Raw genomic sequence first — 70420 nt, 5'->3', positions numbered from 1 at the left:
CCAGCTGGGACACGTGGGCTGGGGCCTGTGGCCTTCCTGACTGTGCCCTTCCTTCCAGGTGGACCGGCTCACGCATGCCCCTTGGCACCGCCCGGGGCCTCAAGCAGCATGGCGCCATCCAGCGAGGACGCCAAGACAGACCCTGAGCTGGACCCCAAGTCGGACGCCGAGCCCGAGCCCGAGCTGAGCCGCGAGCTGCGGTCCTGGCGGTGTCTGGTGCTCTACCTGTGTCTCTACGGCTTCATGGCGCAGATGCGGCCCGGGGAGAGCTTCATCACGCCCTACCTGCTGGGGCCCGACAAGAACTTCACGCGGGCGCAGGCACGTACGTCGGGCTGGGCCCTGTGCCCCGGCAGCGGGCTCGTGGGTCCTCGCTGGCGCGGGGGGGTGTCGACTGGGGACGCCTCCCCACCCCCACTCCTCAGGCCCGCTGCCCAGCTGTGCCGGTGACAGTCCTGGGCCAGCCGTGGCGTCCAGCAGGGACTTGGCAGCTCTCTGCCTCGGCGGGTTATTAGATTTTGCTTTTTGTTGCTTGGAAGGACAGAGGGTCCTGAGGAGGCCTTAGAACAAACAGGTCAGCAATGTTCTGTGGGGGCAGCGGGGCCAGGCACCCTTGGAGGGGGTCCTTCCTGGCCTGGCTGTGTCCCCATGAAGCAGTGTGCGGGCAAGCTGTGCCTGCAGCCCACCCACTCAGACGCCCCTGCCCCCAGCCTGTGCTGGCCGGGGCTCAGCTTCTCCCCCTCGCCACTGGAGCTGTGGAGTCGAGTGGCAGCCCCCGTGATGCAGTGTGACCGTGCCGGCCCTGCCCAGCTCAGCCAGGTCATTTCCCAGCAAGGCCTGGGGTGCCGAGGAGGCCCCTGGCCGTGGCATCTTGCCATGTACCTTCCAGCAGCTCTGCAGGACTGAGGGGTAGGCAGGGCTGGACCTGTGCGGGCCGCATTCCTGTCCAGGGGCCTGGTTCAAGGAATGTTCCAGAAGACTTGAGGTGGGCCAGGGTCCAGCTGACCTGGGCTGGAGTTGGCTGCTGACCCCCAGGGAGTGCTCCAGCTGCCCCAGACGCAGGCGGTGGTGCCTGTCAGGCCGCTCTGCCCCGGGGCTGGGTGGCTCCACGTGCGTGGCAGAGATGAGACCGTCCCTTACGACCTGCTTTAATAATCGCTCTCCGTGTTACTTAAAACACAAGACATCTTCTGTCCTCCAAACGCAGCCAGGGCCGGGCCCGGCCAGAGCCAGCTGCCCCCCAGGTGAGCTGTAGTTGGAGTGGGGACCACGTCCAGGGCGTGGCCCAGGCGCCCCGCACTGTGAGCGGATCTAGGACGTGGCCCAGGTGCCTCGCACTGTGAGCAGCTCCAGGCTGCCGCCCAGGCGCCCCACACTGAGCAGGTCTAGGCCGCAGCCCAGGTGCCCCACGCTGCCCCTGCAACTGTGAGTCCCCCTCCCCTGGCCCTGGGGCTGTTTGGGATGGAGCCTAGCTATGGTGTGTGCTGTGGCAGAGATGCCACCCCTGGCCGGAGCAATGCAGAGCTGCCCCCGCCCTGTGGCATGCCCCACCTGGGCAGCTGGCCCTTGCTGAGTCCCTTTCTGCTGACCCCATGCACACAGCCAGCTGCCTTTGACCTGGCCGTGCTGTCCCTCTGAGTTCCCAGCTGTCCACGGAGATTCTGTCATAGCCTCTTTCCAGGCCCTGGGTGCTTGGTCTTCTACAGGCCAGTCCTGCAGCTGCATGCCGCTCCCCGAAGCAGGCATCCCGGGGAGGCACGGGGGAGGCTGCCAGGACAGAGCGCTGCCCCAGGCACCACGCGCCGCTCACGGCCGCCCTCCCCGCCGCAGGTCACCAACGAGATCCTGCCCGTGCTGTCGTACTCGTACATGGCGGTGCTGGTGCCGGTCTTCCTGCTGACGGACCTGCTGCGCTACACGCCGGTGCTGGTGCTGCAGGTGCTCAGCTTCATCAGCGTGTGGCTGCTGCTGCTGCTGGGCCGCTCGGTCCTGCACATGCAGCTCATGGAGCTCTTCTACGGCGTGACCATGGCCGCCCGTGTCGCCTACTCCTCCTACATCTTCTCCCTGGTCAGCCCCGCCCGCTACCAGCGCATGGCCGGCTACTCGCGGACCGCTGTGCTGCTGGGCGTCTTCACCAGCTCCGTGCTGGGCCAGCTGCTGGTCACCGTGGGCCGGGTCACCTTCAGCATGCTCAACAGCATCTCGCTGGCCTTCCTCGTCTTCAGCCTGGTCCTCGCCCTCTTCCTCAAGCGGCCCCGGCGCAGCCTCTTCTTCCACCGACCGGCGCCCGCCTGTGCGGCCACACCTGCAGAGCTGGCCCAGATGTGCCCCGGCCCAGGCCCACGGGCGGGGGGCAAGCTGGAACGGGCCCTGGTGGCCTTCCAGGACTGCGTGCTGGTGCGCATGCTGCGGGAGCTGGGAACCGGCCTGCGGCAGCCGCAGCTTCGCCTCTGGTCCCTGTGGTGGATCTTCAACTCGGCCGGCTACTACCTCATCGTCTACTACGCGCACATCTGGTGGAACGAGGTTGACCGGCTCACCGGCGTTACCCACAGCTACAACGGCGCTGCCGACGCCACCTCCACGCTGCTGGGTACGTGGGGCGGCTGCCCCCCGGGCTCCCCTCGCCCCAGCGCCTGCCCTCCGCCCCGCCGGGTGCTGAGTCCCGCCTCCCCTCAGGGGCCGCCACGTCCTTCGCTGCCGGCTTCCTGAAGATCCGCTGGGCCCTGTGGGCGAAGCTGGTGATCGCGGGTGTCACGGGTTTTCAGGCGGGGCTCATCTGCCTCATGATGAACACCTACAACATCTGGCTCTGCTATGGCACGTTTGTGCTGTTCCGCGGGGCCTACCAGTTCCTGGTGCCCATTGCCACGTGAGTACAGAAGGGCCTTCTGAAGGTCCCGTCCCACCACACCCCACTTTGACCCGATCCAGGTCCCGGCTGCCCTCTGCCCAGGTGCCAGGGACCTGTCTCCACCCGGGGCCATCCAGCAGCTGACGGGGGCTGCCCTGTCGTGCGTTCCCAGACCCCCTGGCTCTCCTCTCACCTGGCACCCTGGGCTTGGTGCCACAGGCCACATACATGTGCCCCTGAGGCCCTGAAGGGAGAGGCATGCAGGCTCATGGAGCATGTGTGCGCACCTGTCACCTACATATAAACACACCACAGCCACCAGTACATGCACACACCACACAACCACCACTACACACACCACAGCCACCACTACACACACACCACAGTCATCACTACATACACACACCACACAACCACCACTACATACACACCACACAAACACCACTACATACACACATACAACCACCACTACATACACACACCACACAACCACCACTACATACACACCACGTAACCACCACTACATACACACCACGTAACCACCACTACATACACACAACACAACCAGCACTATATACACACAAACACCACTACATACACACCACACAACCACCACTACACACACACCACACAACCACCACTACATACACACCACACAACCACCACTACTGCACACCACACAACCACCACTACACACACACCACACAACCACCACACCACACACACACCACAGTCATCACTACATACACACATACAACCACCACTACTGCACACCACACAACCACCACTACATACACACCACGTAACCACCACTACATACACACACATACAACCACCACTACATACACACACCACACAACCACCACTACATACACACACATACAACCACCACTACATACACACACATACAACCACCACTACTGCACACCACACAACCACCACTACACACACACCACACAACCACCACTACATACACACCACACAACCACCACTACACACACCACACAACCACCACTACATACACACACCACACAACCACCACTACATACACACCACACAACCACCACTACATACACACACCACACAACCACCACTACACACACACCACATAACCACCACTACATACACACACATACAACCACCACTACATACACACACCACACAACCACCACTACATACACACATACAACCACCACTACAGACACCACAGCCATCACTACACAGACACCACACAAACACCACTACACACACACCACAGCCATTGCTACACACATACCACAGCCATCACTACACACACACAACAGCCATTACTACACACATACCACACAAACACCACTACACACACATACCACACAGCCATCACTACATACACACACCACAGCCATCGTACATACACACTCCGTCACCGCACACATACCCCCCACACAGGTGCTTGCTTCCTACCCTGGGCTCCTTGGAACCTCTGGCTTGTCTCCCGGGGATTCTGCAGGCCTGGCCTCCCTCCCTGTTTACCTTGAGAATAGCCAGCCACCTCAGCCCTGCTTCTCCTTGCTGATCTCTGATGCTTGCGTGTTTGTCCCACAGTGGCCTTGGCTCTACTCCGTGGCAGGCTGGGATGGGAGGTTAACCCTCTAGTGCCTGGGTTGTTTCAGGAGTGCTGTGCCTCCTAGGGCCTCCCCCACCCCCTCTCACCCTCCACCTGCCACAGAGCTCATCTCTTGTTTAATCCTCACATGAGCCCAGGTCCTGTCCAGGGCTGGACCAGGGCATAGCCAGGAACCCAGAGCTTCCTCTGGGTCTCCCGCATGGGTGCAGGGCCACTGAGGACTTGGGCAGCCCCCCGCTGCTTTCCCAGGCGCATCAACAGGGAGCTGGATGGGAAGTGGAGCAGCTGCCCAGTGGGTCCCAGGGTTGGATTTCACAGCATGCTCAGTGTGTCTCCAGGTGTGTCTGTCTGCCTTGGCTGCTGTCCTGCAGGATGCTGACTGTCCCTCCTTCCTGCCCAGGTTCCAGATTGCATCCGCACTCTCCAAGGAGCTCTGCGCCCTGTTCTTCGGCATTAACACGTTCCTGGCCACCATCCTGAAGACGCTTATCACCCTCGTCGTCTCCGACAAGCGCGGCCTCGGGCTGCAAGTGCATGAGCAGGTGGGCCCTGTGGTCTCCGTCAGGGAGGAGAGACCCCCGGTCTCCCATCAGGGAGTGTCTGCCTTGGGCCTGCAGGGCCTCCCAATGCCCGTCCAACCTGAACCCAGCTACAGGCAGGTCGAAGTGGGCAGGGTTGCCCTGTGGGCCATGCTGGACCACGCTGGGCCAGTGAGGATGAATGGGGTTTGACCTGGGCACTGGGTAGATAAGCTATGACTGCGCCTTTGCCTGGCCAGGCACCATCTCATGCTGCCCACCGGGGCCCAGGCGTGGGCCTCTGGGTCCCTGGTATGCACCCCTGCAGGGTCAGTGAGGTCGGGTCAGGGCTGCTGCAGCCAGCAGGTGGGAGCACAGAGGGGTGTGGCAACTGGCCCACCACTGCCCATCTGGCCACCAGGGGGTGCAGGTGTCTGCAGCCAGGTGAGACAGTCTTGTCCACCTGGCAGGCACCTGTAGTGGGCTGGCTACTCTGAGGACACTGGAGGGCCAGCCTGTGTGGGCCTGTGACTGCCATGTCCGCCTGAGGCCAGTGGCTGCCAGGGACCCAAGGGGCTATCCCTGGGGGTGGTCTTCCTCAGGGGGTGGTCAGCCCTTCCCCGTCCTCAGCCTGTGCCAGGCGTTGGGGCCTTCACCTGGGCTGGGTCAGTGCTTGATCCCGTGGGAAGCCAAGCATACTGGACAGCTGGCAGGCGAGAGGGGCTGGCCCAGCGTCCTGATCACTGCCCTTGCGATGCCTTGGCCAAGCCCAGAAGTGGGCACTGAGACCGTGCAGGGAGCACAGCTGCCCTCCGTGCCCCCAGTACATGCGTCCCTGCACCTCTATATGTACCCCAGTGTGTCTGCAGCCCGGTGGCCCTGCGCCTGTGTGCCCCACCCCTACACTCTCCAAGGGCTCCTGTCTTCATGGGGAATCTTTAGGGACTTGCTGCCTCTCATCTCCCGTTGGTTTCTTGTGAGAAATCGTATTTAATTGTAGGACAGTGTCTGGTGGGGGCGGGTGGTGAGAGGGGGCGAGAACTCTTCCATTCATTAATTCACTCTGAATGGCTGCAGTGGCCAGGCCTGGGCAGCAGCTCCATCCGGGTCCCTCTGTGGGTGCAGGAGCCCCGGCCCCAAGCTGTCTTCGCCGCCTCCTCGCCCGCTGGTGGGAGCTGGGTGGGAAGTCGAGGCGGAGCTGCTGGCCTGGAGAGGCGCATGCCGCCCCCCTGCCTCTCATCTCTCCGAGGTCCGCCTCTGTGTTCTGGAAACTTCTCTCTACGGGTGGGCTTTGTTCTCTGGCTGGGGTTCCCCCACTGGATTCAGATCTGGCTGGTGGCTCATGATACGGTGTGGAGCCTGAGAACTCTTCCCGATGCTTTGAGTTTATTTAGCTGTTGGAATGGCGGAGAGACTCGGGCGTCTTCCATCTGCAGGTCACTGCCTGGATGCTCAGGGTAGCCAGGCTGGGCCGGTCTGCAGCCAGCAGCTGGGAGCTCCATGCAGGTCTCCCACGGGGTGGCACGCAGTTCCTGTAGGCATCTCATGGGTTTGCCCTGGAGCCAGCGTCGGCCTTGGCAGGTGGGTGCAGTGTTGCCCGCAGTCTGTGGCCTTGGCTGTGCCTGGAGCAGCTTGGCGTGGGGAGTGTGGCTGTGTATCCTGGGTCTGTGTCAGCCATGGCTGTGCCAGTGGGCAGCTCACGCTGGCTCACTATCCTGCAGTCCCCGGGGAGCCGACCAGTCCAGGACCCCCGATCCTCGGTTCCACAGGTGTCCACTGTGGGCTTCCTTAAGGCCCACTGTGCACCCGCGGGGCCAGGTCCACAGAAGTGGGTGTGTGCTCGTGTGCTCAGCTGTGTCCACTTGGTTAACGCTCCCATGTGGCCAACTGTGTCCATGTGGTCTAGCAATCTGGCCATGCTCACTGCTTTACCTTGGCAGGATTTTGTAGGTTCCTTCGGGCCCCCAGGTGGGCACCCCGTCATGCGCAGGCCGTGGTAGGTTCCTTCGGGCCCCCAGGTGGGCACCCCCGTCATGCGCAGGCCGTGGTAGGTTCCTTCGGGCCCCCAGGTGGGCACCCCCGTCATGCGCAGGCCGTGGTAGGTTCCTTCGGGCCCCCAGGTGGGCACCCCTGTCATGTGCAGGCCATGTGGCTCTATGGTCCTTTCCTGCTGCAGTGCACAGGCAGCAGCTTGGTTTCCTTGTTTCTGGTACTTTCTAGAAGGTTCTCGAGAGAGAGCTGTGGTGACTGGCTGGAGGCTCTCGCAGCCACACAGGCAGCAGTCAGCACCATCTCCCTTGGCTGAGTTTCGGGTTACTTTCTGATTTCTGTGACCCATGATGACTCCCCCACCTTCCTCCTGCCGCTGGTTTGTTATTCTGAGAGCATGGCCTTGAGGCCCACTCCCGGACTCCCGTCCTGTCGCTTAACGCAGTAGGCTCCAGGGCCCAGGTTGGCCATTTGTCTTTCCCTTTCTTTTGCCTGTGCTGCAGTGTGGGGTGGTGTGTGTGTGTTGGGTGCGTGTCCTCTGTCCTGTGTCACGGTGGCGTGCCTGGCGTGCATTTCCTGTGGCTGCGTCTGGTGTTTCCTGAAATCTGCAATATAGAAATACTGCCTCATTTGATGTCACCGTGTCTTCCCTGGCGCGTGGGACAAAGGTGTGTTAGAAGGTTCTGGAAAGCAGTGGGGTGCCTGGGTCTGGTTCTGGCTCAGACACTAGCTTGCCGAGGCCGACCTTGGCCATCCCAGGGCTCAGCCGAGCGCTCATGGAAACGCTGCATGGAGCGCCTTGTTCAGCACCATGGTGTCACTTTTTGGTTTCATCCCCTCATGGCGTTCTTGGGCATCCCCCGTGTGTGGGGCAGGCACGTGTGGCCATGGCACCCAACACTGGTCCCAGCACGGCTTGTGCTGCACGGGTCCTTCCTCTGGCACGACTTCTCTGTTCAGAGAACCGCCACGATTTCTGGCAGATCTGCTGGGACAGCCTCGTCTCCCAGCACCTTGACTGTCCCTCCCTCCTGGAGGTGGCATCTCACCCACGAACCAGTAGCGTGTCCCTGTAGCAGTTTCCATGGATGAGCCACGCGGTGGGGAAGGCTGTGGCGCTGTGGGCTTGTCCTGGTTTCTCGGCACCCAGACCAGCAGGTCTGGAGTGCCCCCGCTGACCTCCCGTGCCGCCCCCCGCGACCTCCCGTGCCGTCTGTCTAGGGCTCCTGTTCACCTGCTCTGTGTGGAGCAGCGTGTGGCTTTGCGATGCATCTCTGCCTCCCTGCGGTGAGCCCAGCCCTGCCAGCAGTGTCCTCCCTGCAGCCTGGCGAAGGCGGTGGGGTGCCTCTCCCTCAACTCAGGAAGGGTCCTGCGTTGGTGCTGCGTTGCGTGGGCCCAGCCCCAGACCTGGAGCGCCACCTGGGAGCTCTGCCATCCGGAGCTGGTGGGGTCACGGGGGGGGGGGGGGGGGGGGAGTGTACTTCGTGTGAGGTTGAGCTCGCTGGGGATTCTGCTCGCCCTCGTGGGTCCTCCTGGGAGTCTGCGGCCGCCCAGGGCAGTGACGGCTGAAGCAGCCGCGTCTCAGCCCCCCGCCTGGCCACTCTCTTGCAGTTCAAAGTGTACTTCGGGTACTTCCTGGTGCTGACCGTCGCCTACAGCTTAGGGGCCCTGCTGGACTTCCTGTGGCACATGGCCGCCACCAACCGGTGCCCCTGGCCCAGGAGCTGCAGAGCCCGGAGAAACCACCACAAGGACCATGCGTGCTGGACACTGCCCCGCCCCTGCTCCCCAAGGACCGAGCGGAGCATGGACATGTGTGAGGTCAAGGCCTGACCCTCTGGGACACTCCAGCCCACTCTCAGCTGTAGAACAGTCTCTCCCTGCAGTGCAGGCGGCCCTGGCCAACTCTGGCCAGGCACCAGGGAGCCCTTGCTGGGAAGGACATTCCTGTAGCCCCTCCGGAGGCCACAGGCTGGCCTCGTACGGGGCTGCCGCTGCATGGAGCCCAGCCCAGGGCACTTCGGCACAGGCCCCGGAGACCATGACTAAACCGTGACATCCTCGGGTACCGACTTGAACGACATGCTGGTCTTTTTAAATAAAACCAGGAACACACTGGACTCCTCTGTTAGGAGGCAGGTCCCATACCCCATGCCCCAAGCCTTTTCCCGTTCCCAGTGACTGGGCGCTGCTCCGGCCTCCCTGGGCTGAGGCGTGCCCTTTGCCAAGGGGCTGGACTGGCTGCCCTCTGACTGTACATGCCCAGCTGTGGCCCTGGCAGGGGGAGGTGCCACACTCAACACACTCCCAGTGGGGGATCCAGGGTGGGCCAAGCCCCTTGTACTGTGACCCTCCAGTGTCCCTGGGTCAAGGAGGAAGCTGCCACATGTGGGGTCCTGTGTCACAGCTACTGTGGCCAGGCCCATGCCAGCCCACTGCCCCCTTGGGTCTAGGATGCCTTTTCCTGGGACACCCCCCTTGCCAGCCACTAGGGCAGGGCCTTCCTGGGACTCCCATTCCCTCATGCCCCCTCCCCTCATTGGGCTGTGTGGCCCCAGGGGGTCAGGGCCTGTGGGCACCTTCTGTGGTGAGCACCTGTGTGCTGGGTCTGGGGTGAGGGGCAGAGCTTGCGTGAGTCTTGATGGCGTGACAGGTGCCTGGGGCACCTAGGGGATGCCCACCCCCTTCTCAAACAGTGCAGTGTGCAGACCAGGTTAGGTTTATACAGGGTCACCTCACACCGGCCCCAAGCGTGAACAGTCCAGGCACCTGGGTACACAGGGCCAGGCTCTTGTGGGGAGCCCAGGCAGGGACCAGCATGACAGCCAACCCAACGGCCAGTTTCCCAGGGCCTTGGCTGGGTCAGCTCTGCTCCAGTATGAGTCTGCGTGGCAGGGTGGCCTGTGCCATGTGGACATACGACCTTGGTCCTGGGCGTGGCTGTAGGGACACTGAGCCTAGAGACCTGCCCCAGCCAGGGCTGCAGCTGCGGGAAGTTCACACCAGGCTCGCTCTGGAGGTTTTTAAAAAATACACTCTTTGGCGTCTTTAATTTCTTGAGGGTTACACGGTATGAGAGCCACACGGGGACGAGCCCCGGCTGAGGCCCGGGCTGCGGGGACCCCCCTGCCTGTCCCCTTGCCAGTGGCCAGGCCGCCCAGGCTCTACTTGGAGGAGGTCATGAAGCTGTTCTCGATGCACAGGACGATGTAGGCATTGTGGCAGCCAGCCGCCGTCTGTTCCAGCAGCCGGCCGCCCAGCAGCGAGGAAGCCTGGCCCGTGGCCCCTGCCGCCTCTGTCCGCCAGGTCTCGCAGTAGCTCTCGGTCAGCCTGCGCCCGCTGGGGTCTGAACCATGCCACACGCTCTTCTGGGGCCTGTGGAGGGGCAGCTGGTTTTCAGCCACACCCACAGCAGTCCAACTCCAGGCCAGGCAAGGTTGGGAGTGGTGGGGACTGTGAGAGGGTGGGGCTCAGCCTGGTCCCTCCCCGTGGTCATCCCTGGCTGGGGTTCTGGCCACACCTGCCCCCTGGAGCAGCACCAGCCCACTGGGGAGGCATCTGTTCCGCTCTGTGGGAAGCTGGAGACTGGGCGGGCAGCACCAGCATCTAGCATGAGGATCAGAGCTGATGTGCACACAGCCCCACTCCCATGCTGCCCCCATCGCATGACCCTCAGTCCAGGCCTGGGGATGGGCACGGCACAGCCAAGCAGGCCAGCTCGTGGGGGCTCTGGGCCACACCACCTACCAGGCTGGGTGTCGCAGGACGTCCCTGCCGTCGAAGGAGAAGATACGGGCCCCAGGCCTCAGCTGGCCCTGGGTGCCCGAGAACAGGGCCTCCCAGCTGGGGAACAGCTCCTCGTCCTGTGTGGACACAGCAGGGCGGTCAGGCCATAGGGGCGGGGCACGGGGAGTCCGGGCTGGCTGGCCCCCATTCTCCCCACACACCTTGAGGTTGACAATGGGCAGGCCCGTGCGGTCGGAGCGGCGCACGATGCTGTACAGGTCTTGCAGGCGCGAGGACAGGAAGGCCCGGAAAGTGCCGGCCAGCCCCACTGCCCGCGCCTGCTGGAAGCACTGGAAGTCCGCCCCGCGGATGCCACGCATGCCACCCGAGAGGGGGCTGTTGAGCGCCACCAGGTGGAGCTGGGAGGAAATGCGCCACTGTCACAGCCCAGCTGGGGCACACAGCCCACCCAGCCCCCGTGAGCAGGGCACAGACCCCCAGCCCAGGGGCAGCAGGGGTGGGCTGGGGGCTGTGGGCCCAGGAGGTGACCCCGTGTGTGCTCCTGACACCCCACCCTGTGAGAGGCTGGGTCCAGCTGGCCTGGCTGCCCTCCTGAGATGTGCTCACTGTCCTCTGCCTGGGCCTGATGGCCCAGAGGGCAGAGGGGCCGGGACGACCTGCGTCCACTGTGGGAACTCACCACCGGCCGGAAGTCCTGGTGGGTGTGTTCAGGTGAGGCCGTGGGGCGGGCGGGCTGTAGGTGCGTGTAGGAGCCGTGGCGAGGGGCTCCGGGGTAGGGCCGGGGGTCTGGCAGGTATGGGGGGTTGGCCAGGATGTCGTCAGCTCGCCAGGGCCGCACTGTGGAGTGGACCTGCTCCCGCCGGGGGTGCGGGTTGCCCTCATACAGCTGCACCACTGGGGGCTGTAGGGCGGCCACCTCGTTGTCCTGTGGAGGGAGCAGCCGGGGAGCCCATGGACATAGTGGCATTCCGCCTGAGCCTGCTGGCTCCCTGGAGTGCTTGGCGGACAGCAAGCAGGGAGCTGCACCCACTCCTGGGGTTAGGGTGACCTGGGCCTGTCCCAGGAGCCCCTGCCCACTCTCAGGGTCAGATCCCAGCCCCGTCCTGTTCCTAGATCAACCACAGGAGGGTGTGTGTGGGGGGGGAGGGGTGCAGTGGGAACCAGTAAGGAGAACAGGCCAGGGCTGGGGCAGCTGCCCCCCTCCTCCCTCCTTGCCCCTGACATCCTTACCGTCCCGTGGGGAAGTGGCGTCCGTGGCCCCAGCTGGAAGGAGAGGGCAGGGTCACTGGGTGAGCTCCAAGTGGCCAGGGCTTTCTGCTGCCTGCCCAAGTGCTCCCACCCTGGCAGCTCACGGCCGCACGCCTGGCTCTCAGACACAGCCCTATGCTGGCCTGGCCAGGTAAGGGGTTGGTGGGAATGTGCAGGGGCCAGGGAGGGAGGCCTCCGGTACTGACGGAGGCTGGCAGGGTGTGCAGAACCTCCACCTGGAGCCCGGGGCTGCTCTGGGGGTGCAGGGTCAAGCAGCAGGTGTGCCCCTGGAATGAGGCCCCGCCCGAGTGACTCCGATGCTGTCCACAGTGGCCTCTGCATGCTAGAGCCGGGGACACCTAGGAGTCAGGCACCTCGCAGGGCAGAAGTGGACACCTGTGACAGCCCCACCGCTGCCGCAGCTCTCTGACAGCCCAGTGTCACCCCTGCCAGGCTGCTGGCACTCACCAGAACTTTCCGGAACCCATTGCGCACACGGACGTAGAGCTCCTCCGTCTCGGCCACAAAGAGGAGCCAGCCCTCGGGCACTTCGCGGACCTTGTCCAGCAGGGTCTGGTAGGTGGCCCACACCCTCACCTGCAGGGCACAACCTTGTGTGGGCCCCAGGACTGCCTGAGGCAAGGAAGCCCCAGACCTGTCACTCAACTCTCAGGCCTGGCCCTGGCCATCCCCTCCTTCAGCCCCAAGACACTTACCCCTGAGGAGGCACCCCCAGTTCCAGGGGGTCCTGGGGGTCCCGGCGGGCCAGGGGGGCCGGGAATGCTGACAGCTGTGGGAGAGAAATGGTCAGGCCCAGCAGGATTCCCGGGTGTGTGGGGGTAGGGAGGCCCCCCGGCACTCACAGCAACTTACTTTGCCTGTAAGGGCCAGGAAAGGAGGGGGGACCAGGGGGTCCGGGGGGGCCAGGAGGGCCTTGCCGTCCCTCGTAGCCGATGCCAGGGGGGCCCTGAGGCCCAGGGGGGCCTGGCGGGCCCCGGATGCTGTCTCCCTTGGGACCCTAAGAACAAGGGCAAAGCAGGCTGCATGGGGTGCAGGAGCCCAGGCAGGGGGTTGGCATGCCTGCCAAGTCCCTGACAGGTGTGGGCTGGCACCCTGGGAGAGCCCCACTCAGACCTCCCCACCCCTCTCCAGGTATACCCCAGGTGGCTGAGCAGGACTGCCCTTGCTTGGGGTATCTGTGGGCCGGCCCCACGGGCTTCAGGCTGGCCAGCACCAATCTTACCGGAATCCCGGGGTAGCCCTGGGGGCCAGGGGGCCCCGGGGGACCAGGCACACTGGAGCCAAAGAAGCCGCCGGCCCCAGGCTCGCCTCTCTCGCCTTTCTGTCCCGGGGCGCCTCGGTCGCCCTTCGTGCCCTGGGGGTGGAGACACTGGTTTGACAAGGCTGTCCAGCTGCCCAGTGCCACGCACCTGCCAGGTGCCTGCTGCCCGCCACGGACTTCTGGGACCTGGGTTGCTTGCCCTCCTCTCTCCACCCGTCTTGGGTCTGACCATGACGTCACGCACCTTCATCTCGGCCTCCAGTTGAATGAAGTCAAAGGGGAACTGCCCTGCAGAGGGAGAGTGGGACAGGGGCTGGGGTCTCGCCATGGAGCTCCCGCCCACCCACTTGGGAAAGGCCTCAAAGGGTTAGGCACACACTGGACAGAAGACACTCACCTTCATTCAAGTCGTGCCTGCCCCCACCCCGGTCACATCCATGTCTACTTTCTTGGGGACCGCGGGTGGTGTGGCCTCTGACCCCACCACATCACTGCTGTTTCCATGTATCCACCTGCTCCCTGCCCACTGCCCTCCCACTGCAGCCTTAGGGACCAGCTGTATTGTTTATGCTGCTGCTGCCCTGGGAGGCGGTGGCTGCGACCCTGCAGGGCTCAGATGTCCCCTCAGCGTGGTCAGTGCCTGGGGCCCAGATGAGGACAGAGGGTTCAGCCGACCCCTCTGGGACCAGCCCAGAGGGTGGGAGGGACATTGAGGACAATGCACAGGGTGCTGTCCCATCTCAGCCTGCTGGGTTGTGTCCAGCTATGAGGCCGACCAGGTGTCCACCCGGATGTGGTCAGGGAAGACGAAGGTCAAGGGTCACACCCAGGGCTCACCTGCTGGTCCAGGCGGTCCTACTTCTCCCTTGTCACCCTTGGGTCCTGGGGGTCCTTGGAGGCCTGCAGGGAGAGACTCTGTGCCCTTCATGGAGTGGTCGACGTGGGCCCTCTCACCCCGAGGGGTGCTGGGTAATGGGGTGGGACTGGCCCAGGGAGAGCGAGGGATGGACGAGGGGCCGGAGCCAGTAGGAGCAGTGGCCCAGGGAAGAGAAGGCAGCTGGCAGGGGTGGGGGGATCCTGTGGCTGGGAGACAGGGCCAGGGTGAGGCCCGAGCACAGGGCAGACATGCGGTAGAGTCTGTGGCTCCTGGTCCCCACCGTGGGGCACCCAGGCCCGCAGCCCTCACCTGGCAGTCCTGGAGGCCCGGGGTGGCTGGACTCGGCGAACACCTGCCGGGAGAGGCATGGGGCTAACACACAGGCCCCACTGGTACCCTTCCCCCACACTGGGCACTGGCACCCCTCCTCTACCTTACCCGACATAGGAGTGGGGAATGTGGACTGGGGTAAGGAGCCCTGGTCACCTGCCCCTAGGGCCGCCTCACCTTACTGGGCCCGTGGCGATGCCCTCTCAGCCCTGCCCCCTGGGCCCAGGCACTCCGTGTGAATAGGACACAGCCCCTAGAGCTGCCCTGCCCAGCCCCTGCTGTTGAGGGTCCCTGTTCTCAGCCACTGCCCCATGCAGTTGCCCGACAGCCCCTCCCCCAGGACCACAGATGGCACGGGGAGGGGAACACGATGACTCACGTTGCTGTCATAGACGGGCGTCCCGGGTGGGCCTGGCGGTCCCGGGGGGCCTGGGGGGCCAGGCGGTCCCTGTGGGAGGTGGGAAGTGGGCTTAGGCAGGGTCACAGCAGGCGCCTGACCCAGGCCGGTGGCTCACGTGGCTGGAAGCATCACTCAGCCATGGAGCCGAAGGTCCTTGACAGAAAATGGCAGGCGGACGTAGTCCCTGAGCACCCAGATGGGGGTTCCTGGACAGCCGTGGAACTCCCCACTACAAAAGGGCGTTGGCCTGTGTGGGTTCCTCCGGCGCTGGCAGCATGCTCAAGGATGGCCGCCCGCCTGAGGACCAGCTCAAGCTGGATGGGCAGTGCGAAGCCAGGACTGGAGGTGTCAGGACTGGAGCCACTGGCCAGCACCACTGCCGGTCCCGGCACTCAGCAACAGCAGCTGCCTGGCAGGGGCCCCAGAGAGGAGCCTGCTCCTGAGGGCACGGCGATCGCACCTGCCCTTATACCTAAGTGAGGCCTGCCCTGAGCCCAGCTCTCAGCCAGTGAGATGACACCACATGGTGGGAGCAGCACCGCCTCACAGGGCGAGGGGAGCAGAGGGGCGAGGGGAGCAGAGCCGCCTCATGGGGTGAGGGGAGCAGGGGGGCGAGGGGAGCAGAGCCGCCTCACGGGGTGAGGGGAGCAGAGGGGTGAGGGGAGCAGAGGGGCAAGGGGAGCAGAGCCGCCTCACGGGGTGAGGGGAGCAGAGGGGCAAGGGGAGCAGAGCCACCTCACGGGGTGAGGGGAGCCACAGCAGGAGAAACACTTCAAATACCCTGGTCCTGGTGGGCTGCGGTTATGTGTGTGCCTACACGTGTGTAGCTGTACATGTGGGTGTACATACACTGTGTATGCAGCCACACACGTGCACAGAGGGCACACACTGAGGCATGTACACACTGAGTGTGCACACACATGGACATTGAGGCATGTACACACTCGGACACTGAGGGTGTACACACACGGACACTGAGGGTGTACACACACGGACACTGAGGGTGTACACACACGGACACTGAGGGTGTACACACACGGACACTGAGGCATGTACACACACGGACACTGAGGGTGTACACACACGGACACTGAGGCATGTAAACACTCGGACACTGAGGGTGTACACACACGGACACTGAGTGTGCACACACACGGACACTGAGGGTGTACACACACGGGCACTGAGGCATGTACACACATGGACACTGAGGGTGTACACACGGACACTGAGGCATGTAAACACTTGGACACTGAGGGTGTACACACTCGGACACTGAGGCATGTACACACATGGACACTGAGGCATGTACACACACGGACACTGAGGCATGTACACACACGGACACTGAGGGTGTACACACGGACACTGAGGGTGTACACACGGACACTGAGGGTGTACACACACGGACACTGAGGCATGTACACACGGACACTGAGGGTGTACACACACGGACACTGAGGGTGTACACACACGGACACTGAGGGTGCACACACACGGACACTGAGGGTGCACACACACGGACACTGAGGCATGTACACACACGGACACTGAGGCATGTACACACACGGACACTGAGGCATGTACACACACGGACACTGAGGCATGAACACACTCGGACACTGAGGGTGTACACACACGGACACTGAGGCATGAACACACACGGACACTGAGGGTGTACACACACGGACACTGAGGCATGTAAACACTCGGACACTGAGGGTGTACACACTCGGACACTGAGGCATGTACACACACGGACACTGAGGGTGCACACACACGGACACTGAGGGTGTACACACACGGGCACTGAGGCATGTACACACATGGACACTGAGGGTGTACACACGGACACTGAGGCATGTAAACACTTGGACACTGAGGGTGTACACACTCGGACACTGAGGCATGTACACACATGGACACTGAGGCATGTACACACACGGACACTGAGGCATGTACACACACGGACACTGAGGGTGTACACACGGACACTGAGGGTGTACACACGGACACTGAGGGTGTACACACACGGACACTGAGGCATGTACACACGGACACTGAGGGTGTACACACACGGACACTGAGGGTGTACACACACGGACACTGAGGGTGCACACACACGGACACTGAGGGTGCACACACACGGACACTGAGGCATGTACACACACGGACACTGAGGCATGTACACACACGGACACTGAGGCATGAACACACTCGGACACTGAGGGTGTACACACACGGACACTGAGGCATGAACACACACGGACACTGAGGGTGTACACACACGGACACTGAGGCATGTAAACACTCGGACACTGAGGGTGTACACACTCGGACACTGAGGCATGTACACACACGGACACTGAGGGTGCACACACACGGACACTGAGGGTGTACACACACGGACACTGAGGGTGCACACACACATGGACACTGAGGCATGTAAACACTCGGACACTGAGGGTGTACACACACGGACACTGAGGGTGTACACACACGGACACTGAGGGTGTACACACATGGACACTGAGGCATGAACACACTCGGACACTGAGGGTGTACACACACGGACACTGAGGGTGTACACACACGGACACTGAGGGTGTACACACACGGACACTGAGGCATGTACACACATGGACACTGAGGGTGTACACACGGACACTGAGGCATGTAAACACTCGGACACTGAGGGTGTACACACTCGGACACTGAGGCATGTAAACACTCGGACACTGAGGGTGTACACACACGGACACTGAGGCATGTACACACGGACACTGAGGCATGTACACACTCGGACACTGAGGGTGTATACACACGCGCTCACAGAGGGCGCACACACTGAGGGTGTACACACACGGACACTGAGGGTGTACACACACGGACACTGAGGGTGTACACACACGGACACTGAGGCATGTACACACGGACACTGAGGGTGTACACACACGGACACTGAGGGTGTACACACACGGACACTGAGGGTGTACACACACGGACACTGAGGGTGTACACACACGGACACTGAGGGTGTACACACACGCACTCACAGAGGGCGCACACACTGGGGGTGTGGACACACACGGACACTGCCTGGCATGGCCACACGTGGGCTTCTCGGTCAGCCCCCATGGTGGAGCTGCAGGAGCCCGCCTTCTGCCCGGCCGGACACTCACCCTCATTCCAAACCCGACGCTCACGTCTCCCGGCTCGCCCTTTTCTCCTTTCAGCCCGTTCATCCCGGGGCGTCCCTGGGGCAGGGCACACAATAGACTGTGGGTTCCCTGGGCTCCTGCCCTGCAGAAACTTGGGCACAAGGGCAGGACCCGTGGCCTCCGCCCCCAGGAAAGGCCTGGAATGTCCCCTCAGCTGGACCGCCCCCCACACACCCCCAAGCTCACCGGCCGTCCAGGGAAGCCAATCTCGCCCTTGTGACCAGGACGTCCGTACGGGCCCTGCAGGGAGGAGCCTGGGTGAGCAGTGGCCACTGGGGCCCCACAATGGGGACCACCCGAGGGTGGTCAATGTGCTGCAGGGCAGTGCAGAGCCCTTGCAGCTAGCCCACCAGGGTGGCCCTAGCCCAAAGGACATGAGGGGCCTACTCACCGGGGGTCCACGGAAGCCAGGCTCGCCCTGTAGGAAACAAGCAGAGCATGAGGCCCCGCCCTCTCCATCTCCCAACAGTGGAGGATAAGGGGCGCCACAGAGAAGGTTCTAGGCTGGGGTCTGTGTCCAGGTCAGCACATGGAGTACAGACCCCAAGAGAGGAAGGATGTAGGCAACAACCTGGCCCCTTCAGGTAGCTGAGGGCCAGGCAGAGTGGGCACTGGACCCAGTCTCTGAGTGTGACTGTCAGAGGTGGGCAGAGAGGGGCCATCTGGATCCTGGCTATAGAAGCTTCCAGCACCCCCTGGGGGAGGACAAGGCCTAGACCCTGGCTGCGGCCTCACGCACCCAGCCCCTGGCTCCCTCACCGCCTCACGCACCCAGCCCCTGGCTCCCTCACCGCCTCACGCACCCAGCCCCTGGCTCCCTCACCACCTCACGCGCCCGGCCCCTGGCTCCCTCACCGCCTCACGCGCCCGGCCCCTGGCTCCCTCACCGCCTCACGCGCCCGGCCCCGGTTCCCGCACCACCTCACGCGCCCAGCCCCTGGCTCCCTCACCGCCTCACGCGCCCGGCCCCTGACTGTTGTGGTCTCACGGGCCCGGCCCCTCACTCTCCTCACCTTGGCTCCTTTCTGGGCGGGGGCCAGGGCTCTGCCGTCGGGGCTGAAGATGCTGCCAGGCTCACCCTTCTCACCCTGGAATGGCAGGCACAGGGGTTCCAGCGCATGAGGCCCCTCGCAGGGACCAGCGCCCTCCTGGGAGAGCCTGCCCCTGCCACACTCACCTTGGGTCCTGGCAGGCCCTGCTCGCCTTTGGAGCCCAGGTCGCCCTTCGGTCCAGCAGGTCCCTGTGAGTGAGTCAGGGAAGGGTGGGGGGCCTGTCTGATCTGTGGCCCTGACCGCACACCCTCTCCTCCACCCCGGCTGACGCCATGGCCAATCAGAGCACAGGGCTGTCCTTCACCCACAACCCTGACCAGTCCCTGCCCTGGGGCAGACCCCAGGGGCCACCTGGCTCTGGCTGGGCCAGCAGGGGCTTCTAGTGGCATCCCCTATCCTAGGGCCACTTCAGCTCTACATGGGTCCCACAAAGACAGAAGGAACGCCCTCCCCAGCTCCCCAAACTCTCGGTGCAGGGATGGGGGGCAAGGGGCAGCTCCCATGTGGGCCTACTTACAGGAAGGCCTGCGAAGCCAGGCTGGCCCTGTGGAGAGAGGACAGACAAGAGGGTTCACGTCACTGTGCCCTTGGGGTGGCTGGAAGGCCCAGACCCGGGGTCTCGGGCGGGGGTGGGGCACGCACCTCAGGTCCTGGCCGGCCCATCACAGTTCGCTGGTGGCAGCCCGGCAGAAAGGAGGAAGAAATAGTCACATTTAAAGATGCCCCATGTCCCGCTGCAGGAAGCCCCCAGGCCAGGGCCAAGTCACATCCTGGCGGCGCCCACGCAACTCTGCCGCCTGCCTGCCCTCCACGCACCCTGCGCACGAGCAGCAGGGCCTGATGTGACACAGAGGCCCCTGGGGCTGGCGGCTGCACATCCACCCTATGGCTTCTGTGCCTGCCTGGAGGGGTGGGAGGCGGAACTCCGCCGGCAGGTCACACATCCTGCCGTGGCCGACCATTCCACCCCCAAGAGCGTGGGCATCGGGGCCGTGTGGTTGAGGGTCACCACCCACCCTCCGCCAGTGCCCACCGCAGCGTCCTTACATCCTGCTCCGACAGGTAGACGACAGGCCCGGGGGGTCCAGGGGGCCCGGGCAGGCCCGGCTGCCCTACCCCATCCTTCCCGGGGTCTCCCTGCGAGACAAAGCACTTGTCAGCCCAGTTCTGGCCAGGACCCCACAGGTTCTGGAGACCTTCCCAGCCACACTGCATTCCAGCTTGGAGCCCTGCGGCTGACTGGGGGTCTCAGGGCCCAGCTCTGGGGCCACATGGCTGGCAGGAGAGCATAGAGTGGACAGCACTGCTCCCACCCCCTACCCCTAGTCTGCCCCAGGCCCCCCAACTCCCCCAGCCTGCCCAGACCTCCCTCAGGCCCCCAGGTCGCCCAGTCCCCCCAGTTTCCCTCAGGCCCCTCCACTCCCCCCAGTCTTCCCCAGGGCCCCCTACCACCCCAGGCCCCTCCACTCCCCCCAGTCTTCCCAGGGCCCTCAAACCGCCCCCCCAGGCCCCTCCACTCCCCCCAGTCTCCCCCAGGGCCCTCTAACACCTCAGGCCCCTCCACTCCCCCCAGTCTTCCCCAGGGCCCCCCACCACCCCAGGCACCCCCACTCCCCCCAGTCTTCCCAGGGCCCTCAAACCACCCCCCCAGGCCCCTCCACTTCCCCCAGTCTCCCCCAGGGCCCCCCACCCCCCCAGGCCCCCACTTACTTTCTCTCCCTGGATTCCCTTTTCTCCCTTGGGTCCCTGCAGAGACAGGAGGGAACTAGTTTGTCAGAAATGGAGCTGGAACCTCCCCTCAGGAGACCCCAGATACAGGGAAGATGTGGGGGTGAAGGAGTCAGCCCTGGGGAGCCCCTTGGGGTCTCAGCCATCTTGGCACCCACTCACCGGGGGTCCCAAAGCGCCATCTCTCCCGGGGAGGCCTGGGAAGCCAGGGGCGCCATCTGCACCGACTTCTCCCTGAAAAGACAGGAAGTAGCATCAGCCACACGAGCCCAGGAGGCAGCCACGGTGCTCATGGACATGACCCCACGGCCCCGGTGTCCGGTGGTCAGGGGCTCTGAGCACTGGAGGGGAGGCTGTGGGCAAGCAAGGACAAGAGGTAGGGGGCAGGTGGGGGACCGGGTGTGCCCCAGAGATCTGCACGGGACTCAGCAAGGATGGGCAGGGTCTTCAACTGTGAGAGACAAGGTGGGCTCTGAGCCGTGGGCACCCCCTGACCAGCTGCACCCCCTTACAGGGCTAAGGGACCCTCCCCTCCCCCACCTTGACTCCAGAATGCTACAAAGGAGCTTACCTTGGGCCCTGGTCTCCCATCTGCTCCAGGGTCCCCCTAAGTAGGATAGAGATTCTGAGGGGTACAGGGTGGCTACCCAGGGCACTGCCCATGCCAGTCCCCCCTCATCGGCTAGGATACATCTCTGGTGCCCCAAGCTCTGAGCACAGGGTCCAGTTGGGTGACGGGCAGCCGCAGGAGCAGCTCCCTAACAGCTGGGCTTCCCCCAACGCCCCAGGGGGCACCTGCAGCCCGGGGGCTGGACACGGCTGGGAGCCATGGATGTGGGTGGCTGCAGAGCCTGGGTGGTCCTCCCAGTCCAATCAGCTGTCTGGGGGTGGCATGGGTCATAAGGGGCCAGGGACTGCTTCCTTACTGACCTTGAGTCCTGGGGCTCCGGGCAGTCCCTGCCAGGGTAAAGGAATGAGACGTGAGTGTGGCCAGCCCCCCTGGAAGGCACCATGTCCCCAGGAGCCCTCCCTGGAGCTGCAATTCCCACAGGGGCGGGCAGGAGACCCACCAAGTGGGTACAAGTGGGTGTGGTCTCTGCCACGCGCTAGGACATTCTCTGTCATCCTTGGCATTAGCACAAGCTGGCCCAGGCCGACCCAAACAGGGAGCACCAGCACCTCAAGGAACTAACAGCCAGGACCACGCATGGCGGCGTGGCTGGGACCCCCGGGGCCTCCTCCTCTGTCCACCAGGCTGCCAGCTGCCACAGGCATGGTACCAAGCTACACTGGGGCAGAGTCCACCTGGCAGGCTCAGGCCCTAAGTTCTCATTCGTCTTGCCCCCATACCCTTCACTGGCCAGTCTCCTAGGGGAACTGCATGCTGGGCTCAAGGCCATGTGTGTGGGCTCCCTCAGGAGGCAGTGGTCCCTGACATGTCCCTCAGGCTGACCTCAGGGGGGCCTCAGAGGTGCCCCCATCTGCTGTGTACAAACACTGATTAAACAGAGATCTGCTTTCGTGCCAGAGTGGCCGTGGCCAGGGCCCGTCCAGGCCGTGACCAGGGTCCATCCAGGCCGTGACCAGGGTCCGTCCAGCCCGTGACCAGGGTCCGTCCAGCCCGTGATCAGGGTCCATCCAGGCTGTGACCAGGGTCCGTCCAGCCCGTGACCAAGGTCCGTCCAGGCTGTGGCCAGGATCCATCCAGGTCGTGACCAGGGTCCATCCAGGCTGTGACCAGGATCTATCCAGGCCATGACCAGGGTCCGTCCAGGCTGCTGCAGGGCCAGGCGGGAGCCACGTCGCGAAGGCCATGGCTATCAGCCACCAGGCCTCCACCCAGACACAAGGGCCTCGCACGTGCCCGGAAGACAAACAGAGCGTCTCCCTGACACCTGTCAGCATTCACCCAAGACAATTTCTCTCCCACATGTGTGTCAGAATTCCCAGACGTGTCACTGTGCACACAAAACAGTAAGACAGGGAACGCCTTCCACACGCATTCTATCATGTGTCTCCTGCTCTTAAACCCACAGTCACAGAATGAAGTGATGACGGGGTCCCCAGGGCAGATGTCTGAGCCTGGCTGACATGGCACCCCTATTCTGGAAAGGTGGCTTCTGTCCTGGGACTCCCCACACTCACAGGGGGCGTCCCGCCCCACTGCCCAGGCCCTGCTGTAGGTACCTGCCGCCCCTCGGAGTTTCCGGCTGTTGTCCAGAAGGGAACCCCGGAGCCTTCCATGTCTTCCTGGGAGAGAGAAACAAGATTGCTGAGCCACAGGGCAGGTGCCACGGGGGAGGCCCCATGTGTGGTTGCTGGGCCTCGCTGGAGAGTGGAGTCCTGTGTAGGAACAGCACCAACAGGGCTGGCACCTGCGACCTGCCCCCCGGAGACATCAGGATTGGGGCAGGGAGGGGAGCACGGGGTAGCTGACAGCTTCCCAGGGTCACACACTCACAAATCCAGCCGCAAGTCCTGGTCCTGGAGGCCCAGGGGGCCCTGGGGGTCCGGGGGGTCCTTGAGGTCCAGCAGGCCCTGGGGCTCCCACGAAGCCAGTCTCGCCTGGGCTACCCACGGGGCCGGGGTCCCCCTTGCTGCCCTGCAGGGAAGGAAAGAGGGCACTGCTAGCCAGTGGTCGTGCCCCCTGGCGAACGCACACTGGGTAGCCCGGAGCCGAGCCAGCTTGGAGCTCAGGAGGGCAAGTGGTTGAGGAGAGCGTGCAACACATCAGCATGCTCACACATGGCCGTTACCTCCGGCCCGGGGAGCCAGGAGCAGGTGGAGCAGGTGAGGAAGGGTGGGCAGCTGCCAGGAGCGAGGCCGGGAGGAGAGAGGAAAGAACAGGCTGAGGACAGCCAGGGGAGGGTACAGGTCCTGGCCACCGCAGGGCTAGGGGCAGAGTGCACACAGGTTCTGAGGGACCTCAGGGCACAGCATGGCCACAAGGACGACATGCGGTCGCTCAGGGAGTGAGAGGCAGGGAGCCCGGCGCCTTGGGAGGCGAGCAGGGGGCCCAGTGCAGGCCAGTCCCCCGGCGGAGCCCTCTGCTCAGGACGCACGGCCACAGGCCTGTGCACGCTCGCTGACCTGTACCTGTGTGCACACATGCTCATGTTTTTACCTTAAACCCTCTTTTAGGAACCCCGGCACCCCACCTTTTCTTCCAGCTCCCCAATCCTTAGCCATGCCTCCTTCCCTTTGCACCCCTCCCTGCCCCTACAGTAGTGGGTAAGTTTCTAGCTGCTGCCTATCCAGTCCCATGTCCTGGACAGGATGGGGGGCTGTCCACTGGGGAGGGGTCTGCCTGTCGTTAGGGGCCCGCCCTGGTCTCTAGGAAGCCCCTCTCCTTCCCAGGAGAAGCTGGGTGAAGGTCTCCAAGCAGGCCATGAGCCGGGAGGGCAGGCCCGTTAGGGGCAGGTACCTGGGTGTGCAAGCTCCCACTGGGCAACCTGGTGGCCAAGGCAGGGCGCCCTTCCTTCCGTGCGTGTCACCCTGGGTCTGTCCCAAGCCTACACCCCACCCACATAAGCCCTGCCCTCTTCCCCAGCAGAGGCCTTGGTCAGCCCCTGGGCTGTGGGCTAGCTGCCCATTGCCACACAGTGCCTGGACACGTCTCCCCAGCAGACAGCTGTGTCGCGAGGATGCGAGGCCGGAGTGTGTACCTTGGGTCCTGGGGCGCCCACATCGCCCTGAAGGGAAAGAAGAGATCACGTGAGGTCAGAACCAGTGGATGAACTCCGCAGCCCTTGTCGTCCCCCTACAGGGAGCCCCCACCCCAGAGCCACAGGTGCAGCTGTCTCGGGTGTCCCTCCTGCTAACACTGCCCCTCTCTGGAGGGCACGGACCCCCAGGAGGTGCTCCCAGCCCCACCCCCTCCCCGCCCAGCGGTCACTCACAAGGTTGCCTTTTGGTCCCGGCGCTCCTGGCTGCCCCTCCCTTCCTGGGGGACCTTGGGGTCCCTGTGTGGGAAGAAAGCAGAGTGTTGGTCCCAGGACATGGTCACTCATGGGCACCTCAGGAGCCTGACACACAGGGACATGGGACAGCCCATGGGAGACCCAGCCATAGCAACCAGAACACGGCTCAGCACACAGAACACAGCCTAGCACACTGGACAGGCTCAGCACACAGAACACGCTTAGCACACGGGACAGGCTCAGCACACGGGACACACTTAGCACACGGGACAGGCTCAGCACACGGGACAGACTCAGCACGCGGGACACGCTTAGCACACAGGACACGCTTAGCACACGGGACAGGCTCAGCACACGGGACACACTCAGCACACGGGACACGCTCAGCACACGGGACACGCTCAGCACACGGGACACGCTCAGCACACGGGACAGGCTCAGCACACGGGACAGGCTCAGCACACGGGACACGCTTAGCACACGGGACACGCTCAGCACACGGCACCAGCTTCTTTTCCTAGGTCACTTCTGTTCTTTGGTTTTTCAGTTGTTAGTCAAACACTGCTGGGAGGGTATCGGGGCAGGCACCCATGGCAGGGCCATCAAGGCCACCCTGGGAGGAGTGTGGGGCCAGGGACTGAGGCTGGCTGTGCTGGAGCACACGTGTGTGCAGCAGGACCCCTGGCAGGGGCAACCCCGGCGTGGGTACACATCTCACATGCTTACAGACACATGGCAGGGAGAGTCCTGGCACTGGGGCTGGCACCGGGAACCCAGGGACATTGGGTACCCCTTGTGGTGGCCCTGACTTCCTGTCATCAGTGAGCCACTTGGAGACCCCAAAAAGGTTGATCAGTTTCTCCAGCTGGTCAGCATGCCATGGCCCAGGCTGCCCCTCCCGACAGGGGTGGAGGGAGGTGGAGGGCAAGACAGGGCAGTGAGTGTGAGGGGAGCACCGACTTACCGGGGGGCCAGGGACACCAGGGGGCCCCTCTCGCCCAGGCACTCCGGGGAGGCCTGCAGGGCCCGGGGTGTGAGTGCTGTTCACACCAAAGCGGCCTGGCTCGCCCGGCAGGCCTGGGACGCCAGGAGGGCCAGGGGGTCCGGGGAAGCCACGAGGACCCTGCACAGGGAGACAGACACAGGGCCTCATCCCCGTCCCCGTGGGTACCTGCTCCACAGGTGCCAGGGGACATCGGCTGAGTCTTCCCCCAACCCCAGCACTCACCCGAAGCGTCTCCAGGTCACCCCCAAAGCCAGATCCTTCCATGTCGATGAAGGTCTGTGGGCAAGACAGAGGCCTGAGGCCCTGGCCGGCCAGCGTCCACAGCCCTGCCCTTGTCTTGCCCGGCGTGCCCCTGGCTCCTGCAGGAGCGGCGAAGGTGCGACTTACCAGTCTGTCGTGTCTGAATGGAGGTCCTGGTGGCCCTGGAGGTCCTTGGGGTCCTGGAGGTCCCCTCGGCCCAACCCCAGGGTCCCCCTGGAACAAAAGGCAAGGCTGTCACACGGCGGGCACAAGGCACCCCGGGGCAGCAGCAACGGAGACACCACACACCTTTTCGCCCTTGGGGCCCACGTCTCCTGGAGTCCCCGGGAAACCTTGTGGCCCGGCTTCACCCTGGAAGACAAGAGCAGGACCCATGAGGGTCCCATGCATCCCGGGCACAGGCCGGCAGAGCGGGGCCCCTCCCAGAGGATCCAGGACCACCGTGTGACCCACCCCTCATATCAGCAGTGCCCACCAGTGACCCCACAAAGAGCGGCACCTGGCTGTCAATGTGTGTGCGCTACACATGAGGGGCTGCACGTGCACACGTGTGTTCCGTGTTCACACATACACGACGATGCACACACATGTGATATGTCCTTACAGCACATGGGTAGTGCTGTGCATGTATGTTGCACGGTGATGTGTGTGATGTGGGGGGGGGGGCGGGGTGCTTGGCAACAGTGATTCTCAGTTTCCCATGACAGAAATGGGGCTGAGATGATTCACATGGGACTGCCCTGGGCCCGGCTCTCCATGTGTGGTCACACGAGGGCTCTCCAGGTGAGCACCTCCAAGGCGCACCTGCCCCCACGCTCCCAGCCCAGCACGCCTGCCCCCCACGCTCCCAGCCCGGCCCGGGAGGCACCTCCAAGGTGCGCCTGCCCCCACGATCCCTGCCCGGCCCGGCTCCACATGCCCTGTCATTCTCCCTAGCTCCTGCCTCAGCCCCTTTGCCAAGCAGCTGCATGCTCTGCCGTCTTGGGGCGCAAAGCCAGGGCCTGTGCACACCTCGCGAGTAGCAAACTTACAGGCTTCCCGTCTTCGCCGGGGTCGCCCTGGAAAAGTGCAAGAACAGCTTCAGTGATGGTGGTCAGCCTTGCCCCTGAACCACATCAGGGGACGCAGCTGCCCAGCAGGCCCACCTACACAGCAGAGCCCCCAGACAGCACCTTCGTGAGGGTCTCTGCTGCACCAGGTAGTGCACCCCGCCTCCACCAGCTCCCGCCACATTCTGGGTCCCCACCCCGATGCCATCCCCCTCACAGAGCCCCAACTTCCAGACATGGAGACAAGCACTCACCGGCTCGCCGTCCTTCCCTGGCAGCCCTGGTGGCCCAGGAGGCCCCTGTGCCCCCGGGACAGGCAGCCCATCAGAGTTCCGGGCCGCTGGGCCTGCAGGACCCTGAGGGCCAGCCGGGCCAGGCGGACCCTGAGCTCCTGGCTCCCCCTTCTGTCCCTTCAGGCCTCCCTGGAGACGGGGACAAAAGGCAAGGGTGAAGAGACCCACATGTGTGCCCCTATGTGTACCTGGGATGGCCCACACGTGTGCCCCTTTGTACACCTGGGATGGCCCGCCTGTGTGCTCCTGTGTGCTTCTGGGATGGTTCACACATGTGCCCCTTTGTACACCTGGGAAGGTCCACATGTGTGCCCCTGGGTACCCCGAATTCCTGCTCAGGCTATGTCATCAACAATGTGTACAGTGGCCAGGACGGTGGACACACAGTGACCAGGCCACAGTGCCATGAGCCAGGAAAGAAGTGGGCAGGGCACACAGCAAAGGGACTCATTAGGGCTTCCCTGAGTGGAGCACAAACACTACGGCTCCCTGTGTGTCACGGATGGGGCCTCACCTTCTCCAGGTGGCCTGCAGGGCTCCGGACACCCCCATCCCGCGTGGACACCAGGTCTGAGGCAGGACGTGTGTGTGCTGTGGAGAGGCAGGGGCGTCGCTGTTAGCCCAAGGGTCCTGCAGGCCCTGCCCGGGCGCTGCTGTCCAACCCAGCTGCACCTGGTGCCCAACACACCCTACTGGTGCCCTGGGGTCGGGGAGTCACAGCTGTTGTTCAGGACAGATGAGGGGAAAGGTGACAACTGGTGGTGACAGCCACACACCACGTCTCACGGTTGGTGCACGCCACACACCACCACATATAACACATCGTCTAAGGTGTATACCACACACCACGTCACAGTGTGGTGCACGCCAGGCCCACCACAGGCAGCATGTCACACTTCCCTCACTCAGCACATTCACATCCCACACACCCATGCGTGACACGCCACTTACACGCAGACACGTGCTATCACACACACCACACATCCTCTCGTTCACACAGCTGACAACATATCACACATACACACGTATTGGCACCTCTCCCCGAACACTGGTACGTCCCGGAAGCTAGAGGTCATTGGCAATCTGAGGTCCCCCTGGTGACCGCGCTCTGCCCTGAGCATGACCTGGCCACACCCCCGGCACCTGTGCTGGGCCCATGGCGTCCTGGGGCCTTCTCTCCAGGAGCACAGATGGGTGAGAGGTGACCAGGGCTGTGTGGTGCTGGCTTCTGCCTCTGATGGACCAAGAGGTGAGTGGTCAGTGGCCAGCGCCAGCAGTAGGATCAGGGCCTCCCCCTCTGTCTGTGGTGAGAGCTCACAGCAAGAGGCCCACACGTGGACAGGCCTGACGTGGACAAGCCCGCATGTGGACAGGCCCACACGTGGACAGGCCACACGTGGACAAGCCCGCATGTGGACAGGCCGCATGTGGACAGGCCGCACGTGGACAGGCCCGCACGTGGACAGGCCACACGTGGACAAGCCCGCATGTGGACAGGCCCACACATGGACAGGCCGCACGTGGACAGGCCACACGTGGACAGGCCCGCACGTGGACAGGCCTGACGTGGACAAGCCCGCATGTGGACAGGCCACACGTGGACAGGCCGCACGTGGACAGGCCTGACGTGGACAAGCCCGCATGTGGACAGGCCCACACATGGACAGGCCGCACGTGGACAGGCCGGTGCAGGGCGAGCGCAGGATGGGCCTCGGCTCACTCGGCCTACGCACGGGCAGTGGGAACATGGTTTTGGCTTGAGTGGATGTCTAGACTCGAGACACTCCCCCCTTGGTTTTGGCGTATGCCTTGATCCCCTTCTGTTCTGATAGCGCCCAAGATCCCTGTGGACCCAGACAGTTGGCAGGAAGCCCGAGACGCTCTGGGCACTTCCCTCCAACTCAACCTCTTCCAGTAACTTGGTCCCCTCCTGCCCTGCCCACCCTGACCCCTGCCCATCTGGTGATAAACTTGTGATGGTTTTGTAGTAAACAACGCCAGGATGCAAGTGGGTTACACAAGTTGTGGTGGGCTGGCTATACAGTGCCACCTGGCACAGTACGTGACGTTTGTACCACCTGGCTAGGCTGATGTAACGGAAGCTGATATCCAACAGAAATGCTGTTACTGCCCTGAGGCTTGCTCCCCTGGATCCTCCGACACAACCTGGTGCCTGGCTGTATAAACGGACAAGTTCGCCATCACTGTCTTCAGTACGTCTCCGTTGAGCACGCCATTGCTGCATCCTGTTACCTGGAGTGTGGCCTGGCCACAGACGCCCCACAGCAGGGGCCACGGCCAAGGCCACAGGTGGACCGATGCTGGCCTACAGGAGTGGTGGACGTCTGACCTCTGCTGCTTTGCCCATAGCCACGTCTGGGCCAGGGACCTGAGAGCAGTGGGACAACCTGTCTCAGGGCATTTGGACACCCACTGCACCTTCAGCAGTGAGACCTGTGGGAGGCGACCTGGGAGAGTATGACCTATGACCTGTACTTCTGAGGGGTGTACCGGGACAACATGACCTGTGACATTTGAGGGGTGACCTGGGATAATCTGAGCTATGCCTGGGGACAGTGCGACCTGTGACAGGTGACCTGGGGACAGTGTGACCTATAAGGAGTGTCCTGGGAGACAGTGTGACCTGTCAAGGATGACCTGGGGACAGTGTGACCTGTGAGGGGTGACCTGGGGACAGTGTGACCTGGGACAGTGAGACCTGCGAGGGGTACCCTGGTTCTGGGCTCCGTAATTTCCTCTTCTACCCTCTAATTCCCTTGAGGCCTTGCTATGTCCACCCCTCTGGAGACCTGAACACGCCCCGTTCCTGTACGCAGCACAGAGCCCTCTGGTCCCGGGGTCACTGTCCCCCCAGGTTTGGCTATCAGGCAGCAGTGCCTGCAGCCACACCATGTGTGAGTCACACCTTGGCCACCAGGGGGCAGCCAGGCTCTGTGCAAGGGACAGGCCCGCAAAACTGGCTCTTCAGGGAAATCGGCCACCCGCAACCCTGGCCACGCTGGAGGCCACAGAAGCATGGACAAGGGTGCCAGTAAGAGGCAAGTGGAAGACGGACCTATCTCGGCCACCATACCAAGTCAGGGTTCCATGAGGGGACACACATGGCACCAAGGTGCATGAGCACCCGCACACACGGCATGTAGTGGACACACACATATGGCACCCAGGGAGTCCTCACACAGAGTCCCCAGGGGACACACACGGCACACAGCTGACACACACACACACACACACACACACCCTCCCCAGCCGCCTGCTGCCCAGTCCCTGTGCAAAGCCCCTCCCCAGAGGCGGCCTGCAGTCCCAGGTCCCACTGGCCCTTGGAGCGAGTGGGGGCCCACCCCATCCAGAAGGTGCAGGGGGACGGGGGCATGAGGGGGCACTGTGTCAGCAGCCACCCCACCTTCACCCCTGCAGACCCAGGCCACCACAAACACAACACGCATAGACCACACATGTGCAAACCACACGGAGCAGACATAAGCTCATTCCCACAACACACATAACATACACCACAAACGTGCACACCGCATGGAGCAGACATGGAGCTCACTCCCAGCACACATGTGACACACACACCACACCTGCATAGCACACGGAGCACAGACATGGAGCTCACTCCCAGCACACGCGTGACACTCACCTGCATATCACACGGAGCAGATATGGAGCTCACTCCCAGCACACACGTGGCACACACACCCAGCACACCACACAGAGCAGACAGAGCTCACTCCCAGCACACAAGTGGCACACACCTGCATATCACACGGAGCAGACATGGAGCTCACTCCCAGCACACACGTGGCACACACCTGCATATCACATGGATCACACGGAGCTCATGTCCAGCACACGCATGACACACACCTGCATATCACACGGAGCACAGACATGGAGCTCACTCCCAGCACACACGTGGCACACACCTGCATATCACATGGAGCACACGGAGCTCATGTCCAGCACACGCATGACACACACCCAGCACACCACACGGAGCAGACATGGAGCTCACGCCCAGCACACACACATACCACATACGGCAGGTGCTATATACTTACATGCCATGTGCACACCCATACATACCAGATTCTGCGAGGACACACAGAAGAGTGTTACCTCCTAATGTGGCCACCGTAGTTGCCTCAGTTTCTTCAGTTCTGGAATCTTCTATGGTGCTGTCTTCAGCCAAGGGAGGAGAAGTGACCGGTGGTGGCTGTGGTGGGCTGGGCTTCCGGGACGTGCCCTGCAGGAGCAGGCGCATGAGGGTTCATCTGGCAGAGGGCCCCTTGGGTGGGGTGGCCTGGGCTGCAAGCTGTAGTCTCCCTGGGCAGCTGGCGAAGTCCCCCAGCTCTGTGGCCCGAGGCCTGCTGAGGGCCAGCGCGGGCTCCGTTCTGGGAGCACCACAGAGAGCAGGCCTGAGACACTGGAGGGATGGGAGGAGAGCCTGGTGTGGGCACGGCTGGGGGTGAGGGCAGCCACTCACTGTGTCCTCCCTGCGCAGCTCTCGATTCTCTTCAAGTCCACTGCCAAAGTCCCCAGAGGCCTGGAGGGTCAGAGGCAAGGAGGGTGAGCACAGCCTGGCCCCAGTGGGGTCCGAGCACCCTCAGGCTGTGACCTCACTGTGTTCCCAGCATTCTCAAGAGAGACCCGGGGTGCTCCCTCCCCACATTAGCTTGGGCCCCCCAGAGTCTGGCAGCTGTGGCCATAGAGAGTACGGACAGCACACCTGGGATGTCTGCCTGGACAGGAGGCCCCACACCCACATGCTCCTGGCAGGGCACATGGACCTACAACTGCTGCAGCCTAGGGCTGGAGGCAGCTGCCGCGGCAGGAAACTCACCCCTGGTCAGCAGGTGGGGACTGGGCATGGTCAGCACGTGGGGACTGGCCCTGGTCAGCACGTGGGGACTGGGCATGGTCAGCACGTGGGGACTGGGCATGGTCAGCACGTGGGGACTGGCCCTGGTCAGCACGTGGGGACTGGCCCTGGTCAGCACGTGGGGACTGGGCATGGTCAGCACGTGGGGACTGGCCCTGGTCAGCACGTGGGGACTGGGCATGGTCAGCACGTGGGGACTGGCCCTGGTCAGCATGTGGGGACTGGGCATGGTCAGCACGTGGGGACTGGGCATGGTCAGCATGTGGGGACTGGGCATGGTCAGCACGTGGGGACTGGCCCTGGTCAGCACGTGGGGACTGGGCATGGTCAGCATGTGGGGACTGGCCCTGGTCAGCACGTGGGGACTGGCCCTGGTCAGCACGTGGGGACTGGGCATGGTCAGCACGTGGGGACTGGCCCTGGTCAGCATGTGGGGACTGGCCCTGGTCAGCACGTGGGGACTGGCCCTGGTCAGCACGTGGGGACTGGGCATGGTCAGCACGTGGGGACTGGCCCTGGTCAGCACGTGGGGACTGGGCATGGTCAGCACGTGGGGACTGGCCCTGGTCAGCACGTGGGGACTGGGCATGGTCAGCACGTGGGGACTGGGCATGGTCAGCACGTGGGGACTGGCCCTGGTCAGCACGTGGGGACTGGGCATGGTCAGCATGTGGGGACTGGGCATGGTCAGCATGTGGGGACTGGGCATGGTCAGCACGTGGGGACTGGCCCTGGTCAGCATGTGGGGACTGGGCATGGTCAGCACGTGGGGACTGGCCCTGGTCAGCATGTGGGGACTGGGCATGGTCAGCACGTGGGAACTGGCCCTGGTCAGCACGTGGGGACTGGGCATGGTCAGCACATGGGGACTGGGCATGGTCAGCACATGGGGACTGGGCATGGTCAGCACGTGGGAACTGGGCATGGTCAGCATGTGGGGACTGGGCATGGTCAGCACGTGGGGACTGGGCATGGTCAGCACATGGGGACTGGCCCTGGTCAGCACGTGGGGACTGGGCATGGTCAGTATGTGAGGAGTAGGCCTGGTCTTCACACAGGGACTGGCCCGGTCTGTATGCAGGCACTGGGCTGGAACTGCTCATGGCGAAGCCTTATCCAGCGCAAGGCCAGCCCAGCTCTGCCTTCAGTCACCGCACAGCAACTAATAACTAAGCAGCACCCATGCCCATGTGCCCCGAGCCCTGGCAGCCCTTGGGGGAGTTAGTGTGGGTGGGGAGCAAGGCTGCTGGGCTCTGAGCACCAGGGCACAGCCTCACCACAAGCCATCACTCACCCCGCCATCATCATCGTCTTCCTCGTCCAGGCAGTGCTGGGGGCTCAGCTGGGGGTCCCCACGCACACTCAACTCGGCAATGCTCCCCTAAACAGAGGACAGAGGTCAGCGCAGATCCAGAGTGGCCCAGCCCAACCCAGCCCAGCCCTACCCTGCCCAGCCACTGAGCCCTGCCCTGCCCTGCCCACCCTAGCTCCAGCCCTGCCCACCCTAGCCCCAGCCCAGCCCAGCCCAGCCCAGCCCAGCCCAGCCCTACAGGGGAAATGGGGCTCATGGCACCAGGTGATGCCTCTCCCAACATTGAGTGCGACAGGTGTCCAGTCCGGGGGACAACAGGGGTGCCACATGTTCCCAGTCTGCCTCTCACCAGCCCTACTGCCTAGCCAAGGTCCCCCCTGAGAATTCTGGGTGACAGTTCAGACCCCGCAAAGTCAGGCTTTCCAGGAGGGCCAGGATGGTCCCCTTGAGTGGCTCCTGCACACCTAGCGGGGGCACATGGCAGAGGCCGTACAGAAGCCCCTGCCTGCCTCCCATGGCCCTCCCGGTGCCGCCCATGGGGGACACGCTCTGGGGACAGGCAGCTGTGCAGAAGCCACACGGTTCCCTGCAAATATTTGCTGGACTTGAAACCCAAAACCATGAAATCCAGAGCGCTGGGTGGGAGATCAGAGCGTCCCACAGGCAAACACGGCGCGCTTGCATCACATCCCGGGTGAGTGAGCAGACAGGGTGCACGCCCTCATCGAACGCCAGACCCGCTGGCACACAGCACTCGGCCCCGTGACATACCACAGCTGCCGTGGTAAGGTTCCCCAGGTGAGGGCTGCCTGCAGGACAGTATGAACTGCAGCAGCCAGGCGGCAGGGCCGTCCCTCATCCTCTGGACCCTGCCGCCACTGTCCACTGCTAACTGCTGTGTGCTGGCTTCTCCTCAGGGTCCTACCACCCCCAGGCTCCCTGACTCCATAAAAATGGCTCAGTGAGCCAGGCTAACTAAGGTCAGAACTGTGGGTGTCCCAGGCTCCCTGGTCAGCCGTGGGGCCTGGCAGGGCTGGACATACACGGCTTCTTCCATGGTGCCACCCTGAGGTCTCAGCACACTCACCACTGGCCCATGGTGGTATGCCCATGGTGGTGTGCCCATGGCGGTGTTCCCATGGTGGTGTGCCCATGGCGACGTGCCCATGGCGGTGTGCCCATGGCGGTGTGCCCATGGTGGTGTGCCCATGGTGACCTGCCCATGGTGGTGTGCCCATGGTGGCGTGCCCATGGTGGTGTGCCCATGGTGACCTGCCCATGGTGACCTGCCCATGGTGGTGTGCCCATGTGGCATGCCCATGGCAGTGTGTCCATGGTGGTGTGCCCATGGTGGCGTGCCCATGGCGGTGTGCCCATGGTGCCACGCTGAAGAAAATTCACATCCACAGCTGCCTGTGCTGGCACAGACCAGTTACAGCGGCCTACAGCTCTCAAGCTCCGTGTGGCCTGGGGGCCAAAGGACGCTAGTGGAACATTTAGACAAACAAGACGGCTGACATCAACCAAAGAGATCAAAGCCAGAGTGAGGGACAAGTTCCCAAGATAAAGAGCAGTGAGCAAACAAGGGCTGGGGACCCCTTCCTGTGCAGGGAGAGCAGGAGCCACCAGGCACAGTGGGTGATGGGCACAGCGGGTGCCAGGAAACACGGGGCACGGTGGGTGACAGGAGACACAGGGAATGGTGGGTGATGGGCACGGCGGGTGCCAGGAGACACGGGGCACAGTGGGTGATGAGCATGGTGGGTGACAGAAAACATGGGGCACAGTGGGTGCCAGGAGACATGGGGCACAGTGGGTGATGGGCACGGTGGGTGACAGAAAACATGGGGCACAGTGGGTGCCAGGAGACATGGGGCACAGTGGGTGATGGGCACGGTGGGTGACAGGAGACACGGGGCACAGTGGGTGATGGGCACGGTGGGTACCAGGAAACACGGGGCACAGTGGGTGCCAGGAGACACAGGGCATGGCAGGTGCCAGGAGACATGGGGCACAGTGGGTGACAGGAGACATGGGGTACATATTCAGGTGCAGGCCCTGCTGGGCACACGGCTTGGGCCGGGGAAGGGATCAATGTGAGAATGGTACTGCCTGGTCCTGAAGGGAACCACGGGTGCCTGGGTGGCCGGGCTGTGTGTAGTGTGGCCGGGAGCCTCACTGAGGCACGCCATGTAGTGCCCACAGTGCCTCCAGTGCCCGCAGTGCTGGGCCTGGCTCTGCAAACTTCAGAGCTTACACACAGCCCAGGGCCTTCCTGAGAGGGTCACCGGGGCCGAACACCTCCCCACCTCTCTTCTGCTCTCCAGTGTCTGCTCCTCCCAGCTGGGGACGCACAGAGAGAGCTGAAGTGCCTGGGGTCTCGGAACACAAGCTGCAGTCGAGGGACCTGCAACCTTGCTGGGATGCCTGGCGCCCTGCATGTGTCCACAGGCCACTTAGCAATACAACACCCCCACATCCAGGGGACAGTGGACAAGCTGTGACTAGACTGACGACACAGAAGCCCAAGGCTTGTCCTGTGCATATGTAAAGAGAATCTACGAATCAACAAGACAGTTCAGTCCATCCTAGAAACAGAAAAACCAACACTACAAGAGAAAATGCAAACCCTGCCCCAGGCTGGTGCCCTGCCCACATGGCACCACAGTGCCCACGCATGCACACTGACCCCAGGCTGGCGCCCTGCCCACATGGCACCACAGTGCCCACGCATGCACACTGACCCCAGGCAGGCGCCCTGCCCACATGGCACCACAGCACCCATGCATGCACACTGACCCCAGGCTGGTGCCCTGCCCACATGGCACCACAGCGCCCATGCATGCACACTGACCCCAGGCTGGTGCCTTGCCCACATGGCACCACAGTGCCCATGCACACACCGACCCCAGGCGCCCTGCCCACATGGCACCACAGGGCCCACGCACACACTGACCCCAGGTGCCCTGCCCACATGGCACCACAGGGCCCACGCACACACTGACCCCAGGTGCCCTGCCCACATGGTACCACAGGGCCCACGCACACACTGACCCCAGGTGCCCTGCCCACATGGCACCACAGCGCTCACACATGCACACTGACCCCAGGCGCCCTGCCCACATGGCACCACAGCGCCCACACATGCACACTGACCCCAGGTGCCCTGCCCACATGGCACCACAGCGCTCACACATGCACACTGACCCCAGGCGCCCTGCCCACATGGCACCACAGCGCCCACACATGCACACTGACCCCAGGCGCCCTGCCCACATGGCACCACAGCGCCCACACATGCACACTGACCCCAGGTGCCCTGCCCACATGGCACCACAGCGCTCACACATGCACACTGACCCCAGGCGCCCTGCCCACATGGCACCACAGCGCCCACACATGCACACTGACCCCAGGTGCCCTGCCCACATGGCACCACAGCGCCCACACATGCACACTGACCCCAGGCGCCCTGCCCACATGGCACCACAGGGCCCACGCATGCACACTGACCCCAGGTGCCACTCCATCACGGATGTGCTCCCTTCCACAAATGTCTAAATCCCTCCCCCCAGATGGCAAGACAGGGATGCCGTCTCCTTCCGGCTCACTGTGCAGACTGGGAGAACACAGGGAAGCCCAGGGCTCTTGACCCCTGGGGGTTAAACACTCAGCCAAGGACGGGAGGTCAGCATCAGGGCCAGCATGCGGCTCAGCTTCAAACAAACGGCCTCTGTGTGACAATAATTAACTCTGTCCCGAGGTCGCAGCCCGGGCGCCCACAGGGACCCAGCGCCAGAATCCACACCAGTGAGTCAGCGCCAGCCGAGGGCACCCACGCGGCCTTGTCCCTGCTCAGGGTCCTGGCCACCTCCCCAGAGGCAGAAGGCCACGGCAGAAGGGGTCGGGTCACTCAGTGTGGCGGGGGCTCCCAATTCTGTGGTCATCACCCCCTTTGGCCTGTCCACCAGGGTCCACACAGAGGGGGGCTCCTGGCCCTGACAGGCGTTGACCACAGGAGCCACGGAAGCAGGTGCTCCCTTCTGTTCCCGCCACTCCCGCACAGAGCTTACCTGGAACCTGTCAGGGTCAGCTCCTCCGGCCTGAGCCACAAAGAGGCCTGAGCCCGGCTCCAGCGGCAGGCTCTGGGCCGAGCGTGAGAAGGGCACCCTCTGGAACTCCTCACAGTTCACATAGAGTGCCACGTGGCCAGCATCCACGCTCAGCGCGAAGCGCAGCCACTGACCCACGAAGGCGGGCAGGCGGAAGCTGGCGGCCGTGCGGGTCGGGCTGGTGCCTGGCTCCGTGTAGAGCAGCGAGATGAGCTGGTGGTCGTCTTGCACCTCCGAGACCTTCACGCCCAGCCTGACCACGGCCTGCGCCGGGTCCGTGATGGCGAACAGCACCCCTGCCTGTGCCGTGGCTGGCCGGATGCGGAACAGCAGCGAGAAGTCCCGGAAAAACGGGCTGGGGAAGTGGTAGTGGGCCGCCTGGCCACTGTTGGCGTCCGGCCCGAAGACGTAGGCCAGCCCGACGTCGGGGTCCTCGACCTCGGTGACTTGCTGGGGCGGGGGCTCCCCAAGCAGTTGCAGCAGCCCCACTTCATCGCCGGAGCCCTCTGCAAGAGGAAAGGACTGGTGAGGGCCGTGTGTCTAAGACCACACATGGCAGCCCTCCCCCTCACCCCTCAGACGCACTGGCCCCGACGACATCTGCATGCATGCCACGGGCTGGCGCTCGGGTACAGCGGGTAAAGCCCCTGCCTGCCAACACCAGCCTCTAACACACCACCCAGTCCTGCTGCTCCGCTGTGACCAGCTCCCTGCTGATGGTCTGGGGGAGCAGTGCAGGGCACCCCACTGCCCAGGCCCCTGCATCTACGTGGCGGACCCAAAGTCCCAGTTCCTTCCAGCTGATGAAAGATCTCTTCTCCCCACCCCACAACCTGTTAACTGTCTTTGCAATAAATACAGCTCAAGAAGTAACAAAACTGCCTGCCAGGGACCTAGCAAACACGGGCCCTTCCCACCCTCCAGGGACTCACTGGCCACTGTGCAGTCCTCTGGGACCCCACCATGTGTGGTGGCTGGGGCAGGGAGTGTTCCCCCCGAGAGCATGGGACCCCCATCTGCCCCGCTCCAGCCGCTGGCATTACCTGAAACAAGCCTTGCTGTGTGTGTGTGGGGGGGGGGGGGACGAGCCAGATGCCCCCCGCACAACACGGCTCCAGACACTACCCCCTCCAGCTGCAAACATCTCTCCCTGAGCTCCATTTGCCTCCCCGGCTCCACACGCACCCTCACTCCCCTGGAATTCTATGCATGGGAACTGGCCCTGCACAGAACCAGCAGACAAAATGGAACCACAATCCAGACACCCCACAGGCCTTGCAGTTCCCCTGAAGGGCACCCCAAGTCATCCCCGGGCTGCGGAAGGAAGCCCACATCCAGGAGTGGGGCGCTCGCATCTCAGGGGCCTCAGAGCAAGAATTGAGGGATGTTTCTGGGAGGTTGTGGTGAGGTAAACGTACCTATGCCTGGAGTGTGTGTGAACACGCCTGCTGTGTGTGCAAGTCCACATGTGTGTGTGCCTGGAGTGTGTGAACATGCCTGCTGTATGTGCAGGTTCATGTGTGTGTACCTGGAGTGTGTGTGAACACGCCTGCTGTGTGTGCAAGTCCACATGTGTGTGTGTGCCTGGAGTGTGTGTGTGAACACGCCTGCTGTGTGTGCAGGGCCACGAGTGTGTGTGTGCCTGGAGTGTGTGTGTGAACATGCCTGCTGTATGTGCAGGTCCACATGTGTGTGTGCCTGGAGTGTGTGAACATGCCTGCTGTATGTGCAGGTTCATGTGTGTGTGTACCTGGAGTGTGTGTGAACACGCCTGCTGTGTGTGCAAGTCCACATGTGTGTGTGCCTAGAGTGTGTGAACATGCCTGCTGAATGTGCAGGTTCATGTGTGTGTGTACCTGGAGTGTGTGTGAACACGCCTGCTGTGTGTGCAGGGCCACGAGTGTGTGTGTGCCTGGAGTGTGTGTGTGAACACGCCTGCTGTATGTGCAGGTCCACATGTGTGTGTGCCTGGAATGTGTGTGAACACGCCTGCTGTGTGTGCAGGTCCACATGTGCCCCCATGCCTGGAGTGTGTGTGAACATGCCTGCTGTATGTGCAGGTTCATGTGTGTGTGCCTGGAGTGTGTGAACACGCCTGCTGTGTGTGCAAGTCCACGTGTACCCCATGCCTGGAGTGTGTGTGAACACACCTGCTGTATGTGCAGGTCCACATGTGTGTGTGCCTGGAGTGTGTGTGAACACGCCTGCTGTGTGTGCAGGTTCATGTGTGTGCCTGGAGTGTGCGTGAACATGCCTGCTGTATGTGCAGGTCCACGTGTACCCCATGCCTGGAGTGTGTGTGAACACGCCTGCTGTGTGTGCAGGTCCACGTGTGTCCCCATGCCTGGAGTGTGTGTGTGAACACACCTGCTGTGTGTGCAGGGCCACATGTGTGCATGCACAGGTGTGCATGAGCAGGCATACATGTGAACACATGGAATTGCATGGTGTGGGGGTGTATGTGAACCCGCATACAGACACGCATGTAGATGCACAGCGGTCCTGGGACAGTCACGCAGGCTGGGCCCCCGCCTCAGGCCAGGCTCATGGGGAGCAAGGAGTGGAACCCTGACTTCTGAGATAAGCCATGGTCCTTCAAGCTCCTTAAGAGTCTGGCAGCTGGCATCTGGGGCTCTGCTCTGTGGGGCGCCAGGGAGGACGGGGTGACCAGCTGCCAGGCGGTGTCAGGAGCTTCGCTCTGCGGGGCGCCGGGAAGGGGGCGTGACTGGCAACTCCCTGGACCCGACAGGAAGAGGAGGTGAGGGCTCTCGTGGCCCCCGGCCTTTCCGAAGGCTGCAGTCAGAGCACACTGATGAACTGTCCCTGCTAGCCATTTCCTGCTCGCAGCACCACGACCACCCCCGCAACAGGAGTCCCGGCCATCGGAAGAACGGGCCCAGGGCCCACTCAGGGACATTCTGGGGTGACCAGCCAGGCACCACCCCCCTCCCCAGCTGATGAAGGAAGCAGCAGGCTGCAGCTGCCGGCTCCTGGCCTCAGACCCCAGCCAGGTCCCCCGAGATTCTTCCCAAGCCGCTCCTTCCTCCCCACCACATTCCTCGGGCTCCACTGGGGTCACCGGATCACCGGATCCTGGCTCTCGCTGACGTCACCACCTCCCACACTGCCCGCCTGGCCCAGCTGTACTACAGGGGATGCAGCCTTCCTGGGAACGGGGGCCACCCCCCGGCTGGCCCACACCCCCCGGCTGGCCCGCTGGCCCACAGCTCCGGCTGGCCCACACCCCCCGGCTGGCCCACAGCTCCGGCTGGCCCACACCCCCCGGCTGGCCCACAGCCCCCGGCTGGCCCACAGCCCCCAGCTGGCCCACACCCCCTGGCTGGCCCACAGCCCCCAGCTGGCCCGCTGGCCCACAGCCCCGGCTGGCCCACACCCCCCGGCTGGCCCAGACAGAGACCTGGTGGCTTAGGACCTCTCCCTCGGGAAAACAGGCTGGCAGGGGTGACAAGGGGCTTATGGCAGCCACAGGGAAGGAGGCCCTGTGTGCTGGGACCCCACACACGGCTGTGTGGCTCAGCCTTCAGATGAACCTGCCTGGCCGCAGCCACAGGTACACTCAAGGACCTCTTACCTAACCCAGCAGCAAAGGCTCTTGTGTCCACATGCCTGGCACACACTGCGCCTGGCCCACCTGCCCGACCCACCGTGCGTCCTCTTGCTAGGCCCATACTGGATCTCAGCAGGCAGGAACACGTCCTGGTCGGGACTGGCCATACAACAGAGGGGCAACGCCTGAAGCTGGCCCCACATTACAACTGCCATGGGGCTGTGCTGTGGGCTGAAGGAGAAAATCACCCAGGGGACATGTGTCCTGAGAGACGGAGCCACACGCCACCTGACCCAGGCCACGAGGAGGACACGTGTCCTGGGAGACGGAGCCACACGCCACCTGACCCAGGCCACGAGGAGGACACGTGTCCTGAGAGACGGAGCCACACGCCACCTGACCCAGGCCACGAGGAGGAGGTCACCAAGGCGATGACAGCCAAGGCAGACCTGCAGTGTGCCGGACGCCTAGCCGAACCTGGCCGTGTTCTGGCAGATGCAGAAAACCCTGTCCCGAGACACACGGGGAATCCCAGAGAACCCCAGCCTTGCAGAAGAGAAGCTCAACGAAGTCAGCTTTGTGGGATTTCCTGGTGGGGCCAAATCAGACTGACTTTCATGGAAACTGAAAGCATTTTAGTGTCAGAAAATAATTATTACAGCAGGCAGAAGGGAACATGGTCTTTGCAAATCATTTATCTGAAAATGCAGTAACACCCAAAATACAGGAGGAACACCATCAAAGCCGCATTCGAACAAGGGCCGAGTGCCTGAGTGGACCCCAGAGACAGAGACGCAGTCACGGAAAAGTGCCTGGCCCTGGGGCCATGCCGTGCTGGCATTCCTTATCGGTTCAAGTCCTGGCCACTGCACTTCCCAGCCAGCTCCCTGTTAACATTCCTGGGAAAGCAGCAGGCTGGCCCGGGAGCACCAGGCAGGCCTGCATGGAGCTCCTGGCTCCTGGCTTTGGACCGGCCCAGCTCAGGCCGCTGGCAGTTTGGGGAGTGACCCAGCAAGCAGATGGGAGACGCTCCCCACCCCCATCCCATGCTCTGCTGTTTCAGCGAGCACTGTGCCCAAAAACACGAATGAGGGAAGGCGCTCAGTGTCCCACGGAGTGCAGCTCAGAGCCACATACATGTAACATACATGTGAGGGCAGGAGCTAGTGGCGCTGGACGGTGTCAGGCAGGCCCTGTGTCCCTCCGTGTGGCATTCCTGGAAAGCAGTGTGGAAGTTGCTGGGACTCGCATACAAGGATCTGCCAGCCCCACAGCTGTGCCGCCCGGTGCATACCCAGAAGGGCGGCGTCAGGCCTGCCCACGCAGCCACGCCTGGTGCAACGCAGCACAAGGCAGTCGAGACACAGAATCTGCCCTGGCATCCCTGGGCGGCCACATGACACAGGCATGGACGGGAACCACTGGCTTCCAGCACGTGGCAACCTGTCTCACAGTGGCACAGGCCACAAGCCACAGCAACGAGCCAGGCACGGGGCTGGCAGAGGCAAAGCACAGGAGGAAGCTGGTCTAGGGTAAGGACAGACACGTGGGCCAACTGGGCGTGGAGATGAGACATCAGCCACCGGCCAAGACCCCACTTTGGTCTGAGGGCTCACTGGGGAGACCCTATACACACCCAGCAGCCCCCCAACATGGCAGCCACAGGAAGTCACGGCTGGCACCACCAAACTTCCCCACAAGGAACCTCGGCCAAGCGCAGTGTCCACTTCCTGCAGATGCCGGGCTCACTGGGGCCCACCAAGGGTGCCTACACTTTCTGACACACTCAGGCTAACACGAATGAGTCAGGGAGCAGAGAGCCCCTGGCCGGGGCAGTGACGAGGATGTGACCCTCACCAACATGGCCAACCCTAAGCAACCAACCAGGAGCGAGGGCAGCACGCCGGGCTGGGGGTTCCGCGCTTCTCCACTGGCCTCCCAGACCTCACCTGTGAACAGGGCACCTGCCTCTGGGGTCAGACATGCACAGCCCCACTGGACAGCCCCTCGGGGCTCCTGGGATGGCCTGACCATGGGACAGGTGGATGCAGCCCCTGCCCCCCAGGCCTGAGGGACACAGGCAGAGGCCACGAGGTCCCCAGGACCTGTGCAACACCAGGCACAGCCACAGCAGAGGGTCCCCAGGGCAACCTCCCTCCTGGTCACCACGAAGTGCACCCCCACGGCTGGCCCCAGACCCCACTGCACGCACCTCCTGTGGGCTGCAAGCCTGGCTGGGCAGAGCCCAGGGAGAGAGGGGCATGCAGGAGCAGCTGTGTAGATGAGCGGGTGACATGGGTCCATGGGACCAGGTGGCAGGACAGCCAGGAGTGGCCGGGGCTCTGACCAGGCCAGGGGAAGCACCCCAAGGACCTCCCTGGGCCTGACCGCCACCCCTATGCTTCCTGTCCCACCCGTTTGCTTCCTCCTGGAGCATCCAGTCCAACATGGGGGTGCTCACCCCAAGGAGTGGAAGGGCTGAGTACCAGGGCAGCACGCCCAGTCATGCCCAGCCACACACGGGACAGGCACCGGCCGGCAGCAGCCAGCTCCCTCCTCTGGTCTGAGGGGTGCTGGCTGTCAGCTCAATGGGAGGGTCCCCCAGGACCCTGCTGGGGACATGGCCCAACTGTCCAGCTGCAGCCCGAGAGCTCCCGCCCCCACAGCCCTGCCAGGGCCTCACTGGCGTCAGAGCCAACCCCACCCCACACAGCAGATCCTCTGCCGCAGGGCCCTGGAGCGCCTCAAAAGCAGCAGGGGGCCTGTGGGCAGGGCTGGGCGGGGAGTGGCTGCCCTCCCAACACACTTGGCAGCAGGAGGGCAGGGCGGGCTCAGCCAGCTGTGGCCGGGTGGGGGTGACGCTGGCTCAGTCGCACCAGGGCCAACGTGGGCTGGCCATGTGGGGCCCAGGGTCAAGTTGCTCCCAGGACTGCCCCCCCCATGGCGCCCAGGGCACAGCCACGGGGCCCCCTTGCTTTCTGCACACAGGAGAGCCTCAGAACAAGCTGGGCACCCCATCACACACTCACACACCCTGGGTATGCCCCTGCTCCTCATGCCAGCCCAAGAGCTTCCTTTCCCTTCCCTGTCATGGCTTGGTCCCTCTCCCCCCTGGCTGGCACTGCTGACAGGCTGTACCCCAGGTCTGCGGAGGCACCAGGCTTTCCCTGAGCAACAGGTCACCTGGCCCGAGACTCGCCAGTCGCGCAATCGCCACTGCACACACTCCACCCCACCACCCGCTCCCGAGCCCAGACTGACGGCTGCCCCCCAGGCGGGCAGGACACCCATGCCTGGCCAGTGCCTCGGGCCCAGCCCTCACGCACCCACGTGGAGACAGAGCCTGTTCCAGCTGCCCCTAGCTCAAAGAGGTCAGAACTGAAGCCCCTCTGCTGGCCCTGAGCTGCAGAGCTCAGAGGCCCCTCCTGCCCTGAGCATAATCGGGCACTGGCCTTCATGGCAGCTAGCGGCCCCTCCCCAAACCCAAGCAGGCCGGACCCCCTTGAAGACGGCTGGGCCCTGTCAGCACCGGTACCCATTTCCCCACCTTGGCAGGGGCACAAGGGGGGAACACACTGCAGTGAATGCTCAGGGGGCACCTGGCACAGGTGGCACCCTGAAGATTCTGAGGTCTCACCCGTACCCAACACCCCTGGCCCCAGCCTCCTCCCTCGGGCTCTCGCCCAGCTCGGCTCGGGGCAGGCAGGCCCTGTCCAGCTTACCTGGCCAGGCACAAAGGAAGGGTGGGGAGGGCATCGGCCGGCCAGTTACCTGCAGCCGGCCCAATGAACACACAGTACCCGTCTTCCTGGGCAGGTAGCGAGGTGCAGGCGACGGGCAGCCGGCCCCCGTCCAGGCGGCTCCAGCAGGCGTCCTCCACAGCCTCGCAGAACTGGCGGCACGGCGGGGGCCCGGGTGGTGGGCCCAGGCTGCATGGGGGTGCCAGCAGCAGGCAGAAGAACCAGGCGAGGAAAGGGTGGCAACGGGACAGCAGAAGGGCCCCCCAGGCCTGTACCGCGGCCTGCACCTCCTCGCCACGCCCATGCCGCAGGTGGTTGGGCAGCCAGGTGTGCCCGATACCCAGGTGGCCGCACATGGGCAGGGCAGGCGGCAGGGGCAGGCAGCGGGCAGAGTCATTAGCCATGTGGGAAACCCAGGGCCCACCGCCACCATCACCGATGAAAGCTGGGGCCGCAGCGAGAGCAGGCGAGGCCAGGAGGTCGGGGGTAGGAGCAGCAGGGGCCACGTGCGCACCCGGGAGACCCAGCACCAGGGGAAGCAGGCGCAGTGCTCGACGGCCGCCACCAAGTTGCTCCGACTGCTGCCGACGGGGGGCGGCTGCCGTGGGCCGGGGTCCTCTGCTGCTGTGCAGATCCTGCAGCTGCCTCAGGGGCATGGGACTTCCCCAGGGAGGGGCCCCACCAGGCGGAGAAGACAGAGCGGTTCTACCTGGGGACACCCCCAATGATGCCCGGGGCTGTCCAGAGGAGGCAAGTGGTGCGGTGGGTGCCAGCACGTCAGCGGTGGTCGTCAGGGCGTCCGGGGCTGCAGTGCTGGGCCCAAGAGTGTCTCTGTGCTCCGGGGGCTCATCAGGTGGCCTTGGGAGGGTGAGGGGGTCTGTAAAAGCCGCAGTAGCCAGCGTGGCCACCGCAGCAGCACTCTCAGTGGGGGCAGCCTCATCCCACAGCTGGACGAAGCTCCGGATGCTCGCAGCCACGTTCAGGATCTGGGCTCCGACTCCAGCGACATTTTCTTCCTTGGTCGTGCCTGGGCTCGTGGCCAGGATGGCGTCGGGGGTGGCGTCGGCAGGCGCTGGGCTCCGGCTGGCCTCGGGTTCCGTGGAGCCATGCCCCAGGTCCACGTGCGTGGTGAGTCCCAGCGTGGGCTCCACGGGGCTGTCGTGGGGCTTGAGGACCCACTTGGATATGGGGCTGAGCTTCTCGCCGGGCCATATCCAATTCAGGATCTGGGCCCAGGCGATCGGCACGCAGCAGGCCAACAGCAGCAGCAGGCCCAGGCGGCCGCTGGGGTCGGGAGCCATCGGGGCAGTGAGAGGCCAGGCCGCCCAGGGCGCCTACCGCCTTCCGAAGGCGGGGCTGCTGGGCTCCGCCCCGGCCGCTGGGCTCCACCCCTCCCTGCTTCCAGCCCGGCCCTCCTCCTCCACCTTCTCCCTGGCAGGAGGCAGGAATAAGACCTTCCACACCTTCCCTGGCTCCCAGCTCGCCCAGGGTTTGAGGGATGGGCTGTCCTCCTCCTCCTGAGCTTGCAGGGGCCACACACGCTCCCCCCACTGAGCAGCCAGCAAATCTCCTGCAGCCCCTTACGCAGCCTTCCCTCCCCTCAACCCGGCTCCGGGCAGGACAGCAGGGTGCGGCCAGTGCAGACTGCACCCCCTCCCCACATAAAACTAGCGGTAACTTTTGTCGCCAAGGACAGGGTGGTACCAGAGGCCAGGTTCTGTGGCACCCCTGTGGGGTCCCAGACTGTCCCACGGTCACTGACACGCGTGCCCCCTGCCCAGCTCCCCCAGAGTCCTCCCTCTGTGCTGGGGCTGAGTCTACCCCAGGAAGGCTCCTCGGGGACCAGAGGTCTGCCGTCCCAGCCCTGGGCAGCACTGGCCGGCTGCACTGCTGAGCCCTGCCCCTCGCACCCTGGGGCCCCCAGGCAGAGGCCGACAGGGGTTCTGTTGGGCATCCACCCCAAAGATGCAGCTGCCTGGCTCTAGGTCAGGCGCCCACTCCCACCCCAGGACACGAGCTAGCCCCAGAGGGTGGCCAGCCTGGAGGGCTACACTGCTTCCTGCTGGCTTGGGCCGAGGCACTGGTCTAACAAGGAGCAGGACAGATTTGCCTGTGGGGCCACCAAGCCCAGGTGAAGGACTGGACCTCTGGGGACACTCAGGTCCTCTGGGGCCCTGGAGACAACCAAGAGTGTCCGGGACGGGGGAATCCCACGCCTGGCGACTGAGTCCACTGTGGGGGGACCTCACGTGCGGAGTCCCCTGAACTGGGAGAGGCCATTGCAGAGCCACAAGTGCCAGCAGCAGGAATGGATACCAGCAGGGGTGGCGGCCAGTGCCACTTGCCCAATGGTAGCCCCGACACTGACCGAGAGATGCCAGGGCCTGGTGCTCCAGCAGCTTTCCCACCAATGAAGGGCCTGTGCCCACCTATGGCAGACTGCCCAGCCTGAGCCCAGGAGAGGTGGGCGAATCCACGGCCCACACCCCACCTCACACATGAACACACACATACACACACATACAGGCTGCCCAGCCTGAGCCCAGGAGAGGTGGGCGAACATAGACCATGCCCCACCTCACACATGAACACACACACACACACATACACATACAGGCTGCCCAGCCTGAGCCCAGGAGAGGTGGGCAAATCCACGGCCCACACCCCACTTCACATACACGTGACCATCACAGGTGTGATTCCAATCACCCACACACGATGTTAACTGTGCCCCTCAACACACGTGACCCTCACACAGTCCTGACACACACAGCTCTACATGTGCCCACACGTGACCCTCACACACACACTCCTGACACACAGCTCTACATGTGCCCACACGTGACCCTCACACACAGTCCTGCTCACACACAGCTCTACATGTGCCCACACGTGACCCTCACACACAGTCCTGACACACAGCTCTACATGTGCCCACACGTGACCCTCACACACAGTCCTGACACACAGATCTACATGTGCCGACACGTGACCCTCACACACAGTCCTGACACACAGATCTACATGTGCCGACACGTGACCCTCACACACACAGTCCTGACACACACAGCTCTACATGTGCCCACACGTGACCCTCACACACACAGTCCTGACACACACAGCTCTACATGTGCCCACACGTGACCCTCACACACAGTCCTGACACACAGCTCTACATGTGCCCACACGTGACCCTCACACACAGTCCTGACACACACAGCTCTACATGTGCCGACATGTGACCCTCACACAGTCCTGACACACACAGCTCTACATGTGCCCACACGTGACCCTCACACACAGTCCTGCTCACACACAGCTCTACATGTGCCCACACGTGACCCTCACACACAGTCCTGACACACAGCTCTACATGTGCCGACACGTGACCCTCACACACAGTCCTGCTCACACACAGCTCTACATGTGCCCACACGTGACCCTCACACACAGTCCTGACACACAGCTCTACATGTGCCCACACGTGACCCTCACACACAGTCCTGCTCACACACAGCTCTACATGTGCCCACACGTGACCCTCACACACTCCTGACACACAGCTCTACATGTGCCGACACGTGACCCTCACACACAGTCCTGCTCACACACAGCTCTACATGTGCCCACACGTGACCCTCACACACAGTCCTGCTCACACACAGCTCTACATGTGCCGACACGTGACCCTCTCACAGTCCTGACACACACAGCTCTACATGTGCCCACACGTGACCCTCACACACAGTCCTGCTCACACACAGCTCTACATGTGCCCACAGGCGTGCTTATACTGCACTTCGCCATCCTGCAGCAGATCCTGACACGGTCACCCGTGGCGTCACTCCAGGCCTTGGGGAGAGGGGTGTGGGTGTCACAGCCGCGCCTGGAGCAGCCAGGAACCTGCAAAGGGCAGAGCTCCCCCGGGTGCTGTCCACAGCTGTGTCCTCACACACCTGTATATTATCCACAGCTCTCTCCTCACCCCTGTGTCCAGCTGTCCCAGTGCTGGGCAGTCTCAGACATGCCCCAAACACACTGGCATGAATGTGATTAACGGGACCCCTCTCCCTGCAGGCTCTGGATACTCGGTCACTCCTGGAGTAGCCACCAGGTGTCCCCGTGTGGTGGGCTCATGGTGCCTGACATGAGGAACCCACTGACGGGGGCACACAGGACACACGGACCCCCATAGCAGCTTCTGCATGTGTAACCCCATCCATGGGCTACCCCATCGGCACTGTGACCTGCATGTGGGGACATGGGGACCCTGTGCCTCCTGGGCAGGACGTCGCCTTGGCCTTCAGGCCCCGGAGGTGCCCCTTGGGTGTCCATGTTGCTGTCCCAGCAGGGAGCAAGCTCTGAGGGAGCAGCAGTGGACAGCAAGGGACCCTTCCATGGATAGCCAGGAGGGGCCAACAGTGGGAACCCCCCCTCCTGACCAGCCTGGAGACGTCAGGGAGCGGGGTCGGGGGGTAGACCAGACAACCCCCGCCCACCTCACTCCTCTCAGCAAGCTGGGGCCCAGGGTCTGGCCGCCCTCAGGAACTGCCCCGCCCTTGGCAGCGCGGACGCGGCCTGCCTGGTGCAGGGTCTGCCCCGTCTTGTCAGCGCCTCGTCGAGATTCCTGAGCAATGCGCTCTTCTAGTTTCACTTGGAAAACGGGCACAGAACACCAGGACAGCCGGAGACACCCTGGAGAGCAACACAGGGGCCTGGGGCTGCCTCTCACCTACCCCACCCCGGGCAGCCCTGGCCCGGCCCACCTGCCTCCTGCTGGGCAGTGTGGAAGGACATGGCCACCTGGACACAGCTACACAGAACCCTGCCGCAGCCCCTAAGAGCGAGGAAGCAGACCCCAACGCCCCAACGTCCCCGACCAGCTCAGCCCACAGTCCTGAGGAACAGACAGCTAAATCCCAGTTACAGCTGATGGGACTCGGGGCCCAGTGGGAGGTCCTGGGTGTCAGGAAGGGCGGGTATGAAAGCTGAGAGCCCTTGGCTCTGCTCCCCAGCGTTGCCCTAGACCATCCATGGGGCTACCCCATCGCGCACCGTGACCTTCAAACTCAGGCCTCCAGACCAGGAACAGCAACAACCCCGCCTTCACACCAGCCTCTCGCGGCCTGTCGCACAGTGGACGAGCCGTCCACACGCCTGCCCTTAGGAGGTGCGCAGAGCCATCAGGGTGGCAGGCAACGGGTGCACACCGTGGCCGTGTATGAGTGCATGGCTGTGCCTGTGTGGCTGCTGCACACCTGGAGATGTGTGAACACACATACATGGAGGGGTGTGCAAACGCACAAGCACGTGTGGGAACGTGTACACTCAGGTGTGCACACAGGGTGCACTGCAGATACCCACGTGTGTGCACACGGCAGACAAGGGGACGGGGTGAGGACCCTCTCCATCCATCCCACAGGCTCTGGTGAGCGCTCTGAGGCCACGGGCACAGCCTCAGGGAAGGGGCAGGAGGCTCCCAGGGGTAAGTGCTGCCCCGTGCCGGGTGCGCAGAGCTGGGGAGACCCCAGAAAGGGCTCCCAGGGGTAGGTGCTGCCCCGTGCCGGGTGCACAGAGAGCTGTGGAGACCCCAGAAAGGGCTCCCAGGGGTAGGTGCTGCCCCGTGCCGGGTGCGCAGAGCTGGGGAGACCCCAGAAAGGGCTCCCAGGGGTAGGTGCTGCCCCGTGCCGGGTGCGCAGAGCTGCGGAGACCCCAGAAAGGGCTCCCAGGGGTAGGTGCTGCCCCGTGCTGGGTGCTGCGGAGAGAACTGGGGCTCCACACCAGCTCTGCAGCTGGCCGACCCCGGCCGCCTGGGGTAGGCACCTCCCAACCCAGGGACAGAACGATTTCCATTGCTTCTGTTTTGTTTGTTTGTTTACGTCTCCCTCCCTCTCTCCCCGCCACCCCCACCTTTCTCTTTTCTTTTTTTAAAGAAGAGTCAGACAGAAAGCTTTCCATCTGCTGGCCCACTCCCCAAATGGCCGCAACAGCCGGAGTGAGCTGATCCGAAGCCAGGAGCCAGGAGCCAGGAGCTCCACCCAGGTCTCCCAAGAGGGTGCAGGCCCAGCACTTGGCCCATGCTCCCCTGCTTTCCCAGGCACGTCAGCAGGGAGCTGGTTGGGAAGTGCAGCAGCCGGGACTGGAGCCAGCGCCTATGTGGGACGCCAGCGTCATAGCTGAAGGCTTAACCCACAAACCACAACACCATCCCATTCCACACTGTGTTGCAGGCTTATTCTTCTGTTGTTACGTTCAGTTGTACCTTTTTCACTTTTTTTTTCATGTGGATTCTGGATAGCTCACTGCACGCACCTAGAAACATCACTGCAGCCTCGCTCAGTCACTTTTCAGCAGAACTGAGAAGCTTCCGGGCTTCAAGGGAAGCCATGGAGTGGGCGGGAGAGTGGCTAGCGGGACAGGAGACCGACAATCCAACCGCAAAACACGGGAGGAACCTGCCTCCAGCGGGACAGGAGACTGGGGACACCGCAGCACAACCCAGTTAGAAATGCAGGTGGACTCTGCACAGTACCCCTCCACGTGAGGGAGACCTGCCCAGGGCCAGCAGGAACGCCAACGGGGATACCCTCCCCGTGAGGCCTCCCACCTGTGCCACGGCTGAATTCACAAGGTCCTGGCACATGCAGACGCCAGCCGCAGGGGCTGGAGCGCTGGTGGGGTGCACGTAGGACAGCCCGACCACCCACTTCACAGGGGGCTCCTCCAGGCAGCCAGGCCGGAGGGCCTGTTGGCCACACCCAGCCCCTGGAACACAGGGCCGTGCCGTAGTCTGCCTGCATCTGGCTGACCTGAGAGCCATGGGTTCGCGTCCTGTGTAACTGCCTGCACACTAGCTTTCCAAAGTATTTCTCACTTCTTTGTTGGAGAGGCAGAGGAAACACACAAGTTCCTTCTTCAAGTGTCCGCCATGGCTGGCCGTGCCAGTACTCAAATCCAGAGTCGAACACAGCCCAGGCCTCCTGGAACGACGGGGACCCAGAGACTGGAGCCCTCATGGCGGCTTCGCCAGAGCCGGGAACACAGCCCAGGCCTCCCAGAGTGACAAGGACCGGGCCCCCTGAGCCCTCACGGCTGCTTCCAGCGTGTGCGTGAGCAGGGAGCCTGAGCCGGAACCAGCCTGGGCGCTGCGCTGTGGACTGGGGGCTCACACCGGCACAGCCAGGAGCATGAGTCATCCTTGCTGCTCTCCAAGACAGACAATGGCTGACAATGCCACAGGGCCGCGCTGGCTCTCACCTGTGCACATGGGAGCCCCTCGTCCAGGCGGGCCCCTCCACAGAGCTGCAGGCACATGTGCCCCAAGTGCCAGGTGTGTACCCGATGCCACCGGCTCACACTTCTAAGCCCCTTCCTTGCCATGGTGCTCTGAGTCCGCCCACAGGGCAGCCAGTGCAGCCCACACGCATCACTCTCACTGCATACACTTCAGACCGCACACGTACATGAGGAGCAGCTGCTGGGTGTTGCAGATGTGGCAGGGGACACGGGAGTGGGCAAGGGCCACAGCCCCCAGCAGAGCAGACACAGCAGGGAGGCCAGGACCCAACAGGCTGGCGGTGAAGAATGTGGTAGGCGGACGGGGGCTGGCGCATTCCTGTGTGCTGACACGCAGCCCGGAGGCCAGCAGGGCCCAGACCGCAGGGGACACCCCTTCTGCTTGCGTGAGGGTGACCTGGTGCCGCCTCACGGACGCATGCCTGTGGTCCCGCTGGCGTCTGGGAACACGGCCACGGGCAGGCACATGGCCGGCACCTCCTGACAGCGTCCCTCCCAGGGCTTCACTGGGGCCCCCTTGTGGGGACCGTCCCCCCTAGGCCAAGCCACCCCTGATGGACAGGGCCAGGTGACTGGAAGCAGCAGAGCGTGTGGTAGGGCAGCCCAGCTGTGGCCAAGACCGGCCAGGGTTTTTTTTCCCCAGGTTGAGGGTTGCTTATTAACCAGACCTTAACAGAGGGCTCGGAGGGCCAGCACAGGCCGGCAGGTTCTCACAAAGGGGAGGAAATGGGAGCCAAGGGGGTGTCCCTGCTTGGCCGCCACCACCAGCGGGAACTGGTGGCATCCCGGCTGCCCAGCTGGGCACGGGGGCGGCCCTGCAGAGGCCCCAGACACAGGTGGGAGGGAGCTGTGGTCACTGCTGACTCAACACAGAGCCCTGATCACATGGGGGCCGCGCCCAGGCGACCCTCCTCCGGCATCGCAGCCCACCGAGACAAGCAGGTGTCCAGCGCCCCGCTGGGCTCGCACACCCAGGAAGCGCTCCTGAGAACGAGCAGAACCAGATGACCAACCCAGGCCCGAGCACTGGGGGGCCCACGGCCACTGGCCACCATCCTCCGGGCTCAGTCTAGCAGGGTGAGCAGAGGGGTGGCTGCCAGCTCTGCCATCCAGGGGGTGGGAGTGTGCAACCACCTTTGACCCCACGTCACTCCCACCCCCATGCCCCTCAGGCCCCGCCCACCAGCCCCGCCCCCGGCCCCGCCGGCCCCGCCCCCGGTCCCATGGGCTGCAGGGCCCATCTGGCTGGGATCCCTGGGGGTTTTTCTCCGTTTATTGGCAGGCTGATTTCCATGGTACAGCTGTCCTGGCACCCGGGACGAGCAACCCCTTCACCATCACACAGCCTGGCAGGCAGGTGGCGCCAGCTTGGCAGGAGCAGCAGCTGCAGCTCCAGCACCAGCACAAGATAGTGAGGTGTGGCTGGGCCAGGGCAGGGCAGGCGGGTGCCGTTGGCAGTGCTGGGCCACACGCCTCCCGCTGGCCTCGGGCTCCAGCAACAGTAGGGCGGTCACACCGGCTCCTGGACTGGACGGCTCCCAGCCCACACCCTTGAACACAGAGCCTGCACCCAGCTGAGCCCTCCAGGACCTGTCCCCGCGCCAGGAGGACACGCAACCTGCACCTGGCTCTAGCGACGGGCGCCCAACCTGGGCCACCACCAGGGGGAGCCACAGACCCGGACAAGGGGAGCTCCCCTCCAGTGGGGAAGTCAGCCCCCACCATGAGGCAATCAAGTCCCTTCACACTCTATCCTACGCCCTGCACTAAGGGACAGCCATGCCTCCCTGGAGGGACACAAGGCCCCAGCCACAGCCTCGTGCAACCCCATCCTGCCAGGGTTACCTGTCTGCTCGTGCAGAGCTGCTTAGCCACTGTATTCTGGTCCCGACCTGACACACACAGATGCAGGCCAGCCTGCCCCTCCCCTTCACCCAGGCCACCTCACATGTGGAAACCCTGGGGTTGTGTCACTTGGCACCTCCGGCCCATGGTCACTGTGGTCATGGGCAGAGAAGTGGGGCGGGGCACATGAACTAGGCTGAGCAGCAGCAAGCTCCATGTCCTGAACCCCGGCAGGCAGGAATTAACTCTCCCCAGAACCCCCAGGAGGCCCTGCCTGCACCTTGATTCTGGCTAGGGTGACCGGACAGGACTATGAGGCAGTACGCATGCGCTGCTGTGTTGTCTCACGCGCTCATTTAACCACGAGAGCCAGAAAGAGGCTTCATGCACCTGCTGGTCACGCCCCAAACACCCCCATTGGCTGGGGCTGCAGCTTAGACCACTAGGGTCTCCCCATGGGCAGCAGGGATCCAGGCACCTGAGCCACCATCGCCTCCAGGGGGAGCACACCCACCTGGGACACAGCCCAGCCCACGGCACCACACTGCTGCCCCAATGTCACTGTTTAAAGCCATCAAGCACCTGTTTATCCCTCAGGATGGCCACTGTTACACCTGCTGCATTGCATGCTGTCCACTGCAGCCAGTTACACCTGCTGCATTGCGTGCTGTCCACAGCAGCCACAGCAGCCACGGTTACACCTGCTGCATTGCGTGCCGTCCACAGCAGCCCCTGCAGCCACGGTTACACCTGCTGCATTGCATGCTGTCCACTGCAGCCAGTTACACCTGCTGCATTGCATGCCGTCCACAGAAGCCACAGCAGCCACGGTTACACCTGCTGCATTGCATGCCGTCCACAGCAGCCCCTGCAGCCACGGTTACACCTGCTGCATTGCGTGCCATCCACGGCAGCCATGGTTACACCTGCTGCATTGCGTGCCGTCCACAGCAGCCACGGTTACACCTGCTGCATTACATGTCGTCCACAGAAGCCACGGCAGCCACAAGGGTGCCCCCACCTTCCCCCTAGCAGCAGCCAACTGCACTCGGATGGCTGCCCAGAGTCCCAAGATTGAGGCCAGGAGCCCGGGCAGAACAGGAGGGGTGGGCAGTGTCCATGGCACTTCTGGCAGCAGCCCTTCCCTGGAATGGGAGAGTACCCATGTGCACACTGGGCGTGTATGTGTGTGAGTACATGTGAGTGAATGTGCACTATGACTGAACTTACACTGTGTGTGCACAGCTCATAAGGGCTTGGCCATGTGCACACAGCCCCACAGAGGCCGTCCCCGAGCCGTCGTCCTCCCACGGAGCAGGCGCTGGAGCCTGGGCCACTTCCCACCTGCCCTGCCGCCCCTTCCTGGGCAGCCCCACCGCCACCCCTGCGCACTCTTGCCTATGGCGCCTGACAAAGATGACCTTTTGCCAGGGAGCTCCAAGGGGAGGGGGTTGGCCGGAAGTTGGAGCATGGAGCACAGATGGTTTGGGTCTCTGAAGTGCCACAAGCCCTTAGGTTCCGCGTGTGTGGTGCCCAGGGCCCCGGTGAGGGGCAGCCCAGGACATGTGGTCACCCTGCCTACCCTGGGAATCCCTGCCGAGATGTGATGCGGGTCCTCAGACCCTGGACAAAGCCATGTCCCTCCACAGGCCCCAGGCCCGCAGCTCTGCTCCGAGGTACTGGCAGCAGGTCCCCTGGTTCTGTGTGTGGTGACACCAGCACTGTTATGAGGGGTGAACATGGAGCCACAGCCCCTGGGACCCCCACACAGCACCCCAAGCAGGGGCTGCCCGCTGTCCCCCAGTGTCCACCCTGGGTGGCAAGTTCTGCTTTCTGCCTCAGGCCCCAGCTCTGCCCATGCTAACCCTGCCCAATGTCTACACAGACTCACCACCCAGGGGAACCAGGAGGCAGCTCCAACACAGCACACATGGGTGGGGGGCCTGAAGTCTGGCTTCCCAGGACTCACCTGCTGTGACCCTCTTGGACCCAGGAATGAAGCCCACTATATCAGCTGGGCCCACAGTCCCTCAGAAGCCCCCTGAACCCAGGGGCTCCCTGCACCAGGTGGCCTAACCGGTGGCCAGTTCTTGACCTGGCCACTCAGGGGTGCTGTGATCGCCCTCCCCCCGAACAGCCAGCACTGCAAACACTGCACAGGAGCCTGGACCTGCTAGGCCCTGGCCGGACGCCTGCATGCCGCCTCCCCCCAGCATCTGATGACCAGTGCACCCCAGGCACACAGCCAGCCCCCTACTCCACCGGGGCAGAAAGCTGCGCAAGGTCCAGCAGCCGGTGCTATGGACGCCCCAAGGGGAGGGAGCCCCGGGCATCCAGAGCCACAAGGTCAGAGTTCCTACCCGGCAGCCACAACAACCTGGCCTCTGCTCCACACTCCATCCTGTAGGCTTGTATCACCACATCCATGGGCCTCAGCACACTCCACTCCAGATGGCCTGTCCACACCCATCAGCCACACACCTGCTCGCCCTCTCTGCCCCACTGTTCACACCAGCATCCACCAGCGGGATGCACCCCCGGCCAGCCCCAGCCCTCCCAGGCCGGTCGCAGAGGCCAGGGAGCCCTGTAGATGCAGAGCCAGGCCAGCCCTCCCCACGTGGTCTCTCCCCCTCCACTTCACAACCGGGTCTGGGGTCACTGCGCGACCCAAGCCCATCCTGGGTGGTCCTCTTCCTCTGCAGCCCACCCAAGCCCATCCCCAGGGGACGGCAGGAGGCCAGCCCCCAAGGGTCAGCCGGGGGACAGGCTTGGGACGGAGCCTCCACCACCAGGAGCGTCGGCTCTGACACCCTCAGTCCTGCCCACATGGACATGGGACACCCCAAACCTGCACCCCTGGAGCCACCGTCTCATGTCAGACCCGCACCATCCCCAACATGGGATCAATGAGGGTGCCTGTCATGGGGGCGTGGTGCCCACAGGACCCCGCTCGCTCTGTGACCATGGAAAGAGCAAGCCAGGACAGTGGGAGATGGACCCCTAAAATGGCAGGTATAGGGGCTGCCTGCAGGACCACAGAAGAGGTGAACCCCTGCCCTTCCCAGCACTGGCCCCTCCCACAGTCACCACCCAGGCCTCTCTGACCTCACCTCCTGCCCTCCCATGCCCATGCACCAGCGTCCTGCCTTTGCTGGGGGTGCAGAAGAGGGGCTGGGCAAAGGTTCTGGATACAAGTGTGGCTACTCCAAAGAGCCAGCACCCAATGGGAGACACTCCTGGACCTCCAACAGTCTTCAGTGTTCCACGGCCAGGAAGGTGTCTGTGCGGCTGTCAGAATGCTGTCTGCACACACAGCCCGTACAGGACCCCAGCTCCTCCCCCAACCCCAGCTCCCTGGAGGCGTGTCCAGTGCCGTCTGCCCGTACAGGACCCCGGCTCCTCCCTGGACCCCAGCTCCCTGGAGGCGTGTCCAGTGCCGTCTGCATACACACAGCCTGTACAGGACCCCGGCTCCTCCCCCGACCCCAGCTCCCTGGAGGCGTGTCCAGTGCCGTCTGCCCATACAGGACCCCGGCTCCTCCCCCGACCCCAGCTCCCTAGAGGGCATGTCCAGTGCCGTCTGCCCATACAGGACCCCGGCTCCTCCCCCGACCCCAGCTCCCTAGAGGGCATGTCCAGTGCCGTCTGCATACACACAGCCCGTACAGGACCCCGGCTCCTCCCCCGACCCCAGCTCCCTGGAGGCGTGTCCAGTGCCGTCTGCCCATACAGGACCCCGGCTCCTCCCCCGACCCCAGCTCCCTAGAGGGCATGTCCAGTGCCGTCTGCATACACACAGCCCGTACAGGACCCCGGCTCCTCCCCCGACCCCAGCTCCCTGCTGATGCAGGCTCTGGCAGTGTCCTTGGGCTCCTGCACCCATGCATGAGATGTGGATGATGCTCTTGCCTCCGGCCTTCAGCCTGGCCCAGCAGGGGAGTGAATGGGCAAGGGAGGGAAAAGCTCTCGGTCACTTCCCCTCAAATAAATCAGCCTTTAAAAATCTAAATAAAAATTTAATCTTGAAGAAAATATGAAAAAAAAAAAAGGCAGAGGAATCCAGACAGCGGAGAGAGGCCCCCAAGCTGACAGCCCAACATCGGGTCCCCGCCGTTCCCAAAGCCCCCCAAGCCCTTTGCGCCAAGAGGGCCCCCTGCAGTCCTCACTGTCCACACTGCTGAAGGGCACGGGGCTAGTCAACCTGCTCCTGTGGGTGCCAGGGGACCGCCAGCCTCAGCCAAGCCGGGCCCTGAAGGACTACTCCAGGCGGCTTCCTCCGTGCCGTCAGCTGAGCAGCACCCCAAGGTTCCCCGAGGGGCTTGGGCTCCACCCACACACCTGGAACCAGGCCCAGCTGGGGAGCAGGTGCCAGATGGCACACCCTGTTGGCCCCTGGACCAGGTCGCAACGACTCACAATGCTGGGTGCACATGGGTGCTGCAGCAGTGCCAACGCGAGACAGAGAGGGACAGCAGGGGAGGCCTGGAGGCTGTGGGCTGGCCTGAGGCCGCCACCCGGCTAACACCACACAGGGCTGGCTCTGAAAGATGAGCCCTGTGGAAGTTCCGGTGTCCACAGCTGGCCACTCTGGGCACTCACCAAGGAAGCAGGGACGGACCACGGCCAGTGGAGAAGCAGGCCCCAAAGGTTGGTGGGAGACGCCACACAGCCCTCAATGAGGGACACTTGTGCCTGCAGGCCACAGGACACCCTGTGGGGGCCAGGAGCTGCCGGCCTGGGCTGGAAGCCAACTTGGTCACAACTGTCCATGTGCATCCAGGTAGCACCCTGCCTCGGGCACCGTCACTGCAGGGCCAGGAGACAAACACAGGGCAGTCAGCCCAGCCTGGCCGCACCCCTGGGCCCCCTACGGAGCCCTACCTGTCCCCCAGCACAGCTGGCTGGACTGGCTAAACATAGCACACTGCCCTCCAAGTACCACACCTCAACCCCACCTCCTGAGCTGGCCAGCTGGGCTGCAGCTGCTCCCACCACCCACGCCAAGACCCCAGGAGGACAGTGTCCAGGGGATAGCTGGGTGTGACCACCCACGGCCGGCTGCAGAGCCCTGGTCAATCCCAGGGGAAACAGGGCCTAACTGGCCCCATTGTGAGGTGCAGCACTGGGCCTTGGCCAACCAGGCCAAGGGTTTGGGGGACCCCAGACACACCCAGGAATGGGGGCATTGCCCTGGGGGCTCACAGGGGAGGTGACATGGATGTGGCCAGGTCCACATGGCTCCCACTGCACCCCCTGCAAGGCAGGAGAGCCCACAGAGGCATGGTCACTTCCGCTCCATTCCAAACCCCATCTACCCGTGGGCAAGGAAGCAGCAGCACTGGCCACTTTGCCATGCCAGGCAGGACAGCCCTGCCCCCACTGCCCCTGGAAACCCTGCCCGAGTCAGCTGGTGGCCAGGAACCTGCGCTGTCCCCCATGACCTGAGACCCTCCTGCCAGCTGGGCTTCCGGCTTCCCACACCTTCGCCCTGCAGGACAGTGCGACCTTTGGAAGTGGAGGAGAGCTCTGAAACCCCACCACCCTGCACAGGGGAAAGGAACCCCCATGGCTCTACACCCTCAGACCTCTGAGGGCAGCTACCAGGGCGCCCTACCAAGAGGCTTGCAGGTTCTGCAGCTCATTGTCTGCCCAGCCACCTGCTGGCCAGCAGCTCCACCTGTCACACACCTGGTACACAACTCCAACAAGAACAAATACATCTGGCACATGGCTCCTACATGGCTCTCACACCTGGCACACGGCTCCTGCGGGAGCACACACACCTGGCACATGGCTCCTACATGGCTCTCACACCTGGCACACGGCTCCTACGTGAGCACACACACCTGGCACACGGCTCCTACGTGAGCACACACACCTGGCACACGGCTCCTGCATGGCTCTCACACCTGGCACACGGCTCCTGCATGGCTCTCACACCTGGCACACGGCTCCTACATGGCTCCAACATCTGGTTTGGAGTCCCTGACCCCAGCTCGTGCTACACACATCTTCAAGGCAGGATGTGACGGCCGAGCTCTTGGTTCCCAGCTGCATTCAGAGTGATTTCTGGACCCCTGGCCAACAAGCACCTGTGCAAGGAGCAGCAGAAGGCACCCTGCTGAGCCTGTCCACTGTCCGTCCATCTGTCCATCCAGAGCCTCCAGAGACGAAAAGTGCCCAGCAGGACAAGCGGCTGCTGACCACCCCGGCCCAGGCCAGGGACACACATGGGCACAGTCAGGGAGCCCCCTGAGGTACCACGTTCCTGGTGTGGTGTGGCCAGGACACAGGGGAGCTACCTGGGAGGGGTGGTCAGGGGCTACACCTGCTGGCCCTGCCTGGCCTCCACGGTGACCCGCCTGGGCAGCCGCCTCCCCACTGGCTGTCACGTAAGCCACTTTCAGCTTCCACAAGCAGGAGGGGTTGCCCCTCCCCAAGCTGTAACCCGTGGCCAGGCAGCACCTGACCCGGATTAGCGTTTGAGCGGGCAGTAGGTACCTGAATCTCCTGTCCCTGTGAGGACTGGGGGCAGGAACGGAGGGAGAGCCTGGGCCTTTGTGGAGATCCTGGGCTGTCCCAGGCAGAGGTATGCCCTGCCCACCCAGGGGTGCTGCCCAGACGGGGGTCAGGCCCACACACTGCAGCCTTCATGGGAGGCAGGGGTGGAGCGGGCATCAGCAGATGAGGAAATCACCCCTACTCCTGGGCTGCCTGCCCAGCCCAACACAGGCTACAGCCTCTGGGGACAGCCTGCTGCCCACGTCAGCCCAGCACGGCCAAGCCCCCCATGCCAGCGTACACAAGGGTACTGCCCGGTCGAGATGCCCACCGGTCCCATCCCCCGGCCCCAGGGTGGCCGCGCAGTCAGGGGGAACAGGGGTTCCGACTCACGGCTCCCGAGTACCTCCAGGAACCTGTGCTGGCCCGTGGCCAGGCCCGTTCTATTTCTGTCCAATGTCATTGTCCCCGCGGCACCAACTCTCGATTCCTGCACCCATAAAAGGCTCGGAGACGCTTCCCGAGTTGAGTCAGAGCCACCGGCGCGTCACAGGATGTGGTCTCAGGCACGGGCTGCCTGGCAAAGCCCACTGGAACGCTGGTAAGGACAGGCCCCACGGACAGAGGGGCTCTCACCTTAGACCCAGGCAGCCCTGACCCTCGGGGTTTCTGACGTGAAGCACACCTTCCTGTTGGGCTTGCGTGATCTTTAAACTTTATTTGAAACACAAAAGATCTTCCATCTGCTGGTTCACTCCCCAGAAGTGCATCTGGTTTCCCACATGGCCAGTAGGGACCCTGGTACCTTGCCGTTGCCCCCCAGGTGCGCTGGCAGGCAGCTGGAGACAGCCGGGCAGGGGTCCCCCACACAAGGCTGGCACCGGACGCTTTGTGGTAAGACTAGGAGCCTGATGTCTCTGTCCTCGGCTGCCCCACCTGCCACTCAGCCAACAGGGACAGCTTTACCCAAGGCCCAACCCCACATCCTTCCCCCAGGCACGAGCTCAGACACTGTGCTCAAAGAAGGGGTAGTCTGGATGAGCCAGCAGCAACAGGAGTAGGTACGCCCGTGGGATCAGGACAAGGGACCCCAGACACATCACAGCCATGGGGGCCATCCCTGGGCCACCAGTGCCCAACACAAGCTCACGAGAAGCCCCATGAAAGAGCCAGCTGGACGTGGGAGGGAAGCAGTGGCCCCAGGAAGCAGCTGCCGGCCTGCCGTGTGACCCCAGCCTCCCACACGCAGACTGGGCCAGGTCAGGACGCAGGCCCGGAGCTCGGCAGTCCAGCTTCGTGCTGAGCCATGCTCAGGGTTGGACTGCTGGATGGAAACGCCCCCAAAGTCAGGATCCCTCGGGCCCCCGGTGTCTGGGCCTCGTCCCACAGCACCAGTCGCCACCCGGGGTGCCAGGCGCCACCCTGGGGACCCACCCTCCCCCAGAATCCGGCCGAGGGCCATGAGCACAGGACAGAACAGGGGAAAGCGGCGAGTCCAAGGCCACATGTGCGGCCAGCAGGGAAATTTCCTTAACGACAGCAAGGAGACGCCGACCTGGGAAGGGGTGCGTGGGTGCTGGGCAGTGCACTGGACCCCCAAGTCCTCCACACCGCAGCCCAGGGAGCCAGTGACACTGTGAGAGACGGCGAGGCCAGGGGTTCACCAGGTGTTGGAGTCAGGTGGGGTCAGCCTGGCCTGGAGCTTGGGAGTCCCTTGGAGCCGGCAACGAGGACAGAGATCAGTGACCACATGCTCGCCGGACAGCATCCACTGCAGCTCCCCCCCTGCACACGCGGGACCCCCAACCACCCACAGGCCACGCCGTGGGCAGGGACACTATAGCAAGCGCCCACTCTAGGGGCAGAATTGACTGCCCACAGCCACACCACCATGAGACTGAGGGAAGCAGTCAAGTGGCATTGTGGGCAGGGCTGGGAGGGGCCATGGGGGCACTTTGGCCTGGGACCCCACCTGCTCCCATCCACGTCAGACTTCCCTCTGCCCCACTGCCATGCAGCCCCTGCTGCACTGCTCTCTGACAAGAACACAGCACCCAGCTGGGCCAGAGGACCCAGGGACATGAGCCACGCGGAACAAACCAGTCTGCGTGATCTCAAGGGTCAAGAAGCCGAGAGGGAGTCCTGGGCTGCCAGAGGCGCCCACGGCGGCCAGGCTCCAGGAGTGGATGCTGACCCGGAGGCAAACGGCCCTCAGCACCCAGAGACCCAAGCCACAACGCCCAGGGAAGTGTAGAGTGCAGGGGACAGCAGCGAGCGACACGCATATCCACCAAGACGCCAGGGATGTGCAGGGTGGCCTGCAGGGACCCGGGGCACCCACACCACCTCACGCAGACTTTCCGGCCCCTGCTGACACTGGCCTTGGCAGCTACCGCTTACCACCAGTCCACGCTGGGACTGGGAATCTTTCGTGCTGCAGACAGAGGGCAAAGGTCACTGTGGGGCACTTCCACAGCCAGCCCAGGCAGAGCATTCCAGAAATCCTGCCCACTACCCCAGTGGTGGAAACGGTCAGGTAAAGTTGGTCTACTGGGTCAGCCAACTCCCTGGTCCAGCCCTGGCTGCTCTCCTTACACCATGGCTCCATGGCCTGTGGCAGGTGGCTCAGGGCTGCCCCACTGCAGGTCCTTGGAAGCATGGGGTAGTCAGTGAGCAGATGCTGTGGCCAGTGAGGTGCAACCCCTCGGCCCCTCCTGTGTTCAGGGCGCCGGGCCAGAGCTGGCACTTAGCATAGGCCAGTTCAGGTGGGAGCAAGATGGGACCTGGGTACCTTGGCAGCCAGCCACACACACAGCCACCCTGGGCTCCTGGTGAAGCTGCTGAGCCCCTAGGGCACAACTGAGGTGCAGGCACGGCTCCAGGCTGGACTCCGTACTGGAAGGACACTCCAGCCCATGTGGCGAGAGGCACTGCACGCCTGGGCACCATGTGGGCTCCCCCAGCCTGGCCGCCTCTGACTTGACCCTGGCTCACTTTGGTTACTGAGGCTGCTGCCCAGGCATGCTCAATGCCCACCCCAGTGGCTGCCAGCCCCTGCCGCCCACTCGTCTCCTGGAACGGGGCCCAGCACACTCCTTCCCAAGCCCCGCCCCTTGGCCAGTGTCCCCGGCTCCAAGGGAGGCCACGCTGGAGCCAGGGCTGTTCCTGGGCTTGTCGGTGTGGGCTGTGCGTGCTGCCCTGTGGGCCAGGCGCTGCCCCCATGTCCAGCTCAGGTGCAGGGGGTTAAAGATGCCCATAGCCTCACTCCGGCACCTAAGCAAGAACCCCCCCAAGCCTGCCCCTCCACGGGCTGCAACGCCAGATTCCACAGCGTCCAGTTCAGATCCCATCCAGCTTCCTGTTAACGCACCTGGGCGGGCAACGGAGGAAGGCCCGTGTGCTTGGGTCACTCACCCACATGGAGACCCGATGGAGCGGCCAGCTTCAGCCTAGCCTGGCCTCGCTGGCTACTGCAGGCACCAGGGAAGTGAGCCAGCAGATGGGAGCTCTCTCTCTACTCTAACTCCGCCTTTCAAATACATAAATAAATCTCCACAAAGCCGTATTGTACATTCCCAAAGGGTAACAACAAGAAAACCAGCTAGGATCTGACGCTCAGCTCGCACCACAGACGAGTCCAGCTCACACCACAGGCGGGCCCAGCTCACACCACAGAAGAGCCTAGCTCACACCACAGACGGGCCCAGCTCACACCACAGACGGGCCCAGCTCACACCACAGGCAGGCCCAGCTCACACCACAGGAGAGCCCAGCTCACACCACAGGAGAGCCCAGCTCACACCACAGGAGAGCCCAGCTCACACCACAGGCAGGCCCAGCTCACACCACAGGCGGGCCCAGCTCACACCACAGGCGGGCCCAGCTCACACCACAGACGGGCCCAGCTCACACCACAGGCAGGCCCAGCTCACACCACAGGCGGGCCCAGCTCACACCACAGACGAGTCCAGCTCACACCACAGGCGGGCCCAGCTCACACCACAGGCGGGCCCAGCTCACACCACAGACGAGTCCAGCTCACACCACAGGCGGGCCCAGCTCACACCACAGGCGGGCCCAGCTCACACCACAGACGAGTCCAGCTCACACCACAGGCGGGCCCAGCTCACACCACAAACGAGCCCAGCTCACACCACAGGCGGGCCCAACTCACACCACAAACGAGCCCAGCTCACACCACAGGCGGGCCCAGCTCACACCACAGGCAGGCCCAGCTTGGCGAGGGGAGCCCACAAAGACAGGACGCCACTGACCATGAGGCAATGCTCGTCGCACAAGTGAGCACCCTACAGGGCAGGACAGTGGCTGCTGAGTGGACGAACCAGAGCATGTGAGACAGGGCAGCATGGGAGGCAAGCTAAGAGGTGCGTGTGTGTGTGTGTGTGTGTGATCACAGCCCAGGCCGTGTGTGTGTGTGTATGTGTGTGATCACAGCCCAGGCCGTGTGTGTGTGTGTGTGTGATCACAGCCCAGGCCGTGTGTGTGTGTGTGTGATCACAGCCCAGGCCGTGTGTGTGTGTGTGTGTGTGTGATCACAGCCCACGCCAGGAGGAGGCTGTTTGTGCATGAACGACCCCCTCTCCTGATGCCCCCACAGCTCCAACTCTGGCAGGGAGATAAGCGCAGAGCGTGGCAGGAGGCACAGACACAGTCCAGACCACCATGGCCTGCTCCAGGCGCCTTGGAGATAAGGGTCCGCCTGGTTCGTCCTTGTCACTCACCCCACCCCAGACATCCGTCTGCCTGGCCCTGCTGTGAACAGAGAGGGCACACGGCTGGGTCTCAGTGCTCCGTACCCCGCCCCTGAGCAGCGGGGGATATGGGCTGGAGGCGCCCTGGTCACCGGCCTCTGTCCCACACTGCTGGCCTCTGGGGAAACGGGCTCCACCCCAGACAAAGCTGCATCCAGACCCTGGGCTCAGACACCGTCCCCAGCATGGAAGGTCCCAGCCAGTGCTAAGGACAAGCCGAGATGGCAGGCTGAGTGGGGCCTCAGCAGATTCTCCCATATGTCCCACTGTTGGGAACAGCTACCTCTAGATGAGCCACGGACAGTGGACATGCAGGCAGCCCACGGGACCCAGAACCCTAAGTTCCCAATGTGAACACACATACGGCCACAATATACAAGCTCATGAGCACACACATGGCCCTGGGACACACGCACAGCTCAGGACACACAGCCCTGGGACACACAGCCCTGGGACACACGCACAGCTCAGGACACACAGCCCTGGGACACACACAGCTCAGGACACACGCACAGCTCAGAACACACAGCCCTGGAACACACGCAAAACTCAGGACACACAGCCCTGGGACACACGCAAAGCTCAGGACACACAGCCCTGGGACACACGCACAGCTCAGGACACACAGCCCTGGGACACACGCACAGCTCAGGACACACAGCCCTGGGACACACACAAGCTCAGGACACACAGCCCTGGGACACACGCACAGCTCAGACACACAGCTCAGGACACACAGCCCTGTGACACGCGCACAGCTCAGAACACACAGCCCTGGGACACACGCACAGCTCAGGACACACAGCCCTGGGACACACACAAGCTCAGGACACACAGCCCTGGGACACAAGCCCTGTGACACACGCACAGCTCAGGACACACAGCCCTGGGACACACAGCCCTGGAACACACACAGCTCAGGACACACAGCCCTGGGACACACAGCCCTGGGACACACGCACAGCTCAGGACACACATCCCTGGGACACACGCACAGCTTAGGACACACAGCTCTGGGACACACAGCCCTGGGACACACACAGCCCTGGGACGCACGTGGACCCGACACCAGCACACACACAGCCCCACCCTGTGTCCTCCCAGAGGGAACACGCACACAAGTCAGTTTTGATCCAGGAAGTTCCCTGGTCCTACCCACCTTACCCCACGATGCCTGCTGAGAAGTTCCAGAGACCTAGGTGCTTGTGCACAGTCCCCTGCCTTGGCTCTGGTGCTTGTGCACAGTCCCCTGCTGTGATTCCTGGTGCTCGTGCAAGTCCATATCCTGTGGCCCTGCTGCCCCTCCCACATGGCCCCAGAGTGAAGCTGAGGAAGGGTTTGGCTCCATGGAGGCTGGTAGAGGCCTGGAGGCAGGGGGGACCTTGGTCGCCAGCACCCCTGCCCAGCTTCTCTGCCCTCACCAATGCACCACGTGGAGACCACGCCTCCACAGAGGGGCCTCCCAGGCAGGGTCTGAAGCTGGCCCTGGGACACCCTGTGGCCGTACCTAGGACATGTGCCAGGGTGATGGCTGCCAGTTCCACCTCCCTCCCCTACACCCACAGGTCCCATGTGGCACTGCACCCTCCCCAAATGGACAACTGATCCCCAGGAGCAGGGTCTTGACTGGAGAACACTGGGTGATCGCTGGTCTCCTGCCAGAGCCCCTGGGCTCCCCTACACACACCCAGCTTGAGAGGGTCAGCCCTACACCCACAGGCTGTCTCCAGCCTGGGGGCAGTGTCATGTGACACAGGAGTCCAAGCCGCCAACAACCCAGGCAGTCCCAGCTGCTCCCTGCCAACGTGCCAGGGGAAGCAGTCGAGGACAGCCCGAGGGCTTGGGTTCCTGCACCCATGGGAGAACCCCGCTGTGGGGGCCATTTAAGGAGTGAACCAGCAGATCTCCTCTCTGTGTAACCATGCCTCTCAGAGAGACAGGTGATGAGAAACCATCTCACAGGCACTCGGGGCCGGGGGAATGTGCCTGTGGCACGTGTCTGCATGTGCGAGCCCGGGACAACGCGAACATGCACCCTTGTGGCTTCATAGATGGGCATTCGTGTCCTGCACACAGACACACATGGGCGTGTGGAAAGAGGGACAGAAGCAGACGTCACAGCACTCCATGTGCTGCACAGGCACGCGTGTGCACGTGGACTGAGCAGCCACTGCACTCCATGCCCTGCACACAGACATGCATGTGCATGTGGACCGAGCGGCCACTGTACTCCATGCACTGCACACGGACATGCATGTACACGTGGACCAAGTGGCCACTGCACTCCATGCCCTGCACACGGACATGCATGTGCACGTGGACCGAGCAGCCACTGTACTCCATGCGCTGCACACGGACATGCGTGTGCACATGGACCGAGCGGCCACTGCACTCCATGCCCTGCACATGGACATGCATGTGCACGTGGACCAAGCAGCCACTGCACTCCATGCGCTGCACACGGACATGCGTGTGCACATGGACCGAGCGGCCACTGCACTCCATGCGCTGCACAGGCACGCATGTGCACGTGGACCAAGCAGCCACTGCACTCCATGTGCTGCACACGGACATGCGTGTGCATGTGGACCGAGCAGCCACTGCACTCCATGCCCTGCACAGGCACGCGTGTGCACGTGGACTGAGCAGCCACTGCACTCCATGCCCTGCACAGGCACGCGTGTGCACGTGGACCGAGCAGCCACTGCACTCCATGTGCTGCACACGGACATGCGTGTGCACGTGGACCGAGCAGCCACTGCACTCCATGCACTGCACAGGCACGTGTGTGCACGTGGACCAAGCAGCCACTGCACTCCATGCGCTGCACACGGACATGCGTGTGCACATGGACCGAGCGGCCACTGCACTCCATGCCCTGCACATGGACATGCATGTGCACGTGGACCAAGCAGCCACTGCACTCCATGTGCTGCACAGGCACGCGTGTGCACGTGGACCGAGCGGCCACTGCACTCCATGTGCTGCACACGGACATGCGTGTGCACGTGGACCAAGCAGCCACTGCACTCCATGCCCTGCACAGGCACGCGTGTGCACGTGGACCGAGCGGCCACTGCACTCCACGTGGCTGCACACGGACATGCGTGTGCACGTGGACCGAGCGGCCACTGCACTCCATGCGCTGCACACGGACATGCGTGTGCACGTGGACCGAGCGGCCACTGCACTCCACGTGGCGGCACTTTTCTTCCTACCAAGGGACTCCCCCACCCTCCTTCATCAAAAGAAAAAAAAAACAGGAGGACCCTGAAAAACGAGTTTTCCTGAAATTGAAAACTATCCTAAGCCCAGAAGACTCTCAGAGGGGGATGGGAGAGCTAGAGCAGAGGGTAGAAGGACCCACCCCGCCCCCAAGGAGGAGGGGGAGTCTGCCCCTGCAGGTCCACCTCGTGCTGACCAGGGCAGGAGGCCCACGGTGCATGACGGGGGCAGAGGGGGAGGGGACTGGACGCCAGGACCCACGCAGGCTGTCTGGGAGCCGTCCTGACCTCTCTGCAGGAGCCGTCCAGACCTCCGTGTGGTGCCCACCAGACACAGCCCCCTTCTCCCAACTCCTCCCAACGGCTCCACTGTAACCCAGCGCCCACGGCTCCTGCAGAGAGGCCAGGCCAGCCCCACCGCACCCACAACGAAGAATCATTCCAGGGAGACCAGACCGGCCAGGGCAGCACGGGCTGTACCAGCCCAGGCTGTCCACCCAGCTCGGGTGACCTCTCTGATAATACCCCAGGGGCCATTGTCTTCACCCTGCAGGGAGCAGGACCTCCCTGGCGGGGGGAGGGGCCGCTTCCTGTCCCACCTCTAGGACCTGAAGGAACCGAATTCCACCGGACCCCTCGGAGGGGCTTCCCGCCCCAAGGTCAGCCTCACTGGTTTTGCAAAGTGAAATGGAGCTCAGCTTTGCACCCCACCCGAGCTCACGCGTCTCCTCCCGGGAGGGGCTGGGCGCTGTGCGGGTCTGGGACCATGCGGGTCGGGGTTTCCCCTGGCAAACCGTGGCCTTGCAGTGATGCCGGCCACCGGTGATGCAGACGCACCGGGAACCAGGTGTCGCTCAGGGCCGCACACGAGGCCCGCTCCGGTGCGGACCCGCGACGCGCGCTGCAGACGGCGAGGCCACTTCCCCTCCGAGGGCGGGCAGCGGCCGGGCCCGCACCTGTGCCTCGACACGCGCCCGGACCCTGCGAGCCCACCCGCGCTCGGTTAAGCGGGGGAGCCCCGCGGCGCTCGCCAGGCGAGGAGAGGCGCGCGGGCCGAGCGCCTCGGTGCGCATTGTTCTCGGCGGGGCTGCCCTGGCCGCCGGCATCAAAGCGGACCGCGCGCAACCCGACACCGGCGGGGACACGGGCGCGGGGCTGGGGCGGCGGCGGGGGCCGGCTCTGAGCAGCCTGCGCGCTCCTGCCTCCACAGGTTGCAACCCGGCGGGCGAGCCGGCCGGCACCCGCGGGCTCGGGAAGCGACGCGCCCACCGCCTCGCACCGACTTCCAGCGCGGCCGCTCAACTTTGGCCAGGAGGTGAGAGACTCCGCACGCGAGGGCCGGGCCCGGGGCCGGAGAATGAATGACCGCCCGGGACACCGCGCAGAGCCACCTGCGCGCGCGGACAGGGCCGGGGTCGCCGACCGCCCAGGGCGCGCCGGAGACCGCACAAAGGGCGTCGGGCAGCGGCGCGGACCCTCGCGGCCCGGCCGGGTCTTACCTGGCTCCGCCGAAGCCGCGCCGGCCCCCAGCAGCAGGACCAGGGCGGCCAGCACGTCCAGCAGGCGCCGCCGCGGGCGCCACCAGGGCCACCTGCGGGCGCAGGGCGACAGGTGAGGGCGCCGCACGGCCCCGCCAGCCCCGCGGCCGCGCCCGGGCGCCATGCTCGGCCGGACAGTGTCGGCTGCGGATGCTGCGCCTCGGCCGCCGTGCGCCCGCTGCCCGCCGCGCTCGGGCCGGGGGCGGGCGGGGGCGGGACCGG

At 63.7% G+C, this 70420-nt stretch overlaps 2 protein-coding genes across 2 annotated transcripts; one reads left to right on the top strand and one right to left on the bottom strand.

Moving 5' to 3' along the window:
- Window positions 1–59: 59 nt before the first annotated feature.
- SLC19A1 (solute carrier family 19 member 1) lies at window positions 60–9082 on the top strand. Its single transcript, XM_040986755.1, has 5 exons — window positions 60–321; window positions 1831–2596; window positions 2683–2875; window positions 4864–5005; window positions 8582–9082. Exons 1-5 carry the CDS (start codon window positions 109–111, stop codon window positions 8801–8803), a joined length of 1536 nt encoding a protein of 511 aa, XP_040842689.1. The 5' UTR covers window positions 60–108; the 3' UTR covers window positions 8804–9082.
- Window positions 9083–10134: 1052 nt separating this feature from the next.
- On the bottom strand, window positions 10135–46323 carry COL18A1 (collagen type XVIII alpha 1 chain). The gene is given in 40 exon segments (XM_040986611.1): window positions 10135–10345; window positions 10718–10833; window positions 10918–11115; window positions 11397–11642; window positions 11948–11980; window positions 12434–12562; window positions 12682–12755; window positions 12839–12983; window positions 13209–13340; window positions 13492–13535; window positions 14085–14147; window positions 14434–14476; window positions 14834–14902; window positions 18037–18111; window positions 18262–18315; window positions 18467–18493; window positions 19089–19163; window positions 19253–19315; window positions 19645–19713; window positions 20175–20264; window positions 20838–20873; window positions 21018–21089; window positions 21427–21462; window positions 21786–21812; window positions 23043–23105; window positions 23317–23457; window positions 24521–24547; window positions 24755–24817; window positions 25740–25898; window positions 26004–26057; window positions 26169–26255; window positions 26331–26393; window positions 27074–27100; window positions 27346–27513; window positions 27899–27975; window positions 31528–31654; window positions 31895–31954; window positions 33585–33671; window positions 37676–38220; window positions 45054–46323. Coding segments are annotated over 40 exon segments (5145 nt in total).
- Between the last annotated feature and the right edge of the window lie 24097 nt (window positions 46324–70420).

Source organism: Ochotona curzoniae, unplaced genomic scaffold (genome assembly GCF_017591425.1).
Source record: "Ochotona curzoniae isolate NIBS_2020 unplaced genomic scaffold, NIBS_Ocur_1.0 contig_4516, whole genome shotgun sequence".
Lineage (NCBI taxonomy): Eukaryota > Metazoa > Chordata > Mammalia > Lagomorpha > Ochotonidae > Ochotona > Ochotona curzoniae.
Note: the sequence above shows the minus strand (reverse complement) of the source record. Positions and strands in the feature narration are given on the sequence as shown.

Coding starts and splice junctions, on each gene's coding strand:
- SLC19A1 (XM_040986755.1), top strand. CDS start 109: ATGGCGCCATCCAGCGAGGACGCCAAGACAGACCCTGAGCTGGACCCC. Junction 2,597..2,682: donor CGCCACCTCCACGCTGCTGG/GTACGTGGGGCG, acceptor GCCTCCCCTCAG/GGGCCGCCACGTCCTTCGCT. Junction 2,876..4,863: donor TTCCTGGTGCCCATTGCCAC/GTGAGTACAGAA, acceptor CTTCCTGCCCAG/GTTCCAGATTGCATCCGCAC.